Source organism: Trichomycterus rosablanca, chromosome 13, assembly GCF_030014385.1.
Source record: "Trichomycterus rosablanca isolate fTriRos1 chromosome 13, fTriRos1.hap1, whole genome shotgun sequence".
Classification (NCBI taxonomy): domain Eukaryota; kingdom Metazoa; phylum Chordata; class Actinopteri; order Siluriformes; family Trichomycteridae; genus Trichomycterus; species Trichomycterus rosablanca.
The window spans coordinates 265,619-336,045 of NC_086000.1; the positions used below are offsets into that span (position 1 = coordinate 265,619).

At 45.5% G+C, this 70,427-nt stretch overlaps 6 protein-coding genes across 11 annotated transcripts in view; 3 read left to right on the plus strand and 3 right to left on the minus strand.

Moving 5' to 3' along the window:
• The window catches only part of snap25b (synaptosome associated protein 25b), an 11,387-nt gene extending 11,013 nt beyond the window's left edge, over window positions 1-374 (minus strand). Inside the window, exon 1 of the mRNA XM_063007402.1 lies at window positions 286-374. The gene's annotated coding sequence lies outside the window, so the exon portion shown is untranslated. The remainder of the gene's footprint in view (window positions 1-285) is intronic.
• A 6,001-nt stretch (window positions 375-6,375) lies between these two features.
• On the minus strand, window positions 6,376-15,364 carry ankef1b (ankyrin repeat and EF-hand domain containing 1b). Of its 3 annotated transcripts, XM_063007793.1 has the most exons (11): window positions 14,130-14,216; window positions 13,187-13,356; window positions 12,697-13,074; window positions 11,948-12,147; window positions 11,709-11,858; window positions 11,354-11,477; window positions 9,797-10,643; window positions 8,942-9,168; window positions 8,062-8,216; window positions 7,837-7,971; window positions 6,376-6,591 (listed from the first exon to the last, which is right to left on the minus strand). In XM_063007793.1, exons 3-11 carry the CDS (start codon window positions 13,070-13,072, stop codon window positions 6,439-6,441), a joined length of 2,367 nt encoding a protein of 788 aa, XP_062863863.1. In that variant the 5' UTR covers window positions 13,073-13,074; window positions 13,187-13,356; window positions 14,130-14,216; the 3' UTR covers window positions 6,376-6,438. The 3 variants fall into 3 exon arrangements, with proteins under 3 accessions (XP_062863863.1, XP_062863862.1, XP_062863861.1); XM_063007792.1 differs by lacking the exon at window positions 14,130-14,216 and adding an exon at window positions 15,290-15,364 and having other exon boundaries at window positions 7,837-8,216; XM_063007791.1 differs by having other exon boundaries at window positions 7,837-8,216.
• khk (ketohexokinase) lies at window positions 14,715-24,322 on the plus strand. Of its 4 annotated transcripts, XM_063007794.1 has the most exons (9): window positions 14,715-14,900; window positions 15,656-15,772; window positions 17,162-17,296; window positions 17,569-17,703; window positions 19,107-19,179; window positions 21,101-21,247; window positions 21,339-21,427; window positions 22,165-22,322; window positions 23,023-24,322. In XM_063007794.1, the coding sequence occupies exons 1-9, from the start codon at window positions 14,809-14,811 to the stop codon at window positions 23,130-23,132; spliced, it is 1,056 nt and encodes a 351-aa protein (XP_062863864.1). In that variant the 5' UTR covers window positions 14,715-14,808; the 3' UTR covers window positions 23,133-24,322. The 4 variants fall into 4 exon arrangements, with proteins under 4 accessions (XP_062863864.1, XP_062863866.1, XP_062863865.1 ...); XM_063007796.1 differs by lacking the exon at window positions 17,569-17,703 and having other exon boundaries at window positions 14,718-14,900; XM_063007795.1 differs by lacking the exon at window positions 17,162-17,296 and having other exon boundaries at window positions 14,720-14,900.
• An 899-nt stretch (window positions 24,323-25,221) lies between these two features.
• On the minus strand, window positions 25,222-41,090 carry emilin1b (elastin microfibril interfacer 1b). The gene is made up of 8 exons (XM_063007790.1): window positions 40,535-41,090; window positions 33,619-33,741; window positions 32,932-33,128; window positions 30,609-32,756; window positions 30,402-30,527; window positions 28,556-28,573; window positions 28,137-28,271; window positions 25,222-27,495 (listed from the first exon to the last, which is right to left on the minus strand). The coding sequence occupies exons 1-8, from the start codon at window positions 40,678-40,680 to the stop codon at window positions 27,167-27,169; spliced, it is 3,222 nt and encodes a 1,073-aa protein (XP_062863860.1). The 5' UTR covers window positions 40,681-41,090; the 3' UTR covers window positions 25,222-27,166.
• A 7,543-nt stretch (window positions 41,091-48,633) lies between these two features.
• LOC134325385 (probable serine/threonine-protein kinase kinX) lies at window positions 48,634-51,309 on the plus strand. The gene is made up of 2 exons (XM_063007558.1): window positions 48,634-51,049; window positions 51,152-51,309. Exon 1 carries the CDS (start codon window positions 48,655-48,657, stop codon window positions 50,806-50,808), a length of 2,154 nt encoding a protein of 717 aa, XP_062863628.1. The 5' UTR covers window positions 48,634-48,654; the 3' UTR covers window positions 50,809-51,049; window positions 51,152-51,309.
• Window positions 51,310-60,786: 9,477 nt separating this feature from the next.
• gpn1 (GPN-loop GTPase 1) lies at window positions 60,787-67,164 on the plus strand. Its single transcript, XM_063007498.1, has 14 exons — window positions 60,787-60,966; window positions 61,547-61,640; window positions 61,833-61,872; window positions 62,231-62,297; window positions 62,536-62,573; window positions 62,662-62,740; window positions 62,852-62,946; window positions 63,914-63,959; window positions 64,388-64,534; window positions 64,617-64,699; window positions 65,424-65,463; window positions 65,571-65,661; window positions 66,030-66,137; window positions 66,562-67,164. The coding sequence occupies exons 1-14, from the start codon at window positions 60,787-60,789 to the stop codon at window positions 66,651-66,653; spliced, it is 1,200 nt and encodes a 399-aa protein (XP_062863568.1). The 3' UTR covers window positions 66,654-67,164.
• Window positions 67,165-70,427: the final 3,263 nt, after the last annotated feature.

The following is a 70,427-nucleotide window of genomic DNA, read 5'->3' on the forward strand; positions in this document are numbered from 1 at the left end:
ATTCCTCTGTATTAATTGATATATTTAGCATGTACATACATTATTCCTCTACTATATATGTGTATAAATGTATGATTATATCAGTATAATTATTATTATAATGAGGAAGTCCTGGTGCGCTTTGGTTTTACGCACTGATTTGTGGGACCTGACCAGTCTCCGCTCACCTGTAAACTAAACCAGAACAAACACGAGCTGCTTCCACCTCAAACCAGTACAAAAGTACCAGAACAGCCCCCCAGTAAGCGCGGAAATGAGGAATAACCCCCCTGTGGTGCTTCTTACCTCCAGCAGTGGATGGATGGATGGATGGATGGATTAATCCTGAGTCCCGGAGCTGCGCGTCGGTCCGTGTGTGCGGCTCAGAATAAACCGATCATCCCGCGGAGCAGCAGCACTCTGTACCTCCCTCACCCTGCCACCCTCATCCTCTCACCCTCACCCTCTCATCCTCACCCTCACCCAGCCCCCAGCCGGCCGGTGACGTCACACAGGGCGTGGTCACTGCTCACACCCTCGCCCCGGCAGGAGCGCACAAAGCAGGTCAGTCCGTCTGATCAGCGGCATCCGAACCGCACAAACCGAGGCTGCTTCCAAACCCTCGGCTCTCATGCGCACCACCTACCTGATAAACCTGCTTAATTAGCGCCGATCACGTGAGCACTTAATTCCCAAACGGGCCCTGGTCACGTGGTGTGTTAATCCCACAGGGGGCGTGGTCCGGATGTTTACAATCAGCCTGTACAGGAGGATGGAGAGCTCAGTCTGATCAGAGTGTCCAAGATTGTAGTGGAATAAATCACTTAAAACACTTACATATAAATATATACATTTATTTTTCTGATATTAAAATAAAGGTTTGTTTGCTTTAGTGTCACTGGTGTTCAATATAATCATGCAACAACAACAATGCAACAACAGGACTGTGACTGGTCAGAGGGGGGCATTTACTTTCTCACACCACTGTATTTTACACAAAACATGAAATGCAAAGCAAACTTGGGTAAAAAAACACATATTGAAGCACCACAGGGGGGTTTATTCCTCATTTCCGCTCTTACTGGGGGGCTGTTCTGGTACTTTTGTACTGGTTTGAGGTGGAAGCAGCTCGTGTTTGTCCTGGTTTAGTTTACAGGTGAGCGGAGACTGGTCAGGTCCGACAAACCAGTACATAAAACCAAAGCGCACCAGGACTTCCTCATTATATATAATAATAATAATTATACTGATATAATCATTTCATTTAAGGACAAATATATCCAACACCCATATGAACCTTGAGAAAAAGTATTTGCACCCTTTGATTTGACAAGTCCACTACAAAACCTTCATCCTGTGTCTGTCCAGACATTCCGCTTCTGAACTTGCTGCTGAATTTTGAATCTTTGTTTTGCTGAATAACCCAATCACACCTCAGTGTCAGCTTACAGACAGATGACCTTACATTCCCCTGAAGGATTTTTCAGTAGAAGGCAGAATCCCATCATTCCCTCAGAAACAGCAGCACATTACCAGCACTATGGCTGAGTGTTGCTGTAATGTTCTTGCTATAAAATGCTGATTATTTATTTTTTATCACTTTTTATCCACACAGGCACTTTTTGTTCTTGTTTCTCTTGTTTAGTGGTGGTTTCTTTCATGCTGTCCTTCCATAAATTCCATTTATGCAGCGTATTGTGGAGTCATGAACCCCGAGACTAGAGGCGTCCAATCTTCTTCACATTTCTTATGGAGGAACAGAACGAGAGCAGATACAGATCGTACCGCTCGATATAAAGTCTTAAAATCTAACTACATGTTGCATCATGTAAAAAAACACTAAGCATCACCAGTTTAAATGTCAAGATGAAGAGAAACGGTGCAGACGTGCTCCATCCTGGTCAGGGTCGTGTCATCACCCCGTGTCAGCCTGAATCACTGGGCACAAGGCAGCAATACGTCCCGGAAAGGGCACCAATCCATCACATAGAAATACACACTCACTCACAGCTAGGGGGGAATAAGAGCAGCTAATCCATCTTCTGAACATTTCTGAAGGTGGGAAAGAAAAAAACTGAATAACCCAAAGGTGAAATTTTGCTTTGGCACTCTCTATATTAGCTGTGCCAACGTGTTGCCCTGTAGTAAAGGATTTATGAGCGAATTGCCATGCAGTGACATCCTGTGAGATATAGAGCGACCGAGACTGAAATATTAAGATGTAGAGACGAAGATCCTCGTACAGAAATACTGAGTGAGGAAAAGACTCGGGTTAGAAATATAAAAAGTAAAATATAATCAGAGGACAATTCTGTATGAGGACATCAGGACGTTCGAAGAGAAAATAAAATATAGAGACAGCTGAAGGGCAAAGCACTCATTACATATACTGCTGCAGGAACGAGCACACACACCTCACACCATTCACACCATTTTCTCAGTGCATTTTAATTTGTGTTGCTTTTCGCAGATGAATTAAAGACACATTTGCATTTCATTTTCTACACTTTAACAACAGTCATGAACAGTTACACCATGTGGTCTGCTCCTCGTTTGTGCTTTTCTATAAAAGCATCAGTTCTGTGGGGTTTTTATTTCTCATACTGATGTCTATAAGGAGCACCACCAATGTACAGATGTGAACATCTTTGTGTTCTAACTGAGACATTTGGCTCTTGAACATGCTGGTCTGGAGAATTCACTGCTCAAGCTTGTAACTGTACAGTGAACACAAATACCAACACAAACCGCTCACTAAGGTCCTGGAGAACTTTTATATGTTCTATTCATATCCATGAGGGTTTTTTTCTGGGTATTTTAGTACCCTCACGCGTCCCAAAACATGCAGAATGTGGATTTACAGGTTTTAATTGTCTCTTAAGTAAGTGTGAGTAAATTGGTGAGTGTTTGATTATTATTGCCCTGTTAGATTGTTAACCTGTCTGTGTTCTGTTAACGATACCCAACCATCATTAGTAGATGACTGACCATGATCCAAAGCTTATAGAGACCCACTGCAATACTAAAGACGTCTTATACAAGCTCAACTCAAAAAAAGTTGGTACAGTAGATGCAAATGAAAACAGAAAGTAGTGATTTGTAAACCGTATTTTACATATATTTAAAAAAAAACCAGCACAAAGAACAGGAACCTTTTTTGTTTAATGCCTGCAACACTTTCTAGAAAAGTTGGGACGGGGCAAATTATGACAAAAGTTAAACAACGGTTCATCACTATGAAAAACTGTGTGAGCAAATATTCTAATAATATGATTTAAAAGTGTAGCATCAGGCTGCAGATTACAATTTGGATATAAAATAGGATAGATTAAATGAAATGTTATATTTATAACACGCTAAAATATTAATAAAATAATAATTGCACATATTTAAAAGGCTGTAATGTTCCCTTAAGTCAGGATTTTGTATTATAATTAACAATAAATGACCTTTTCTGTACATGTAATTTTAAAAAGTTAATTATTTATTATCTTTTAGATGTGTTCTGTGAAATAGCTGAGCTTTAAAATATTAATAATGTATGTTTATTTTTATTAATAATGCAAGAAGTGACTCTGAGGCGTCTTGTACACAGCCTGTTTTGTTTCACATCAGCCAATCAGCAACGTAGAACGATGTTCATGTAACCGCTGTTGGCCAATCGAGTGCTGTTGCTGGGCAGAATTGAGGTCTTAGTGTAAAGCGGTTGGGTGGAAATTTATCATGGCGCTGTAACGAGGCTTCAGAATCCAAACCGAACTGTAGAAGCTCTGAGAGAAAATCTTACACTTATAGAAAATAAAATGATATATTTTACTGACTCCATAAATATTGAAGCAAAGTGTCTATTTGTCTTTTTTTATAATGCTTAATGAGACTGGAGATCTTTGCTCCACATAGAATCTCTCCAGATGCTCCTGGTTAGCTCATCCCTCAGGTTTTCCTGGGTTTAACTCAGGAGATCAGGAAATCTTCATTTTGTAGTTATTAAGTAAATCTGAGTGGATTTTTAAGCTGTCATTTGGATCATCGCCCTGCTGGAAGACCCAGCCATGGCTCAGTTTAAGCTTCCTTACTGAGGCAGGTTTTAATTTAATATCTGCTGGTACATGATGGAGTCCATAGCTGTGTCCGAAATCACATACTTCCATACTGAACAGTCCGCGAGAGCAGTACGTGAGAGCGGTTAGTGTGTCCAAATACGTCGTACACATTAAACAGTACGCGAAAGGTACCCAGATGACTTACTGCCTGGGCAGCCATTTTTGAGTATGCAAACAATGCACACTTACGGTCCGATGATCTATCCCATAATTCAACTGGAGCTGCAAATGCGTTCATAGCGAAGAAGAAAGATGGCGGAAAGCGGAGTAAGACAAACATTAAACGTTATGATTTAGTACGACCCTCAATAACGTTATGAGCAGCTTTGTAGTGAACGACAGAATAAATTTTGTCCGATTTTAAAATGGTTATTACTGTGGTGGTGAGACGTCATGCGTCATGTGATATTGGTAAGATGGCGGAGGTAGTATGTACGAGGCTGTGTGCATACTGCACACTTGCGTACTGAAAGAGCGTACTGCTTTACCGGCTGAGCAGTGTATACTTCCTCCAGTATGTACCTAGTAAGTATGCGATTTCGGACACAACCCATGATTCTATGTACCGTATATCAACCACAAACATCCACCACCATGCTTCACAGTGGGGACGATGTACTTTTCTGCATGGCTATCTTCATGTTTTCATCTTCAAACTCACCTCTGGTGTTTGTTGCCATAAATCCATCTTTTAGCATCTTCTGACCATAAACACATGAAAGTTCCAGAAATGTCTGTTAAACTGTAGGTGTTTAGGTGTGTTGGTCCTTGAGGGAAAAGCTTTCCTCTGACAACGCTCCTGAACAACCTTTGGTTCTGTATGTAGGGTCTGGTTTTAGTTTGGGAGACTAACTAATGTGCACAATATTGGTTTGGTCACTCGAACTGATCACATCACTGTGTGTGCGGTCGATATAGTTATATGTCCTTCTCCAAGCAGACGTTTAACATCTTTAGTTGTTTACAACTTTATTATTGCTCTGAGAGTGTAAAATGATTCTTTCCTAAACTCTTATATAATGCTGCTTCTTCATTAAAAACTGAGCTTTTCTCATAATTGAATAATAATGCAAACATTCCTTCCATAAGCTTCATAATTCTCATCAATCAGACGCTGATACTAATGTGTACAGGATCGTTATAAATAATTCTGTTTAGAGACGTATAGTTTCAGATAGTTTCCACTTGGGTTTGTTTTCAGATTGGAATAAAAATACAGAGCTACGAGAAATAGATGCTGATGCTGAGCTGGATTTTCTGTGATGGGTGTGTTTACATCAGCAGATATTTGATCTGTTTAGTGGAACAAACAGAACTGAATCCTCTCACATTCCCAAAAGTCCAATTTCCAAAAAGTCGGGACAGCAGGAAAATGTAAATAAGAAGGTGATACTGGACGTGATTTTGGCACCGACACCCGCATACCATGATGCAGGATTTTAAACGTAGGTGTTAATACCTAAGTTTAAGCTGTAAGAAGTGGCCGGCGGTTCTGGATGTTGTTGATATTCGGCTTCTGCTTTGTGTAGTCGAGTCTGAACTTGAGTTTATGGATGCAGTGGTGAGCCGTGGTTACTGAATCAAGGGGATTTTAATGCAATGTTGTCTGAGGGACACACACACACACACACACACACACACACACACACACACACACTACTTGTTTGATGCCCACACACATAAGATGCACCTCTTTATACATATTATAAGAAGATTTTATTACTCAGACCAGCCCAGTTAAAGACAAGATCTTAAAATATAAATAACACATACAGTTAAAGGTAAAATAAAGGTGAATTGTGGGTAAATAAAGGATTTTGTTTGGTTTCCTGCTGTAAATATAAATATCAGTTCAAACTGGCTCATCAGTGTGTGGTGGGTGTGGTGGGAATCCGAATCTTCACTGAGACCAGCACCTGTCCCTCCTTATGTCCTCCACGCTACACACACACACACACACACACACACACACACACACACACACACACACACACACACACAGCCATTTTACATTCTCCTCCCAGCATTGACATTAAGGAGTTTAAAATCCCACAACACTGCTACACCTGCTACATTTATACCAGAACAACACACACTCTACCATGTTATTACCATGTTACTCACAGCACAGTGTTTGGAATGGACCAAACATGACGATTGATAAATGGGGTACAAGGGGTGCAAAGAGTACAGATGAGCTACAGTCAGTATTTGTATACCCACACATTTCATCTGTACAGTAGGTGTAGCTTAGTGCTCGGTCAGTCTAAATGTTTAATTAATAAAGTTACAGTTGAGTAAAGGAGTTTATTTCAGTTTGTCTTTCTCTGTTTAAGGTCAGCCGAACACATGTCCATCAGACCACGCCCGTCTCCATCAGCTTCCTGTTTATGTTCTTCATGAAGGGTGTAACGGAATCCTTAAAATCCACCTCATATGAGAGAAGGTTCCTCCTGTCCACCCTCCTCTCCAAGTGCTGAGCCGAAGATGCCAACCTTTTCCCCCACACCTACACACACACACACACACACACACACACACACACAGTGTTTACAGGGGTGAATAAATCAGTAGTGATGGTTTCCAGGATCAGTTGATTTGTTTTTTGCTCAGTCCCAGGCTTTTCCCCCACTAAACGGTTTGGTTAGTATTTGGTATTTTGGTGTTTAATTGGTATTTTTCAGAGCTGGACATCCTCATTTTTCAGGATCTTCATATTGATGCCTGATCAGTCTCTGCTCCTTTGAGATTTATTGATCGAGAGAAGAATTTATGGTTGCATCAATCAAGTCGTTCAGGCTTTGAAGCAACAAAGCATCCACACACCCACACACCAATGTAATACATGTTCATATATAAAATGTATGCCCATATTTGTGCAAACTATATATGAAACCTATTAGAACTGTTATATTACATAACAGTATATTGACATATGTGTGGCCCATAGAAATCTGTATGCTTGTGTATGTGTATAATTGTAAGATTTATAATTATTTTTACATAAATCTGAGCTACAGGAGCTCGTCTGTTGGATCTGACCACACGGGCCAGCCTTTGCTCCCCACATGCATCAATAAGCCTTGGCCGCCCATGACCCTGTCGCCGGTTTACCACTTTCGATAGACACTGATCACTGCAGACCGGGACACATCCCACAAGAGCTGCAGTTTTGGAGATGCTCTGACCCTGATTGGGGTATAAATGTAATATTTATGCTAACATGGATGGATACAACATATAATAGCATATACAATGAATCCTGACGTATTTAGTATATATACATACACACATTTTGTTCTTGGTATTTTAGATATGTTATAAACGTACATCTACTTCAATCCAGAGGATACATGTATGTTATAATAATAGATCACATTACAGCTAACATATGTGGGAAAACATTATCATATAGGGGCAGATATGTTATATATTACATTTCTGCGTGGGCATCATCATACTAACCAGCAGACTGAAGATGTTAGCTGCTGTAATCACCCACTCGTGTCTAGTCTAATTAAACAGTGTAAATTAGTTGATTTAAGGGGGTGATTATATTTTCACACATGGTGTTGAATGAGATGATTATTAAAACTGTGTTTTTATCTCATGTTGTTTGAAGATCTGAAGCAATTAAGTGTGATAAATATGTAGAAACAGCTATCAGACGGGGGGGGGGGGGGGGGGGGGGCACAAACTTTCTCCTGGCGCTGTAATAAGTGGTGGACCTGTCTGATGAGCAGGAGTAACTCACAGTTTTGGGAGTGAAGCGAATGTCGAGTTTCTGCACGGTGGTGGCGGTGCCGGCGCTGGCGGTGTTCTGAGGGTTTATGGTTATGATGTTTTCCTTCAGGTTCACCCCCGTCACCCTCGGTCCTGCTAGAACATCCTGCAACAAAACACACCCAGAGCAGGTCACCTGCCACGCCCGGACCATCAGAACCAGCAGAGCAGTAAACGTTCTGGTTGTGGGTCGAACCTTCTGTGGTGGTGCAGGAGGAGCTGCTCTCACTGATGGACTCGCTGATCCTTTCCTGTTCTCCTTCAGCTTTGGTAGGGCGTCCAACTTGGTTTTAACCAAATCAATGATCCTTTCATCTCCGTACAGACGGGCCACGTCCAGACAGCTCTGATCTGTAACACACCCACAGAATGTGTGGGCAAAAGTATCGGGACGGCTCTTCTAATGACTGAATTCATGAGTTTCTGCCATAACAGTCACTAACAGGTGTAATAAAAGTAATCATTTGCTTCTGACAGTTTAGGGAAGGCCCTTTTCCTATAAAGACATAAAGAAATGCTCCAGTGTCCTGCACAGAGCCCTGAGCCCAGCCCCACTCAACAGCTCTGGGATGAACCGGAACACAGACATCCAGCCGCCATCTTTTGACTAAACGGGCACAAATTCCCATAAGGTCTGGTGAGAAGGTCACACAGAGATCGCTCTATTTTAATACTGTTTGTTTTTGAAACGGGACGTCCAGCACGCTCATGCTTAGGCATCCAAATACTTTTGGGATTACAGCGTATTTGCACCTTTAATGCTAATAAAACTTCAGCAGTGCTACCAGCCTGGTCAGGCACTCAGCAGACACCTCACAGATGCTGCAGTGACTCCTACTGGCGGCTTGAGGCACTGACTCGAGTGGCGGAGGAATATGGAGGGAGTAGCGGGGTCAGCAGGGACGCTGTGCGGCAGGCAGACGTTGCCAGTGTGCACAGGGGAATTGGGTATGTCCAAACAGGGTGCAAATAAGAGTTCTATTCAGATCAGATGTGAACGTGAAGCTGAGCTCCTCTAACAGCTCACATGATTGGTAGATCATCACTGACACCCTGGGGGGCGACAGGTAAGGTACCTTTCTTATTTTGGGCGCTGACTTTGGCCCCGGATCTGATGAGCAGGTCCACGCAGGAGCTCCTGCAGCTCTGGATGGCTCTCATGAGGGGCGTGGCTCCGTTCAGAGCTTCGGCGTCCAGCAGAGCGCCGTGCTTCAGCAGCAGCTCGGTGATCTCCGCCTGTCCGGCGTGACACGCGTGATGGAGCGGCGTCCAGCGGAACTGATCGCTCGCGTTCACATCCGCCCTGCAAACAGAAGGTCACACCGCGGTCAGCTCGAAGGTTTACATACGCCTGTGAGGAACCGGCGTCTTCGTAAAGGTAGCGGTCATTTCTGTTCCTGAAGAACTGCGAGAACCTGAAGTTCCACTCGATTATATTAGGTTTCCTGAGAATCTATCGGCTCAAAAGTATATGGACAGCAGCCTAGACGATTCATTTAGGTGCAGAACATCTATAACGTCATTTGGCTAACATGGAACAGTGGTCTTATTGCCAAGGTTCAGGCAAAAAACCCAAACTGTAATGCTAGTGGTTCTGCTTAATGGTGTGGACAAACTAGTCCTATTTATATGAGCACAGAGACGTCAACAGATGTAGTCAATCATAACTAGTAAACACACACACAATTATAACAGCCTTCACTCTTGTGGCAACACTTTAGGGAAGGCCCTTTCTGTGTGCCTAAAGCAAGGCTTATATAGGCATGGTTCGGTTAGATGACCCTCCAGGTCCACTTGGGATGAATTGGGATGTCTACAGTGAGCCAAAGCTTTAGTAAGCAGGCACAAATTCCCACAGTCAGTACAGACGTTTGTTGGAAGGCTGAGCAGGCGAGTGGAGGCTATATCTAAGAACATGGTGGTTCTCTTACCCCAGGCTGATGAGGAACTCGACCATCTGATAGTTCCCGCTGCCGGCGGCGACCATGAGCGGCGTTTTGTAGAACGGGTCCCTCACGTCCACGGGGACGCCCTCGCTGAACGCCAGGCACAGCGACTCGAAGTCGTCTGTCCGGACCGAGCGGTTGATGTGGGTGTAGATCCTCTCGGGCTCGTCCACATACCACGCCGAGTCGTCCTCCACCGGGTGCGCCGGGGGCCGGTCTCGATCGAAGCGCTTAGTGTCGGTGAACGGCTGGTAGCTCTCGATCATGAAGAGCGGCGGCCCCCCGTCTCCTCGCCTCTCCATGGTGTCGGGGGGGCGAGTGCAGATGGGCAGAGGAGCCACGAACGCCCCTCGCCCCTTCTTCCCCTTCCCTTTCCCACTCTTCCCGCCCTTCTTCTTCTGTTTGGGGGCGTAGGAGGACAGGACGAAGGCCTTCTGAAGGTACTTCAGACCCTTGAAGAAGTCTTCGAGGTTGATGGTGCCGTCTCGCTTGACGTCGTGGAGAGAGACGATCTTCTGCAGATGTTCCTGATCCACCGGAGCACGATGGCTCTGCAGAACCGATGTGAAAGCCTCCTTAGATACGTTCTCCACAGGAGGACCGGGGCTCTCCGGGGGCTGGAGGACCTTCCTTAACGTCTCCTGGTGCTCGTGCGACCAGTCGTGCAGTCTGAGAGCCCACAGCTGGTTAGGATTATCCACACCGGGTCTGGAGAACTTAGTAAACGAGCGCTCGGCCTTCTTCAGCTCCTTCAGCGCTGCACTGTGGCCGTGTTCTTTAGCCATCTGACGAGGAACCAGACCGAGAAGGTTCTTCAGCTTTGGGTTACAACCTGACATGGAAACACGAGCGTTATGAGTAAAGACGTTTATCAATCAAACTTCTGTAGAATTTGATCACAATAAAAAGGTAAGTGTTCATCTATCCACCATCTGACCTGCAGCTGATTCAAACTAATTCACATTATTATTATTATTATTATTATTATTATTATTATCTGTATTATTATTATTATTATTATTATTATTATTATTATTATTATTATCTGTATTATTATTATTATTTATTATTATTTTATTATTATTATTATCTGTATTATTATTATTATTATTTATTATTTTATTATTATTATTATCTGTATTATTATTATTATATTATTATTATTATATTATTATTATTATTATTATTATCTGTATTATTTTATTATTATTATTATATTATTATTATTATTATTATTATCTGTATTATTTTATTATTATTATTATTTTATTATTATTATTATATTATTATTATTATTATAATTATTATCTGTATTATTTTATTATTATTATTATTATTATTATTATCTGTATTATTTTATTATTATTATTATTTTATTATTATTATTATATTATTATTATTATTATAATTATTATCTGTATTATTTTATTATTATTATTTTATTACTATTATTATTATAAATGTGATTAATATGATTATTATTAGTGTTATTATTATGATAAATATGATTAATAAGAGTCCCCGTGTGTTGGTGTGCTTCACCCCTCTGTGTGAGGAACCTGCAGCACTCAGCGTGACCTCCAGCAGCAGCTACATGCAGCGCCGTGTTCCCATCCACAGACACCACGCCCAGATCAGCCGAGTACGCCGACAGCACCAGCAATACCTCAACACATCAAAAACAACACATTAGGGAAGGTCCTTCTCCTGTTTGGCCTAAAGAACAGCTATATAAGATTCATCAGAACACGTTTCCACAGTGCACAGAGAGGCCGGCGACGCTTCTGGATGTTGTTGATATTTGACTTTATATGATTTATTAAACAGAGTTGTAGTTTCTCTTGTTTGTACCCTCTGTGCGGGTTTGGGGTGACCCCTGTACCCCTGACTCTGGTACCTGGAAGTGTCCGTGGCGTGCGGCGAGGTGAGCAGCGTGCACTCGCTCTTTATCCAGCAGGTTGGGATTCGCTCCTCTCTGTAGGATGGATCTCACCAACCTCACTGATCCTGATCTCGCTGCTTCCATCAGAGCTGTACGACCTGTGACCTGCACACACACACACACACACACACACACACTGTAACACCTCGGGTCTGAGCAGGTATCGGATCGTCTGTGGCGTCTGTGGTACGAACCTGGTGGGTGGAGTTGGCGTCGGCTCCTCTCTCCAGCATGCTGATGCAGAAGCTCTCACACTCCTCGGCGTGTTCACAGGCCAGGAGGAACACGGGCGTACCGCCGTTAGAGACGTTGTTAACGTTCGCGTTGCTGTTGAGCGCCACCTGCAGGCAGCGGGCGTGTCTCTTCGTAGGAGAGATGCAGTAAAACAGCACTCCTGCATAATGAGGCAGAGACACAAAACAAGAGGCATAAATTATACACGGCCCACGAGTCTGTCAGTGAGTCAGTGATTCAGGGAATCGTTTAATGAATCAGCCAGTGAGTCTGACGAGGAATCATTCGCTGCTTGGTTCAGCGAGTCTGTCAGTAAGCAAGTTAGCGAGTCGGGCGATGAGTGTTTGGGAACCTGTGAGTGAATCAGTGAGAGAGAATGTGAGTTGCAAAGTCAGTCAGTGAGTCGTTTAGTCTTTCAATATGTGCGAATGAGTCATTTAATCAATTATTGAGTTGTTCAGTGAGTCGTTTAGTCTGTCTGTAAACATGAGTCACTAAATCAATCATTGAGTCATTTAGAGAGTCATTTTGTCTGTCAATATGTGAGAATGAGTCATTTAATCAATTACTGAGTCATTTAGTGAGTCGTTTAGTGAGTTGTTTGGCTTGTCTGTGAGAATGAGTCAGTAAAACAATCATTTAGAAAGTCGTTTAGCCTAAATTAAGTCTGTCAGTCAGTGAGTCTTTTAGGAAATAACCACACCCGTACCCTTCCCCTCATTATCCACCAGGTTCATGTTGGCACGGTTCTTAGCCAGAAGTTCCATCATGCCATCGTGGCCGAGCTCTGCGGCAAGTATCACGGCGGTCCGTCCTCTTCTGTCCTGGACGTCAGGGTGAGCACCTAAAGTCAGGAGGAACTCGGCCATGTCCAGATCGTTCTCCACCGACACCAGGTGCAGAACTCCGCTTCCCTCCCTCGGGTCTGTCAGGTTGATTAGATTGGGAACGCCGAGCTGGACCATCTTCTCCACCCGGCTCCTGTTCCCCTCACGTACACACTGGAGGAGTTTATAGATCTGCAGAACCTCCAGACGACCCTCAGCCACCGCGGTCCTGACCACCCCTTTGCCTCCTGCAGACATCTCTGAGTACAATGGAGAGAGATGGAGATTAAAGCTCATCTTTACTAAACGTGCCAATAATTCTGGTGTTTTAAATGGTTACTGTGGTATGAGAGGACTTTGGTAAAAACTCACCGTGTTCCGTTCGGTTGAACCGAGAGTTGAAAGCGTTTATATCAGATGAATCCTGCCTGAATTAAAACGCTCTGTGCTTATAAACGTGTCCCTATAGTTACGGTGCACAGCGGCGAGTCCTGCAGAACCTGATTTACTGTCTATTGTTCCAGCAGCATTCAGTCTCCTCACTGTAATTAAGAGAACACACGCTAACATTAGCACACTGGCTAACAGCAAAACAACTCAACACTATTCAAATATTTGACTCGTGGGCTGAATTACCGACGTCTGAATCTAACAATAATAATAATAATAAAACACACACACATACAAACCCTGTTTACAGAAAGATGAGATTTCCAAAGTTTTACTGATCAACATCACTGTTGATGACTTGGCCACTGATTTGTTGCTGTTGATTAGTTTGTAAATAGAAACTATTTAGAATTTGATACATGTAACACACTTGAAAAAAATTGGGACAACGGTTTTCTGAAGTACCCCTAAACCTATGTGGCTACTGCAAGCATGGATGGTTCGTGGATCGCCGTTTGTGCCATAACTTCATAAGAGAATCAACAATCCGTTCAAAAAGAAAGTTTCTCAGTGCAAGATTAAAAGTCATTAAAATTATTCGCCATCTACTGTACATAATATTCTGAAAAGATTCAGGGAATCTGGAGAGATCTCAGTCTATGTAGAACAAAGCCAGAAAACCATGGTGAATGTGTGTGACCGTCAATGATATGTGAAAAAATAAAGTGACATGGGTTCGGGGGTACTTCAGAAAACCGTTGTCCCAACTTTTTTGAGTGTAATGCACTGATTAAATTCTAAATGTGTTTCTATGTATGGTGTGTATTGTGTCTCCCTCTAGTGTACATCAGTATACATGCAGGCACATAAGCGCGGTGAGTTGTAGAAATGATCGGTTTAGGGTATGTTTATATTCTATACTCACTGTTCGCTCCTCTCTGTATTTAATTCTGTATAAATTATTATTTATAAATGTTTATTTTTGTAAAGTGTGTGTTGTTTGGGTTGCGCGTCACTGTGCGTAATGACGTATTACCAGAGTAACCGGCTGCGCTTCATTCTAAGAGCGTGTTCACTACCCCTAACCCCTATGTAGTGTACATTGTGTAGGCTTTATTTTTAGGAAAATAAAAACAACAGTCATGTGGAACACAGTCTGAGTGATATTTACACTACAGGAACGGTACAGTTTATTGTTTAAGCACCAATGTTTGGTTCTTTTAATGCATTTATAGGTCAAACACACTGTTTACTGCAGCGATGGTTTCATTACGAGTGAAAACACTGTGTAGAATCATGGGAGTTCATCAATCAAGTCTTCATCAATTGTCAGGTTTAAATGGCTCTATAAATAAAACAATTAAAAATTGAGTTTTAGAAAATTATAAGTGATTTCTGGACGAGTGATCACTGAAAATAAGGACACACCCTACACATGGCTGCTGCCCTCAGTAGGGATGATCCCCTCCGAATAACTCGCAGCCAGTGACTGAGAGGAAGGAGACTTATTATCAGGGCTTCGGTCCTGCAGAACCAATCAGAGAGGGCTACAGTGCACCCTCACCCTGGGTACAAACTGCACCGCTGTGCATTAGGAGCCTGCTATGGAGCACAAGAAGATCCTGTGTGTGGGACTGGTGTGTCTGGATATTATAAACGTGGTGGAGAAATACCCGGATGAGGACACAGACACCAGGTGTGCAGCTGCAGGGGGTTCACTTACTTATTACAGACATAACTGAGCAGCACTGAGCATCAGTTCAGGGTTAATGTGCAACCACTGCTGTCCAGATATTAATGGAAGAGGGAGATTAATAGCTCATAACATTAGCATCATGCAACCAGCATCTAGATCAAGTTCAGCAGAACTTTCAGCAGTGTGTGGTTGTTAACACATGGTCAGGGTGGTGGTGCGTCCTGTGCTACCACACAGAGCCGCATTCTGCTTTTTTGCCCTGTGATGACACAAAGCAAGAAGCTGCACTCACATTTATGTAATCACTTTCTTTGGGAAGCGGTTATGCTACATGTGGATTACATGTGTGGTGAGCAGATTTAATACACCAGCTCACCGGTGCTACTGACCTGGCCGGGTTGAGTCCGAGGGAGAAAACGCTGGACACAATTAATTCTTGCTGCTGCAACAGCGACTCCTGCTGTCTAAAATACAGAATAAATCAAGCATGTACCAGCCTGTAGCGCTTCTTGGCCAGTGCTCAGGTCAAATCAAATCACTTTATTGTCACGTCACATTAACACAGGTGTGAAAGGTGAGTGAAATGCTTAGGTGCATAAATTAGGTCAACTTAAGGTGATGTTAAAAGTTACCCTGTCCAGGACACACCACACCCCTGACCAGGATGACTGCATTGAGAATTACTGGTCTGTGTGGGTACCACAGTGGTGATCAGGTGTTACTGTGTGTGTGTGTGTGTGTGTGTGTGTGTGTAGATGTTTGTCTCAGCGATGGCAGCGAGGTGGTAACGCCTCAAACTCCTGTACAGTTCTGGCTCTGCTCGGAGCTCCGTGTGCTTTCATGGGTTCTTTAGCTGCAGGACCCGTCGCTGAGTAAGTACCATCACCCACACCCACACTTCTCCTCACACACACACATTAGGGGTCAGCAGGTCCTCGTCCTCTAGAGCTCCTGTCTGTCTGGGACAAATTACACATCGGGAGTGTGTGTATTTGAGTGTGTGTATATTAATGAGTGTATAAGAGTATGTGCATGCATATGAACATGAGTGAGTTTATGTATCTATATGAATGAGTGTATATATGAGTGTGTGTGTAAGTGTATATACGTGTGTGTGTGCATGTATGAATGTATATACGAGTGTGTATAAAAGTGTATGAGTGTACCTGAGTGTGTACACGTGTATATATGAGTATATATATGTGTGTGTACATGAGTGTATAAAAGTGTATGAGTGTTTATATGAGTATATATACAAGTGTGTGTGTGTGTGTATATATATATATATATATATACGAGTGTATATATGAGGGTGTGTATAGGTGTATGTACGAATGTGAGTGTGTGTGTAAGTGTATATATGAGAGTGTGTGTGTATATACGAGTGTATACACGTGTGTGTATATGAGAGTATATATGAGAGTGTGTGTATATACGAGAGTATACACGTGTGTGCGTATATGAGTGTGTGTATATACGAGTGTATACACGTGTGTGTGTGTATATATGAGTGTGTGTATATACGAGTGTATACACGTGTGTGTATATACGAGTGTATACACGTGTGTGTGTATATATGAGTGTGTGTGTATATATACGAGTGTATACACGTGTGTGTGTATATGAGTGTGTGTGTATATATACGAGTGTATACACGTGTGTGTATATACGAGTGTATACACGTGTGTGTGTGTATATGAGTGTGTGTATATACGAGTGTATACATGTGTGTGTGTGTGTATATGAGAGTGTGTGTGTATATACGAGTGTATACACGTGTGTGTGTGTATATGAGTGTGTGTGTATATACGAGTGTATACATGTGTGTGTATATATATGAGAGTGTGTGTATATACGAGTGTATACACGTGTGTGTGTGTATATGAGTGTGTGTATATACGAGTGTATACATGTGTGTGTGTGTGTATATGAGTGTGTGTGTATATACGAGTGTATACACGTGTGTGTATATGAGTGTGTGTGTATATACGAGTGTATACATGTGTGTGTATATATGAGAGTGTGTGTATATACACGAGTGTATACACGTGTGTGTGTATATACGAGTGTATACATGTGTGTGTATATATGAGTGTGTGTGTATATACGAGTGTATACGTGTGTGTGTATATACGTGTGTGTGTGTGTGTGTGTATATATGAGTGTGTGTGTATATACGAGTGTATACGTGTGTGTGTATATACGTGTGTGTGTGTGTGTGTACACACTCGCTCTGTTCTATAACCACTCTGTTCCTGTAGCTTCATCCTGAGTGATTTTAAACTCTACCAGATTGACATCTCTCACCTGACTGAGCATGCTCAGTGCTCCAGCCCCGCCTCCATCATCATCAGCACCCAGCACACGGGTACTCGCACCATCCTGCACATGAACAGGTGTGTGTGTGTGTGTGTGTGGACCCCTGATGTACTTCCAGACTGTAATGGGAAGTACAGAAAGGTGCATTAATACAGAGACTCTGGACACACACACACACGTCTTCCTGCACTTTGGGGTGTGAGCGATAGGTGGCGCTGTGACCGTTTCCATCCCGTCGGTTGGTTTAGCGTTTATAGGTGGAGTTTAGCGAGCTGCCTGTGTGCCCCCGGCCGCGCTCACACTGTCGCCAGGTCATAAACCGATGCTGTGCTTCTCTCTTTACTGCCAGCTTCATCGTGGAGGATTTTAGCCGGCGGGGCGTGGATATTTCGGGTGTAGCGTGGCAGCAGTGTGGCGTGACGCCTTGTGCTTGTTGCGCTGTTTGTCCCACCTCAGGCTCTCGCACCGTGCTGCTCTACGACACGTAAGACTGGAGAATTAGACCTAATAATAATAATAATAATCATCTACCCTGATATGTCATGATGATTCCACTGTAGGATTTAAATGATCACAATATTTAACATATTACTGTATTATTAATGATTTGCATTGATCCAGTCTGCTGCAGTTACACAGTTTAAACACTAGAGGTCAGGACACTTGGGTGGTGCTGCAGTCTACAGTACTAGCTCACTCCCGCTGACCTCTCAGGCTCTCGATTTCGAACCTCGGCTGTGCTATAGATTGACCGGGTGTCTAACAGACGTGACTGACTGTATCTGAGGGAGGGAGGTTAAACAGGTTCTTGATCGCTGCTGCAGTTGTGGCCTCTGCTGGCTGGTCGAGGTAACTGCACGCCTGTGATAGGGCTAGTTCAGCTGCGAAGTTACGATCAGGGAATTGGACGCGACTAGATTGGTAAAGCTCCTAGGAAGAGACAGAGTGGCAGAATTATGTGGTTATGTGGTTTGGGTGGCAGCGATTTTTGCTGTAAAAACCTGCAGTGGAAGATAAATAATAATTCAGACTAATTCAGTTTAACATTAGAATGAATGACTGAATCTACTCATTAAAACATTAATTACCTGCATGTGTTGTTAATTGACCTGTGGTAATTTCACACCTCATTCCCAGTACAATGTGTATCATGCATGTGTATTAATGACAGTGGATTTAGAACCGGATCTCTCTAAATACGCTCATGGTCAGGTGTCCAGGTATTTTTGGCTATATGGTGTACATGCAATGTAGCTTCTACTGTAGATGTTGTAGGCAGAACAATCAATAACAACACCTATATTACCCCCTATAGTACCTATATACCACATATATTATCTATATAACACCTATATTACCCCATTACCTTAATAATAACACCTATACTGTATTTCCTCTATATTGCCTATATAACACCTATATCCAATATTACCTATATAACACCTAAATTACTTTTATATGACCTATATTACCATATTACCTATATAACACACAGATTAATCCCTATATTACAAAAATAACACCTATAATTACCTCATATTACCAATATAACACATGTACTACCCCATATTACCTATATGACACCTATATTTCCCCTATATTGCCTATATAACACCTATATTACCCCCTATAGTATCTATATATCACATTTATAGTACCCATTCAACACATATATTACCTATATATTACCTATTCAACACCTGTGTTACCCTTGTGACCTCTAAACACCCGTCTATGTCACATTTAGCAGCCACCACCCTAACCGAACACTTCCAGTAAGTGGAGATCAGATCTTTCACATGCCGAGTTGCCTCTGTTGGACCCCTGAGCGAGGATTGTAGGTGAGAGTGAATCAGGGTTGTGATTATCTCTCCTGTGTTGAATCAGGAATCTACCTGACGTTTCAGCAGATGATTTCTCCAGGCTGGATCTCACTCAGTTCAAGTGGATTCACTTTGAGGTGAGAAGTTCAGCTCCTACTACAAGTTTTGCACGTGTATAAATACTTGTGGCCGCCGCCACAAACTCATCAATGTGCGGGTGGCAAAAATGCATCTGGCTGCTGCTCATGTTTCGGAGGGGAGATGGGTTAGCTTCGATCTCCTCGGTCAGGGCGGGGTTCAGCATAGACAGAGAGGAAGCACGATGCTAACTGAACAATTGGATGCGCTAAAGGGGGAGAAAAAGGGGGGAAAATAAAAAATAAATATATACAGTGTATCACAAAAGTAAGTACACCCCTCACATTTCTGCAAATATTTCATTATATCTTTTCATGGGACAACACTATAGACATGAAACTTGGATATAACTTAGAGTAGTCAGTGTACAACTTGTATAGCAGTGTAGATTTACTGTCTTCTGAAAATAACTCAACACACAGCCATTAATGTCTAAATAGCTGGCAACATAAGTGAGTACACCCCACAGTGAACATGTCCAAATTGTGCCCAAATGTGTCGTTGTCCCTCCCTGGTGTCATGTGTCAAGGTCCCAGGTGTAAATGGGGAGCAGGGCTGTTAAATTTGGTGTTTTGGGTACAATTCTCTCATACTGGCCACTGGATATTCAACATGGCACCTCATGGCAAAAAACTCTCTGAGGATGTGAGAAATAGAATTGTTGCTCTCCACAAAGATGGCCTGGGCTATAAGAAGATTGCTAACACCCTGAAACTGAGCTACAGCATGGTGGCCAAGGTCATACAGCGGTTTTCCAGGACAGGTTCCACTCGGAACAGGCTTCGCCAGGGTCGACCAAAGAAGTTGAGTCCACGTGTTCGGCGTCATATCCAGAGGTTGGCTTTAAAAAATAGACACATGAGTGCTGCCAGCATTGCTGCAGAGGTTGAAGACGTGGGAGGTCAGCCTGTCAGTGCTCAGACCATACGCCGCACACTGCATCAACTCGGTCTGCATGGTCGTCATCCCAGAAGGAAGCTGACGCACAAGAAAGCCCGCAAACAGTTTGCTGAAGACAAGCAGTCCAAGAACATGGATTACTGGAATGCCCTGTGGTCTGACGAGACCAAGATAAACTTGTTTGGCTCAGATGGTGTCCAGCATGTGTGGCGGCGCCCTGGTGAGAAGTACCAAGACAACTGTATCTTGCCTACAGTCAAGCATGGTGGTGGTAGCATCATGGTCTTGGGCTGCATGAGTGTTGCTGGCACTGGGGAGCTGCAGTTCATTGAGGGAAACATGAATTCCAACATGTACTGTGACATTCTGAAACAGAGCATGATCCCCTCCCTTCGAAAACTGGGCCTCATGGCAGTTTTCCAACAGGATAACGACCCCAAACACAAACTCCAAGATGACAACTGCCTTGCTGAGGAAGCTGAAGGTAAAGGTGATGGACTAAACCCAATTGAGAACCTGTGGCGCATCCTCAAGTGGAAGGTGGAGGAGTTCAAGGTGTCTAACATCCACCAGCTCCGTGATGTCATCATGGAGGAGTGGAAGAGGATTCCAGTAGCAACCTGTGCAGCTCTGGTGAATTCCATGCCCAGGAGGGATAAGGCAGTGCTGGATAATAATGATGGTCGCACAAAATATTGACACTTTGGGCACAATTTGGACATGTTCACTGTGGAGTGTACTCACTTATGTTTCAGCTATTTAGACATTAATGGCTGTGTGTTGAGTTATTTTCAGAAGACAGTAAATCTACACTGCTAAACAAGTTGTACACTGACTACTCTAAGTTATATCCAAGTTTCATGTCTATAGTGTTGTCCCATGAAAAGATATATTGAAATATTTGCAGAAATGTGAGGGGTGTACTCACTTTTGTGATACACTGTATATATAAATATATAAATACATATAGTGTTGTGTGTGTGTGTGTGTGTGTGTGTGTGTGTGTGTGTGTGTGTTTAGGGTCGTAATGCTGAAGATCAGGTGAAGATGATCCAGCAGGTGAGGAACTACAACCTCAAACAGGAGGAGAGGAACAGGATCACCATCTCAGTGGAGATCGAGAAAACACGTCAACCCTTATACCAACTGTTCCCTCATGGAGACCTGGTACAGCTCCCCACACTACAGTTCCCTCTTTGCACCCGTAACAGGCTCTGTACCCACTGCTACCCTGATCATTCCCCTGTGTGTTATGCAGGTGTTCGTCAGTAAAGACGTGGCGTCACATTTCGGGTTCCAGTCGGCGTCTGATGCAGTGAAGGGATTTTACCCCCGTCTCAAAAACGGGTAGGTAAGCACACACCCCTCTAAAGTGCACCAGATTCTGGTCAGGGTCAAAGAGGGTCTGCAGCGCTTCAGAGGCACTGGGCTCAAGGCAAATATCCATGACCGGCCATCAAATCATCATAGGTCATCACACATTCGCTTACTTGCTTGCTCGTTTACACCTGGGGTGATATAGAGCAGCAAATCCACCTTCTGCATGTTTAAAAAGCATTTTCAGGAATTAGTGATCATTTAATCACAAGAGCATTTGTGAGATCAGGCGCTCATGTTTGACAGCATGTTTCACAGTCGACGTTCCAATCTATCCCAAAGAGTATCGAAAGAAAACTACGAAGACTCGAAGAGAACGTGCTAAACTCCACAAGCAGTTTTTAGTCACCGAAGTGTTTAGTGTTACTGTCTATACCTCACCACTAGATGTCAGTAGTGAGCTGTAATTAAACCAGGTCTCATTGACCGTGGGCATGGTGACGCAGCTACAGTGTGTCTCACCTTCCACCTGGTGTTTCTAGATGGCACTGGATCCACTGTGACCTTGAGCAGGCTGAGGCACTTAAGTGAAACTAACTGTGACCCCTGGAGCCTCAATAAATAAATATATACACAATGCACAATGGTGATTCTGATCAGAAGGTCATGTGACCTCAGGTGGCCCGTGGGCAGAACAAAGAGAATAATGAACCATGGAGGATGTGTTGATGCTATAACAGGACTTCTCTGGATGTGTTGCTCTGTAGGGCAGTACTGATCTGTGCGTGGGCGGAGAAGGGCGCCGATGCCGTCGGTCCTGATGGAGTTATCGTTCACTCAGACGCTTTTCCTCCTGAGAAACTGGTGGACACTCTGGGAGCCGGAGATACCTTCAACGCCGCCGTCATTTACAACCTGTCTAAAGGTACAAACATCATTAGGAACACTTACACTAGGTATACAATTACTGACTGAAGGCCATGAGTTGCTGTGCCGTTGTTATTTATGTTTGGGTGGTGGATCATTCCCAGCACTGCACTGACACTAGCATGGTAATGACATGGAAGTGTGTTGTAGCCTAGTGGTTAAGGTACTGGACTAGTAATCGAAAGGTTGCTGGTTCGAGCCCCACCACTGCCAGGTTGCCACAGTTGGGCCCTTGAGTAAGGCCCTTAATCCTCAGTTGCTTTCACAGTATATACTGTCACAGTACTGTAAGTCGCTTTGAATAAATGCCAAAATGTAAATGTTGCATGTGTAGCAGGTGCAGCAGTGTTGTTGGGATTTTTTTTCTTTATAAGGAACACATACCCTGTTAGCGCTGGCTGTAGGTTGACCGTTCGAGACACAGTGTGTGTTCAGTCTTTTATTAGTGTTTGGAGCTTAATTCTCCTTCCATCCCAACACTGCTGCACCTGCTACACTCATACCAGAACACACACTATTATAACTCCTTTATTTACCGTGGTATATTAAATGTGACGTTGATCTACTTCAGTGCTGGATAGATTCACACCTCCTAGCCAGCCAATGAGAAGCCAGGATTCAGTAAAGTGGAGGGATAGTGATAATGAAGCGTGTTTGGTGATGAACGACGAGTCCTGCTCTCTTTCTCTATGCCGCAGGAGGGACCTTACAGGAAGCTCTCACGTTCGGCTGCCAGATCGCAGGAAAGAAATGCGGCGTGCACGGCTACGACGGAATCCTGGACGGAAAACCGGCGGGACCGAGCTGAAGATTCGGCCAAACAGAACTGATTATGAATCCTCACACTCACACTGGTGATTAATTACATGATCTAGAACTGATACTTGTGGGTTTAATTTTTAATTGATTAATCACCATTTTTGCCAGCATGATGAAAACCTGAAACCTTAATCACAAAAGTATTCAGACCCTTATCCAATATTTACATTTACAGTTTCAGCATTGTGACAGTATATTTTCTAAGCAATTAAGGGTTAAGAGCCTTGCTTAAGGGCCCAACAGTGGCAACCTGGTAGTGGTGGTGCTTGAACCAGCGACCTTCCGATTACTAGTCCAGTACCTTAACCTCTACGCTACAATGGCCCAGTACTTTGTAGAAGCCACTTTGGAAGCAGCTGACACGTCTCTACCAGCTTTGCGACCTGGATTGTGGCGGTTTACCCCATTCTTCATGGCTGGATTAACTGTTCTGATCAGCGTGTTGATATTCATACACAAATCTGTGATGTAGTGAGCAGATCAGTGGGTCTGGGGTGGAGACATCAGCTTCATCAGATCTATAAACTGTTATTATAGCCGGATAAACAGATCCTGTGTGACGGGGTGTCGGTCGATGTTCTGTACCTGCTGGAGGGATGAAACCCAAACAGGAAGTAGGAGTTCATCCACATGGTGGGGTTATCCTGCACATGCAGTCACATCCTGTGTTCCAGTAATACCATGCTGGTTAGACTGGTGATCCAAAATTATCTTTAGATCTCCTTGGGGGCTTTTCTGCCTCTCATCGGTTCAAATAATGATGTGCATGACTTGGGTTTATAAATTAATGATGTATTTGCTCTAACCCCAACCCTAAATCTAATCATAGTCATTAAAATAATCTACCAATCAAATCTTTGTACACACCTAAATGAGTGATAGTGAATAAACCAGTGTTCATAGTGTATGTATATATTAAATGAGTGGGTCAGATTAGGATACAAATCATTAAATAATGTGGACCTGAGCGTTCTGTTCTGTTGCCGTGTTCTACAATATACATGAAACCCGACCGTGTTCTATGTGTTCCTTCGAGTGTCGTCCATTCTTACTAGAACGTTCCAGAACTTCAACCAATTCACCCAGGATCTTTAGCTAGACTTTGGCACCTAGGGTGGAACAGTTGGGGTGATCAAGAACACACATTTATTTATTATAAAAATAAATATATGAACAATGTTTATGAGGCACATCAAGTTTTTTACTGAGAGACCCAGTCTATATAACAGAGCTTTAAACACAATGAAGGGTGTCCAGACATATTTGGCACAAATGACATGACAAAATATTAAGATTGGAATCTTATAAACCTATATTTTTTACTATTAAGCTTGCACACAGAATAAATGTGTAAATTACTGACGAGCTCTTCAACTAACCGGCAAACCGGCCGCGGGGAGGGGGCTGCTCACCTGCCCGCCTGTGCGCACCGTCTGTCGGATACAACCCGGCATCTCCAGAGGTGCTGTGGATGTCGATGTGTGAAAAAAAATTCAATATTAAATTTCATTAAATTAGATTCTACATTATAGTCATATTATATACATGATATATATAAAAGTGCGCGAATAAAAATAAAGAAATATCCAAAACAATTTGATTTTCTCGTCAGATTGACACTGACTGACAGTTAGCATAGAGCTAACCGAACATCAGCCCCCTCAGACCCTAATTAGGCTGTAATAAAATACATTTATCATCAAATTTATCGTTTTAACATGATAAAACTCGACGAAATATGTGACCTAAGAAAGATTTATAATCTTATCGATCATAAAATAGAGCTATGAACAATTTTAAAAAGGTAAATTAAGCTTTTCAGTGAGAAAGTTGAAAATCTCTGTATTATTAAACCGCTTCAGGTAAAACGAGTCTGGCTTTGCGCTGCTACTGTGGTTGCCAGTTATTATTTAAACCCCTCATTCATTCATTCATATATTAATTCATCCATTCATTCATTCATTCATCCACTCATCCACTAATCTATTTATGTAACTATTGCTAGACAATAAAAACCTGTAAAGAATACAAACCCGATTTCCAGAATAGTTGGTACATTTTGTCAAATGCAAACACTGTAAAATTAAATATCTTTATTTTAAAGACATGCTGCAAACCTCCACGTTCACAATCACAGATTCACATCTCATCATTCATCATATTTTATTTATAAAGTAAAAAGAGTTTAGTCTATAATAGAAAATCTTCAGAGCAGCGTGATAGAAAACTTACATAGTTCATAAAGACGAAGAAATTCTGCTGCACCAGAAGGAATAAAATTCATCTGTCATTTAAAAGTTCAGTTGAATATGAAATAAAATCATTTATACACTGTTTATCTGTGTAAGAAACGTTATGTAGAATTTCTTTGGCTCTTTCTGCTGTTGTGATGTTTTTAAAGCTGCACTGGGTCACAACAGAATGCTAATGCTAATGCTAACAGTATTTGTAAAGACTTAAATATCTTGTACTTTCTCCTGTAAAACACTTTGACCAGCATCCAAAACCATCAGACCAGACCAGCCTATTATTGATGTACGGTATTAGCATTAGCTTTGCAAATCAAATAAATAAATCCAATTTTTTAATATTTTTAAAACAAAACCTTCACAAGAGATCTTTCTATCGCTCTTTATTTTTAATGCTAGTGCTAATGCTAATTCTTCAGAAAGCACTTCACAGTGGTATTTATAATTTCTTGCACTTTGGTTTGCTCAGGTCATTAAAATCAGCCTTTATTTGTAATTCTAATGCTAATTCTCTTGATAGAAGCTTTAAAGTTGATGTATGGTGAGGTAAAGTATCTGCTATGCATCGTCTCATAAACACTCCACTGACGAGACAAAAGATTAGCATTAGCTTCATAATAAATCTCATTTTTAATATTCAATGTCTAGTCAGATTAAATAAAAGTGGATATTTGGTAAAATGTCCTTTTTGTTTCCTTTTGGTCTCTTTGTGTGCACTGCTAATGCTAATGTTATTTATTGGCACTTAAAAGCTAATTCACATGCTCTGATGGATGATCCAAAGTTCTTAACACTATTGCTAATGCTAATGCTCATTTTAGGAACCTGAGGTCGATCCATGTTGAGAGGAAATACTCATTATTAGATCAGCTCTTACATATGCATATCGTCTGTAAACGCTTAAATGAGCTGCCACATCTGACTGTCTCTGGCTCGGGTGGCGCAGCGATCGATGCCCATGCCCACGACCGCTGAGATAGCTTTAAATGTGATTAATTCTGTCCGTGCATAAATATCTTAGCATCATGTTCAAACAGGAGGGCAGTAAAACATTCAGAGGATTCACAAGAAGAATATTCATAAAATAATTCTTTTAAACACACAAACACACACAGTAACACTTTGGCAGGTAAGAACGAGGCAAGGCTGATAATCATGTACATAATATATCACAATATCATTGTCGTGGAATAGCGTCCACAAAGATACGGTCACTTCTCTTGTGTACAGAGGTGTAAATAAGTGGTTGTGTCCTTGTTCATGCCAAATTTTATTTCAACAGCTCTGTAGATTATAAATGTCACTAATCAATCAATCAATCAATCAATCGATCACTGTAAAGTTCCTGCAGGAACGCTGCTATAAAAAAAGAAAGCAGTTCTGGGGACGGTTACCTTTTCACACCATCGTAGACCAAGCTGAAAATATTGTGATGTCATAATATCACGAAGCTGATACCATTATTATTGTTATTGTAATGTTGAATGTTGCAATATATCAGCACATCAGAAGGAAATCTTCTACTTTTATACTGGAACTTCAACTCAAGCATGAGAAACGGTTCCACACGCGTGTGTTTCACATGAAACGTTTACCACAATAATAAAAGAATAAAAACGCAGTAGTTTGTGTAAAAACACATCTCTGGAAGGAAAAGAGTAAATACTGTAATAATCACGAGCACAATGTTCCTCAGTTTCAGCTTCACCTCCACATGTAGGAGTTCTCAACCATGCAGAGAAACGTCCATGAGCGTCTCCACGCGCGTCTGTGTTCAGGTTGTGTAGTCCTCATAAAGCAGCGCTCCACTGAAGATGGTGAGAGGTTCTACAGAATGGGCGAGTTTACCCATCACCAGGTCCACGCACACCGTGTCGTCCATCAGCAGCGGCAGGATGATGTTGAACACCGCCAGAGACCCTGGGGTGGGTTTGGTCTCCGCCACAGGCTTGTTCTCCAGACCTTCGGGCTTGTAGCCGGCCGAGTCGACCCGTGCCATGCCGTAGTTGGACTTAGACAGGACCGCCTCGATCTTCTCGTTTTTATGTCCGGTCAGAACGGCACTGAAGAAGTAGTGTCCACTCAGAGGAGCCGTGAAGATCCCTGTGTGATGCAGAGAAATAAAAACGTTACTGCGTGATCAGGGTGATTCACTCATTTAAGAAGGCTTTCCTATAGATTTCGGAGTGTCTGTGTGAATTTGTGCCCATTCGGTCAAAAGAGATTTGTCAGATCTGTGGTCAATCAGGCCTGGTTCTAAATCAACGTTCCGGTTCACGTCCAAATCCAGATACCACAGGAAACCTTCAGATGTCTGAAGAAGTCCGTGTCTCTGTGGGTTATCATTTTTTACAGCGTTTTAAGTGGGTGGTCCAAATATTTTGGCTCAATGGTGTTTACATGTATAAAATAAGTAAAGTAATAATGAGTAAATCATCTCCCAACACATTTAGCCAATTGCACCACTGGGGATTGGAACCCTGAACCCTGGATCCCAGCAGTAATGAGCTAGTGTAATAGATCACCCAGGCGTGAATAAATCATTTAAAATATTACATATGTACATGTGTAATTAATACAGTATTAAATGTTATTACACATGAAAATGGAATAAATTAAAATCACTATTTCTTTTTCTTAAAAGCTCTTTATTGAAGTGGAAACAAATAAATATGTAGGCTTTTGGTTTTATTCTGTATTGTTTGTGAGGTCTTTAATGTGTTTTAATCAAATTCAGGTGGTACCTGTGCTTGGATTGTAGTAATCTCCTTTATTTACGAAGATCTTATCGAACACTATGGTCCCGGGTGAAGTTATGGGTTTAGTGAGTGCAGCTGAGAAGGAGACCTGATGAACGTGAACATCCAGCCCCGACAGACCTGCAGATATCAAATACAAACACACATCAGCAAATATCCTCCTAATATCAGTGTATTAGAGATTCTGAACGTTATTGGTGCTTCTTCTGTGAGCACTAATCTTCTCCTCTCAGATCTTCATCAGATCTTTTCTGGGGTTTGAACATCAGCCAGACCTTCTCTCCACACAAACAGGTTTCTAATGAACGGTTCCAGCAGTTCTCATCTGATCAACATCAACCGCTAGGCTCAGAATATCCTCGGGGCTTCAGAGGAATTGTGGGAAATGAAAATAAAGCTCGTACCTTGTTCTCCTCTGAGACCTGAAATAGAAGATAAAGTGATGTAATGGAGGCTCATGATTCTGCTCAGGATTTTACATCACAGAAAGAAACTTCTGACAATAAATGATTATAATTGTATAAAGTTCTTTAAGTCCTGTACATATACACACTACACTGTTGGCTGAAAGTATGTGGACGCCTCAAATGAGCATTGATATACAGTTTCCACCTACTTTGTGGCTACAACAGCCTCTACTCCTCTGGGACATTTCACAAAGAATTGTGTCCGTGGGAATTGGTGGCCCTAAAGATGTTTGTTTCACCACACTGTCCACACTCATGCTGAAACAGGAAAGGGCCTTCCCCAGACTGTTGCTAAAAAGCTACATACGGATATATTTATTTTATAGAATTTATTGTATACACCTGCAGCACCAGCACCTACAGCAAAAACCCCTAAAGAACCATCAAACCAGACCAGTCTGACCAGCATCCCAAACCCCTCCATAACCACCATACCAAAATCTCTCCAAAACCATAAAACAAAAGACTGGCTTGACCAGCATCCAAAGCACCTCCAAACCATTAAATCAAACCAGCCTGACCAGCATCCAAAGCTAATTAAACCAGACCAATCTAACCAGCATCCAAAATCTCTCTAAAGCCATCAAACCAAACCAGCCTGATCAGAATCCAAAACCCTTCGAAAACCATAAAACCAGCCCAATCTGACCAATAAACCAAACCAGCCTGACCATTATCCAAAATCCCTTTAAATCCATTAAACCAGACCAGAATTGCCAGCATCTAAAACCCCTCCAAACCAATCAAACCAGACCAGAATGATCAGCATCCAAAAACTCTCTAAAACCATTAAACCAGACCAGCCTGACCAGAATCCAAACATCCTGAAAACTATTAAACCAGACCAATCTCACCAGCATCCAAAGTCCTTCTTAAACCATTAAACCAAACCAGCCTGATCAGCATCCAAAACAAAGAGACAGAACACAATCCAAGTAACTAAGGGTTAAGCGCCTTGCTGAAGGACCCAACTGTGTTGGCTTGGTGATGGTGGTGCCTGAGCCCTCAAGCTTCAGACTTGTAGACCAGTAGACCAGTATCTTAGCTGGACCAGACTGTTTTTTTCAGTCATCGTGTCCAAAAAATGTTGGGCGGTGCAACAATCCAAGCATATGTATGTAATAAATAAAGGACGTCAGGGTGTGGTGGTGCTCCAGAAAAAACACTCAACAATGGGTAACGTAATGTGGCCAGAACATGAAGCAGAACAGCGGTGACCCACCCCAGTTCCATTATTTTCCAATAACAGCACCTCCCAGGAGCTTCACTCCATTTACTGCATGCCAACACCTAATAAAAACATGCTGTGTTTCAAATGATGGATCAAATGTGGACGTGTGAAACACGAGGCTGATGATCGTTCCATTCCAGCGTTCTGTCCACAAGAGTTTGAAGTGCATCTGTAGGAATTTGTGCCCGTTTGAGCATTTGTAAGGTCAGGAACTGAAGGTCTGGCTCAGAATCAATGTTTCAATTCATCCTTAAGATGTTCAGGTTGAGGTTTTGGCTCTGTGAAGTTCTTCCACACCAACCTTGTCAAACCATGTCTTCATGAACCTCACTCGTGCATAATTAAGGTTTATAGATTGAAGAATAAAGCTTGTAGGAGCTGAGGAACTGTTGATTGGTCCCCGGTTCTTCTTCAGAGTCTGAAGAACAACCAGATCTACTGTCTATTCCATCCATGGAATTGCTAAGAGGGTCATTACTGTTACTGTTGAGTGATACAGGTATGACTGACTGGTCAGCAGGAATTAATCAACACCAAACATGTTTTTGTTACCTGGAGGACCTTTGTGTCCCTCTGCTCCTGGTGGTCCTTGTGGTCCAGGAAGTCCTGGTAGTCCTGTATATCCCTGCTCTCCTCTATCTCCCTTGGGACCCAGAGGACCTGGTGGTCCCGGCAGACCTAAAATGACAAACCATGGTGTTAAATTAATCACACTGTAAATTTGATCTGAAGATCCAGAAGGTCATGATTAAAACTGACCTGTGAAGTCCTGCTCCGTAACGCTGCTGAACTCCTTAAGAAGATGCTGCATGGAGGAATTAAGCTGCTTGATCTTGCCGTGAATGCCGTCCAGATGTGTGCTCTCCATGGTGTCGATGAAGCTGCTGTGGTGGATCACCGTGTTGTTCAGCCCACTTACACAGTTCCAAAGACCGGACACGTGTTTGTTAAGTCCATCTTTGATCTTCTGGAGGTTTTCAGACACGGAATCCAGACGACCGCAGACGCCTTCCAGTTTGGCGATCCTCTTGTCAAGACCGTCGCCTGTTCTCTTGCAGTCGCCCATCTCCACCACAAGGTTACTTCCGAATCGTTTGATGTCTTGGTTGATGTTGTCGAAGCGCACCCTGCTGTCCTCGATGTGCTCGGTCACTTCCTGCTGGATTTTGTCGATTTCAGAGATGATCTTGTCCTTGGTGTTGCCCAGGTCTGTGATGACGCTGTCGTGTTTCTGGACGCTGTGCTCCAAACCTTTGAGGGTGTCGTTGATGGAGCTGAAGGTCAAAATCACACGAGATAGCTCACCTTGAATGGACCTGAGGTTGGCGTTATTGCTGCTAACTACGCTGTGGCCGTCAAGAGACTTCTCAGGTTCATCCAGGTCTCTGGGTCCAGTCCCAGCCCCAGGTCCTGTTGGGGTCTCCAGACCAATCTTGCACTTTTGCACGTCTTCTTTCAGTTTACCCACCTCCTCCTGAAGGATGATGCAGACGTCTGAGCAGCCTGAGTTGACTTTGACCTTTAGGGAGTTTATGTCTGCCTGACACTTGTCCATTGCATGATTGGTGAGGTTCTTGAGCTTTCTCAGATCATCCTGGACTGTCCTACAAAAGTCAGTTTGACAGTTCTCAACCTCTGTAAAAATGCGTGTGATATGTTCTCCGTCCTCACCAGTAACCACTTTGATCTTGTCCACATCTTGGCTGATGGTGATCACTTTATCCAGTATGGAGTCTCCAGACACTGAGAGAACTTTGAGCCTTGTGTCAAACCTTCTAATCTCATCCTCGTTTGCGATGACTCTCCACTCCAAGGACTTTTCGGTATCTTTACCCGTTCCAGTGTCAGGACCAGCAGTGGGTCTGATGCCACCTTCTCCTGAGGGTCTTCTAGATCCTGAACACAATGAGCATTCGTTTATCTTCCTGTCCATAAAAGATGTGACGTTCTCCAGTCGAGTCAATCGCTTGTCGAGATCAAATACGCTTTCCTTTACCTTCCCGATGTCGTACTCAACAGCGCTAAGTCTGTCACCTTGATCGTTGTCGCGGGTAGCGACCTCTTTCTGAAGGTCTGTCAACCCGGTTTGGACCAAATCCTTCAAATTGTTTTTCATATAAGAACAGTTTTCTTCTGCTCTCTCCACAGTGCTGTTGAGGCGTCTCTCAAGGTCCTCCAGATACCTATTTAAGGTGTTTCCTGGTATCCCTGATCCTCCTTCTGCTCCTCCGGTTTCTCCCACGCCTCCAAATCCTTCCGTGTTCCCAACACCTCCGGTTCCTTGGATGACCTTGTCCAGGCGATCCTCAATGCTGGTGCACGTCTCAGACGTTGAAGTGACCCTCTTGTCCACGTCGCTGATCCTCGTCTCGAGTTCTTTGACCTTATCACAGCAGGTCTGCGTCCGACTCAAATCCCGACGCAAGCCGTCCACGACCAGGCGGTTTCGCTGTTCCATCTCGTTGATCTTCTTCTCCAGGGCTGAGATCCTCTCTCGGTCCCTCTGCTGCTGCCTCCTCAGGTCTTCCACTCCGTCCTTGCAGGCCGCGCAGGAGAGTAAAACCCGCCGCTCCAGCTCCTGCAGGATCTTCCTGCCGACGTCGCTGTCCAGATCGTTTCCTCCTCGCCCGTTCACCAGGTGGTTGTTGATGTTATCCAGGGTTCTGTCGTGAGCCTGGGTCCGGTTGTCCAGCTGGTCCAGTTTGGTCTGGATGCTGTGGATGGTCTCCTTCATTTCGGGCTGAGCAGCGTCAGCCGGCGTCCCTTCGCCGCTCACTCCAGGCTTTATCACCTCCTTCTGAAATCGGTCGTTCATTCCATTGATGGTTTTCTGAACGTCCTGAAGTTCTTTGGTCAGACGCTGGATTTTGTCCTCCAGCTGTTTGGTCTTGTCACTGTCGACTCTCCCTACAAACAAAACAAAATCACACAACAGTTACGGTTCCTAAAGATGTTCTTATGATATGATGTATCTGGACACCCAATAAAGACGTTGCCAGTGGTTTTTGGGTGTCCAGATACTTTTGGCTACACAGTGTAGTTGAGAAATGAAGACGGTCAGTAGGTGTAGGGACAAACGTACCACTCCCTCCGTTCTGTCCCTGTCCCGTGTGTCCTGGGTTGGAGGGTTTGGGCCGGGGTCTGACTGTAGAAATCTGAGTGGTGGTGGTCCCTCCTTCGTTACAGTCCTCTCCGCTGTAACCATGGCAACACCGCCACTCCATCTCCGTTACCATTTTGTATGCCACCCTGTACTTGGGCCGCATGTACGTCCGATACCTGCGGCACACAGAGAGACCAGAAAGGAACGAAGCGATATGAAAATACACCACAGAGTGCCAAGTTATAGACCAGCCAATCCACCTACTGCATGTTACAGTTCTTTTATGTTCTATTTTATTTCTCCCTTATTCTCCCAGTTTATCGTAGCCAGTTCCTCTTCCTCTGCTACCAACTGGTAGCTCCACCTCGGCACCAGTTCTACAGTTCTACTTAAATGTTATCCTGGACTTCCAGATCGGGTCCTGACCTTGCCATTTCATAACAGCAGTTTGGACAGTGGGCACAGAGCAAGAAGACCCTGGACAGGGTGCCAAACCATCAACTGCTTCATCAACATAGCTAATTATGTCTGTGTAGATGCCCGGCTGGCTAATAGCATGGGCAAATGTAGTATCAGTTCAACATCAGGCTGTAATGAAGGTCATTTTTGCCAAACACAGAGGGGGCACAAACTTTTCCACAGCAGCACGGTTGCGGTTGTACTTACATTAGGACGCGGGCGCATTGTACTCCCCAGGAACACGGCTGATATTCGGGCTTCACGTAGGTCTCCACTCCGTCCTCCACCACACAGCTCACCGTCTTGGTCACCACGTACGCACACCAGTTCCTACAAAACAATCCCACGTTACTAATCCATGAGATCTTCTCATCCATCCACGTTCCACAGATCAATACCTCATCAGAACCTGCTGATGATCTCAGAGCATGTTTCACCTCCCTAATTCCATTCAAAGTTCCACCATCGTTGGTTCCACACATCTCTAGAGTAATTAAAGCAGGATTGCCAGATCAAACATGATTCCTTGATAATATTATGCACGATAGAGGGTGAGATGTCTGGAATCCTTGGTTTTACACTGCTGAGATCATTTACTGATGCATTTTTCTACACAGTGGTGAGTCTGGACCCACTGTTCCTCCAGGAGCTTCGCCTGGATTCTGCTGTGATGCCCAAACATGATTCCAAATGTAGAAAATGATTAAGTTAAAACATGAAACATAAACAGCAGGTGAAAGTGGATCTACACGTCACAGCTTCCTGTTTCTGTTTGCTACTCAGAATCACGGTGATTGTGGTGCTCACATGTGTAAATAATCATGCTTTACTCCCGTCAGGTTTATGAGGTAATAAACACCTTCATAAACGTTCTGCTTCTATTCTGTCTGATCTCTGAAGGTTCTGAAGGTTCTGAGCTCTTCAAACTCGGGATATAAAACAGATATGAGGATGAATGATACTCTCCCGACTCTCTCTCTTCAGAGTCAGGTCCATAAAGACATGAACTGACCAGTTTGGTACAGAAGGACTAACACTGACCCTATTGAACACCTTTGAGATGAACTGGAACACTGATCATGAGCCAGGTCTTCTTGTCTATTATCAGTGCCCAGCAGGGTCATACATCAGCGTCCACATACTTTTTCTGTAAGCATAGGAAGTTCAGACTGAGGTCAGTGAGGTCCAAGAGGCATCCAGCTGCAGGGGAATACTGGGGCTCTGTCCTAAACGCCTGCGCTTTATACCACAAGTAATAACCATATAGAACCGGAGGCTCTTTACAGCCATAAACAAGTTCTTAGACGCCCCACAGTGCCAGTGGATTATGTGCCACTGCTGCCACATCATCACCCCACTGCTGCCTCATCACCCCACTGGTGCCACATCACCCCACTGGTGCCACATCACTTCACCAGGTTCCTGTAGCTGCCCGTATTCAGATCTCATCAACAATGGTTGCTCACGATGCCAAAAACCAGCCAGCCCTGACCGACCGCAGAAACCACCTTCTGTACCATGTAATTTTGATCCACCAATCAGAATGAGTCCTGCCCTTGACTCCTGTGAGGTCACGTCTGCACCAACATGTTCCACCAACTGAAGTCTGTTAGTAACTGGAGTCGCGTCTGTATGAAATCCAGTACTACTTTACCAGTGTAAGCAAACACAGTTAATCTCATACTGGGATTTTACATAAACACCCCAACCACCAACCCAGACCAACACCAACCCACCCCAACCACAAACCCACACCAACCACCAACCACCAACCCACCCCAACCACCAACCCAGACCAACCACCAACCCACCCCAACCACAAACCCACACCAACCACCAACCACCAACCCACCCCAACCACCAACCACCAACCCAGACCAACCACCAACCCACCCCAACCACCAACCCAGACCAACCACCAACCCACCCCAACCACCAACCCAGACCAACCACCAACCACCAACCCAGACCAACCACCAACCCAGACCAAACACCAACCCACCCCAACCACCAACCCAGACCAACCACCAACCCACACCAACCACCAACCCACACCAGCAACCAACCCAGAAAAACCACCAACCCACACCAACCACCAACCCACACCAACCACCAACCCACACCAGCAACCAACCCAGACCAACCACCAACCACCAACCCAGACCAACCACCAACCCACCCCAACCACCAACCCAGACCAACCCAAACCAACCACCAACCCACACCAGCAACCAACCCAGACCAACCACCAACCCACACAACCACCAACCCACACCAACCACCAACCCACACCAGCAACCAACCCAGACCAACCACCAACCCACACCAACCACCAACCCACACCAGCAACCAACCCAGACCAACCACCAACCACCAACCCAGACCAACCACCAACCCACCCCAACCACCAACCCAGACCAACCACCAACCCAGACCAACCACCAACCACCAACCCACACCAGCAACCAACCCAGACCAACCACCAACCCACACAACCACCAACCCAGACCAACCACCAACCCACACCAACCACCAACCCAGACCAGCAACCAACCCAGACCAACCACCAACCCAGACCAACCACCAACCCAGACCAACCACCAACCACCAACCCAGACCAACCACTGGAACTGGATACGACTAAATTGGGAGGAAAGCTGGGAAAAATGAAGTAAAAAGAGTCTTCCCAAAAAAGCGAATGAATTCCTAAACCCTCGTTGTCCCTGCCACGCCCCCGCCAGCTGTTGTGCAGGTGTGGTGAGGATAATGGAAAGTATGTGAATGCAAACAGGATGCTGCTGTCACAGAGTCTGTAATTACACTGAACACAGGGTTCAAACCTCCAGCACCGCACCCCACCCCACCTCACCACACCCACACCCCACACCTCCATCACCGGCTTCAACCACTGTAGACATGAATTCTCTATTTACAAGTGGCGTCCTAATACTTTTGTTTGTATGGTGTACTTCAGAAAGAGGCTCTGAAGCAATAAGATCACCTGAAAGGTTCTACAGAAACACTATGCTGCTGTCTAAACTCCAAACCAGCTGAAGCTGTGTCTAATCCAAGTCCTAGGACTCCACTGAACCACAGCAAGAGCCATCATCAGTCTATTAAGGAGTGAATGGTCAGTTTGGGGAAGGTCTTTGGAAAGGGCACAAACACACTCCAGCATCTTGTAGAAAGCCTTTCCAGTGTGCAAGTGACATGAGGGGTGGGGGGTCATATTAATGCTCATAGTGAAGTGTCCACATACATTTGGCCATGCTGTATATATCTGTAAGACTCCTTTTTCTCCCAGTTTAGACGTAGCCAGTTCCTCATCCTCTGCTGGAGACCCTGATGGTGTATGATGATGGTATATTCTGCTGACACGCCCTCCCACCGACCCCTTCTTATCCCCCCGTACTTCGGTGGTCGGTCTCGCTCAGGAAGAGTCACTCACTGATCTCCACGTTCCTCCACTTCTGTACAGGCGCCTCGGCCTACTAACCAGGGTCCTTACACAGCCTCGAAGACCCCGCCCACTTTTTAGTCCGGTCTTTTCCCACTCAACAGACTAGTGAATGATTCTGTCTGCTGTTCTGTCTGCACTGCCGGTTGTGGCCATTAGGGGGCGCCCAGCTGACCAGTAAGTTCACCAGACTGCTTTCTCATTCTGTTTATGTTTTCTGTTCATTCTTCTCGTTTGCATAATTATAAGGACATGATTTTATATTCTGGTATTTTTTTATCCTTAGTTGTGACGGGAACAGCAGCGTGGATCAGCGGCTGAACGACATCGGACTAACACAAGTAAAACCAGGAGCTATCGTGAGTAACACTGAGCGGTACACCCCCCCCCCCCCCTAACCCTAACCCTAACCCTAACCCTAACCCTAACCCCCCCCCCCCAAAAGAACAGAAAGTGACAGGAGAAGAAAAGCAAAGTCACGCTGACGACTAAAACCTAACGAGAGGCGACAGATGAAAGGACGCAGACAGGAAATGGGAGGCTGGAGGGGTGATGGAGGGACGCTGGGATTTTTAGCAGAACACGTCCAAACTGAGCTGGAATAAAAGCGAAGGAGCCGAGGAACCACGTCTGTGAATCAGATCTCACGCTGACCGCATGCCTGAGCGATCACGTACACGTCGGTCTGAACGTCCGGCCTTCAGTTTCAGCCAGAACATCTGAGGAGCATCTGAGGAACCTGTGAGGAACCTCTGGAGAGGAACGCTCCGTTATCTCATCGTCTCTCAGATACTGCAGCTCTGCTCCAAGAACAACAACTCTGTTTCTATTTCCGTCTGCTCGTCCACTCAGAACGTCCACTCAGAACGTCCACTCAGAACGGGGACGAAAGCTACAGAAATAGCCACCATGTGAAGCTCATACCAGCTCTCAAAAACACCACGTGGTCAAAAGTATTTGGACGCCTGAGCATGAGCTTGTTAGACATTCGGTCTCAAAAACAAACTGTATTAAAATAAATCTGAGAAGAACATCAGACGCTCTTCTGTCATTGAGAAGCTTCTCAGAAGACTTTATAGTGTGTCTGGGTGTGGGAATTTGTGCCCATTCAGAGCATTCAAAAGCTGACAGCATTTGTATTTGTATGGCTGGGCACTGATCAATCAGTCTATGTTCCGGTTCATCCCAGAGCTGTTGAGTGAGGCTGGTTTCAGGGCTCTGTGTCAGACATTAAGCATCAGAACCTTAAACTGGATGTCTTTAATTCGGGAATGTGAGGTCACCTGTCCGTGAGATGACGCCGAGGTGTGATTGGATTATTTAACATGGGTAATTTTATCCCCGACCAGAATAATAATCATAAAATAATAATAATAATAATTAATAAAAGTGACGATTCAATTAGGGAATCAGGAATAGAGAATCAGAATCAAAGAATCAAAGTAAAAGAACCAAAGAATCAACATCAGGAGAGTTATGGAATCATAACTAGAGGATTAAATTAATACATAAATACATGAGATTTAAAGAAAGGAAATCACTCAAATGCTGCTAAAGTTCAGAATCAGATTAAATAAAATTAGAGATATTAAAAAAATTGAATGAAAGAATCAATAAATTTATTAATGAGTCAGAGAATCAAATTAAAAGATTCAGAGAGTCAGAGACTCCTCCTGACCTGAGAGTACAGCTTTACTGAGTATAAATGAATGAGTTTTTTATAAGTAAATTCCAATGAAAGCCCTGGATCGGGTTGCCAGATTGAGAAACTTCGCCTGCCACGTCATTTCTGGTGTGTGTGTGTGTGTGTGTGTGTGTGTGTTTATGCTCTCACTCTTTCACCTGGAGCAGGAGGAAATAACTGACTGAGTATGAACGTGTGATCGGGGTGATGTTCAGTATCAGGGGTGTATCAGGGGTGATGGCGTGTTTGGACGTGCACTCATGCGTCCTCCACGTTCTCTCAGTGGGATTGGGATGAGGCCGGCGTGTTTACTCCAGCTTTCATCTCCCCGTCTGCGTCACGTATAAACACGAGGTGGATTTTACGAGTCCCTGGGGCGGTGCGAGCGGGAGGGGGGGTTGGACGGGGTGTAGGGTAACACGTGGCCCGTACGCCGCCTGCTTCACATTAACGTCGCTGCAGCTGCACATCTGTGCTCAGCGTACACGCTACATACATGTTTATATAGCGCCGGGGGGCACGTAGAGCACGTAGAACAGCCTCTATATAATATAATATACAATATAATTTATAATACAGTATACTTTAATGATATAATGATATAATGGTATATACTGGTTTAACCACCTTCTGCAATACCTGAGGACGTCGAGCTTCACGATGCTCCTCACCTTCTCAATATGAGACAGCTCTGGACTGCAGGCAGGCCGCTCTAGCACCCGCACTCTCTCACTACGAGGCCACTTCGTCATAAAACACTTTCACCTCCATCATTAATCAATATTAAAGCTACAAGGTCCTTTATTCTCCAGGTGAGAATGTACCAAAAGTATGTGGACACCTCTCCTAATCAGAGTTCAGCTCTAACAGTTGTATTTAATATAATAGCTGCTTCAGAAGGTCGTTTAGTTCGACAGCTTGACTTTTTTATGAATACGAGAGTATCTGTAATTCCACATTAGACTTCTCTGTGCTCATATAAACAGGGCTTGTTTGACTACAAATACTACACTAAGCCATGAGCAGCTCCAGACAGAACAGATCTCTGAAACTCGAGTCCAGATTTTTACCCTTGTGTCTCTTGTAAGCACTTTCAGGTCCCAAAATCATCTGTACATGGAACAGTGGTCTCTTTACCAGGGTGCCAGAGGAACTGAAACTCTCACTCTCTCACTTCATGCTGAAAGAAAATGTGTTGGATGGTCAGACGATCATTAAAACTAAACCAGGTCGATGAGTTCAAAGCTGCTCCTGCTGGAGGACAGGGTCACTGTCCACAGTCGAGCAAGCTTTACATCAGCACAGTGGGGTTAGAGGCCGCCGCACAGGAAACAGACTCGACTGAGGATCGAACTGAAGATTGTTACTGGATTTAAGGACAAAAGAGGAGCAAGAGCAGGAGCGGAAGATTCATTCAACGTTGGTTTGTTGGAGAGCAGCTTCAGCGCTCATGGTTCTATTCGTGGAGGTTCCTCAGAGGTTCCTCAGAGGTTTGTGTTCCAGTTATTCAGTCACAGAAGAGGAAAAGTTGCAGGAGTTGTAAAATCTCAAGACTTTAATAAATAAAATACATAAAATACTCATAAATAGATTAAGATCTGTGGAGAGTCGCGTCCTGTGATGTGATTGTTGTCTTTGTGTCAGGGTTTGGTGCTTCTGTTTTTGAAGCTGCATTAATTAGAATTACATGCAGATTTGATACATTACCCTATAAATTAAGAGCCTGTTTGTGAGATTTTACCAGAATTTAAATGTTTCTGATGTTTTATTTGTTATTAGAGCTGAAATAAAAGCAGCTTAGATTAAAGGTGGAGAATTAATGTGGAGATGTGATGCAGCTGATGTTTCTTCTGGAAATCCTCCGTGTATTTAGATATTTTACACACTGCACATGTTTAGATCAGATCAGATTAGATTAGATTAGATTAAATCAGATCAGATCAGATCACATTAGATGAGATTAGATGTACTCCAGCCCTTACCTGTGTCTGCTGGCGGGTCGGTCGGCGTCCCCATGCTCCCTACTCCCTGCGTAAAGGCTGTAGCGCTGCTGTCCGGTCCACGCGGTTCCACACACACTTCCACACACACTCACAGTCACACACAGCAACACGAGGAGCGCTGCCATCCTGTACAGATCCTATACACACACACACACACACACACACACACACACACACACGCTACACACCCAACCCAGCAGCCCCAAAATCCGACCAGGTCCTGCGCTCAAACATCCAAACACCAGCGCGCAGAGAAACGCGCACAGAGTCGCTCCATGATCCACTCTGATCCCTCCTCTGTCTGAGTAGATCACTAAATCCTGAGTAGATCACCCGATCATCCCTTCACCAGCAGATTCATCCGATTGTTTTAGGATTTAATCCGAGTTCGAAAAGGTCCGGAGTGATTTGGAGAAGTTTCCTGTGTTGCACAAGAGAGCGGAGTGGATGTGACTCTCTCTCTCTCTCTCTCTCTCTCCTCCCTCCTCCAAACTCCTGAGCCCTCCCACTGCTCCCAGTGACTCACTTTAACTGGTAAATAAGCAGCACAGAGCGCAGTACATGTACCACTGACGGGACGGGGCGAAGCGGCCATGTAGGAATGACGCGCCACCAAAACGCACCAAAACGCATCTCTGAATTCCACCCCCTCCTGCCCCAAATCCACCCCCTCCTGCCCCAAATTCACCCCCTCCTGCCCCAGATTCACCCCCTCCTCTCTAAATCAGGGCAGGACAAAACCTCTCACTTCCCTAAACATTTAATCATTAGGTCTGAGTGAAGCTGCTGGTGAGAATAAAATTCTACCATTTATGTTCTCCAAGGCTGCAGCCATGAATGGACATGTGAGGAGGGATCATGTAGGGGCTTGGGGGGCGGTGGGGGTGTGTGTGTGAAGGTTCCTAATCCTATAACATTCCCCTCATATCAACATCTGTTGGGAACACTGACACTGACGGATCCTGTTACACACAGCTGGTTATTTCTGTGGGACGTTTGAGGGTATCTGACATCAGGACCACCAGCCTAACAACTCACCACCAACACAGCTCAGACCCACCGAGACACCTGAAGCTTCTGTGGTACCTGTGAGCTGGATCGTCCTATAGAGCAGCCTGGTTCTTCTCTTTCATCTTGGAGAGGACGGGATTGGTCGGACCAGTCGACCTTCTACAGTCGCTCCGATGCCTGTGTGCTCACAGCAGGAGCTTTGGACGGTGGCCGGGGGTTGCATGGGCACTCTGACTGGCACATCTAATAGATCCCTCACCCTCACATGGTCTGGTGTCCAGATCTGATCTCAGTGTTCTGAATGACGATGATGAAGCTTCCAGGCGTCATGTCAGCGTCACTTCCTCTCATCTTGTCCTCCGTGAGAGAAGCGAAAGTCTGACGATCGTTGGTGAAGATGGACAGATGTGATAATTGCAGCATAAACACAGCTGCTGGTGTGTGTGTGTGTGGAACATCTGGTTCTGCTGGAGAGTTTCAGTATGACGCAGGTCGACTCTGCTGTAATCTTCTCCTGCTCTGAGACAATCGGTCACAACTCAAACGTCCACAATTATTTGTTCTTCACGCCACTGAGGGTCAGAACTTCTCGTCCACGTCTAACACAGGGTGGAATCTTTTCTCATCCAAGAACCTCCTCTTCCCAGGCTTTGGAACGTTCCTGTGAGATCTCGCTCCACGTTGGATGTGATCCCATCAGCTGGACGTTCTCCTGTGGTTCTCCTGTGACGGGGGAGACTCAGAACCTGTTTGAGATCATCATGCTGGAGGTCTCCACCATGAGATGGTTCAGTCTGGTCTGCAGCGATGCTCAGATAGACAGTTCCACATGTTTCAGCGGTCCGGGTTCGTTGAACCTGTGCCCACCGTAGCCTCCGGTTCTCACCCAGCAGGAGTGGAAACCAGTGTGGTCTTCTGCTGTTGGAGCCTTGAGCTCCGCCCACTCAACAGCTCTGAGGATGCACCGGAACGTCAACCGATCGATCAGCGCTCAGCCGAACTACCAAATTGGCACAAATTCCCACACGCAGACACACTTCAAAGCCTTGTGAGGAGCTTCTCAGTAGAGGGACGTCCGTTTGGAACACAGCCCAGCGTGTTTACACCGTGTGATTACGGTTAATGTGATAATTTGAGCCTCGTCGTCGTCGTTGTTCTCTGGCTCTGATTAGACGTGTTTGTGGGGGGGACGCGATCTAAACTCCTCCTGCACCTGAGTCCCGAGGCGCGGCTGTAAAGCGACGGGTGATAATAAATACAGCTGGGTGGTCCGGCGTTCTCTCGCTGAGGGAGAGGAGAGCGAATAAAGGAAGGAAGGAGGGTCACCAAAATAAACACCGCCGCCCTTTCATCCACCGTACACACACACACACACACACACACACCACTCCAACACACACACACACACACACACACCACTCCAACACACACACACACACACTCTCAACAAGCTCCGGCTGCGTCCCAAATACCGGCGCCGCATCAACACCTCGCTCCAGGTCTGTCTGATAAACACATCTGGGAGGAATCCTCTACTTATTATATTTGGTTTTATGTTGCCAAAAGTATTTGGACGCCTGCTCATGAGCTGGTATTAAACTAGAGTGACAGGAATAGAGTGAAGGCTAAACAAAACTTCGAAGTGTGAGTCTGTGTGTGGGAATTTGTGCCCATGTAAGCCTGTGGCTGGCTGATCGACGGCGCTGCACACAGGCGGGGATAACGGAGACTCTCTGTGCGCGATACGGATCTCCGAATGAACCCTGGTGCAGGTGGAAAGAAGCGGTCGGTGCTGCACACGTGTCAGAGGAATGCAGGTCTGCAGCAGTAGAGGGGACTTGGATATGACTAAATTGGGAGGAAAATGGAGGTCAGGCAGCACCGTAAAGTTTCTACAGGAACACTGTGCTTCAATCTAAGTAATATCAGAAGACTGGAGAGGATTTCCATTTTGAATGCTTTAGGACTCCACCGAACACAGCGGGAGTCGCTCCATGTAAACTGCTGAATCTGCTTGAGTGCGGCGGCTTTTCTTCAAGGGTTTAGCGACCACTCATCCATGCAGACAAGTCAGATGTTCTCCAGACCTTTTTGGGATGATGTTCTACCAACCAACGCCACCAGAACTGAAGCTTTCTGGACATCAGTGGTCATTATATTGAAACAAAAAAGTGAAATCATCCGTCCATGAGGTTAAACCAGGTGAAAAAGATGTTCAGAGGCCTGGAGGTGTGGAAGGGCGTGAGGGGTCAGAGGGGGGTCGGAGGGGGGTGAGGAGTTTGGAATGTCCTTCACCTGTTCTGCTCCGATCCGCCTTCAGGTGAAACATCAGGAAACATCAGGAGCGCCGGTGGGGCTTCAAACACATTCACCACATTCCACCAGGACTGGACCTCCTGTAGGAACAGATCCTGACGGCCCACTCACCTGAGGGTCACTCCAAAATTATCGGCACCCTCGGAGAAGGTCACACGGCCAAAACTATGTGGACACCTGACCGTGAGCTCGTCCACCAGAGCAGATCTAGATAAAGCACTAACATGTTCAGAACACAACAAACGCTGGCCGATGCTCCTCACCACCTCACCGGAGCAGAGAACTTTAGCTGATACAGCGATGGAGAGAAGATCTCCACCCTGCATGATCTGGTGAAGAAGGTGACCAACATTCCTCTGTGGATTAGTGAGTGTGAGGGAGGGATTAACCATCAGCTGAGACATCAACACTGAGTTTAAATCTCAGTTCTGCTACCGGTCGGCTGGGCGCCCCTAGCAGCTACTAGTCTGCTGGGTGGGAAAACTCGGGACTAAAAAGTGGGCGGGGTCTTCACGGACCGAGACGCCTGTACAGAAGTGGAGGAACGTGGAGATCAGAGCATGACTCTCCATGAGTGAGACCGACCTCACGCGCCCATCCACCGAAGTACGGGGGGATGGGAGGGCGTGTCAGGAGAATATACCCTCCTCGTACGCCATCGGGGTCTCCAGCAGAGGAAGAGGAACTGGCTACGACTAAACACGAAGAAAAAGTTACCAGACGAAGGTGAAGTGACGGATTTAAGAGAAAGCAGGTCGCCGACAGAGGAGCCGGAAATCTGTGAGGAGGAAACCGTGATAACCTGGAGCGACTCAGGTAAGAAGAACCGAGACCTCGATCATCTGCGCCTCTGTGCTCCCTCTGCTGGCCGGATTTGGTAATGCATGACCGGGTACAAATATCGCTGGAAGCTTTTTTAGACCCGCGGTGGCTTTTATACCCACAATAGCGCTCATCACGGTTGTGGAACGTTCTGCCAGACATGCTGATGGAGGGGTGTCCACAAAGTTTTGTCAGTATGAATCAGAGCTGAGGTGAAGATAAGTGCACGTACAGATTGTAGGCTGTAGAAGAGCCGCGTGTTGATAGCGGTTCTGTGGTTGGGCGGGTCTGTTGGAGGGTCCGTGGCGGTACTGAGCGTGACGTGCTAGCCGTTGTCGTGATGTGTCCCAGATGTTGTGCTTTAGCGCGGCGTAATGCGCGTGTCGGTTAGCCGTACCGAGGTTTGAACCCTGTTCCCCGGGTCTGGGGTTGCACCGTGGTTTTCAGACGCTCTAATTTAGTCATTTCTTTCCCCCGTGCTGGCCAAGGAGAGGCGCAGACTTGCACCCACCCTCCCGAGCTGTGCCTGACCTCACACAAATTCCCACACACACACTCCAAAATCCTGTGTCATGCACTTCACAGATGATTGTCCAACACACACAGGGCAGCTGTAGCCTAGTGGTTAAGTAATCTAGTAATCTAGGACTAGTAATCAGAAGGTCGCTGGTTCTAACCCCACTTAAACCAGGTTGCCACCGTTGGGCCCTTGAGAAAGGCCCTTAACCCTCAATTGCTTAGATTGTAGGTCAAAAATGAACTGATTTCACAGCTAAAGGAACAATGTGCTTTACCTGTGCAGCAACAGTTTAGGGAAGGACCTTTTTGTTCCATCACAAGCAAGAAACTCCACAAATTTCCACAGACACACTTGTAAGAAATGACAGTCGGGAGGACAGGATCATCTTTATTTACAGTACACGGCCAAAAGTATGTGGACACGCCTCCAGTTCAGGTGTTCAAGTGTGCTTCTGACTTTGTGGCGACAGTTTAGGGAAGGTCCTCTCCTGTTCCAGGTCAATCAGCGCCCAACCATACAAACGCTTAATGCTCTGAATATGCACAAATTCCCACAGACACACTTCAGAGTCCTGTGAGGAGCTTCTCAGTAACAGGAGAGCGGCTGTTCTAGATGAGAGAGACGTCGCTCTGTTTCAATAACGTTCACGCTCAGGCGTCCCAATACTTTTGGCCGTGTGTTGTTTATAATGAGTGGAGTTGTTCTGGCTGTGAGGTGAAACCAGCGCGAGGCTTCGTCTGTAACACTGAACCTGAGCTGTAAACCATTAACATCAGAATCTGATCCAGTCCTGAACCCTGAACTCCGGCCGAGACCAAAAACTCAAATAAATAAATTCATTCGATTTCTCTCGTCACTCCCACAGACCAGAACTGGATTTTACTCCTCCTGCTCCTACCAGCTTTATTTGGGGATGTTTGGGTACCTCTCTGACGTGGTCCTCGCTCCTCCTCCTCCAGCGCCCAGTGAAAGTTTAACGGGTGCGAGAGTCAGAAAGCAGAGCGTGGAACAGAAGAAAGCTTTCCTTTGTGTGGGAGAACCTCCTCCACCCCCTCGGCCCCGACCGCAGGCTCCACCGGGACCCTCCCTCTGTAACCCTGTACAAACCAAACACACGACGAGTCCCGCACCCATTCTCATCCCCCGTCAGCCCCCCGTCAGCCCCCCTCCGGATCACACGGGGCTTCAGGAAGTCCAAACCAGTTTCCATCTCTTTCCATTTTTCCATTTTAGCCTGGACTGGACTGAACGGGAGGAGTTCTGATCCTCCAATCACATCGTCCCGGTCCCAGACACTGTAGGCGAGGTTCAAACCCGGGTCTGCAGGACCCACATTACTCTGCGACACCCACACACCCACTGTGAGTGGGAACAGAACCAAGTAAACTCACATCACAGCAACCACAGTGAGGGCTGAACTCAGGTCAGCAGGACCCACGCTGTTGTAAGACACCCACACTACCAACAACACACATCACACCTGTCTGTGATGTAGTCCAATCAGAGCACCTTCCAGAGGAGAACATGTTAAACTTAACAACATCCAAAGCAGGGGCGGCTCGTTCATTAGGGCGATCGGGCGACGCACCACCAAAGGGCGAAAGGGAATAAATGTTTCTATCACATTCAACCAGTGTTAAACTGTCTGTGACTGTTCTGGAGTCTGTCTTGTCTCGGAATATCGTAGTCCAATCAGCGTGGAGTTGTGTTCCGTACAGTACCGCCACTTTCGGGGCGATCAGGCTCGTATTCAGAATCGCCCCAGATCGCTCTCATAGACTCTCATGTTAAAGCTCTTTTTTTCGTATTGCAGGTACTGTAATGCATTTTGAATGACTTCCGGGGGGGCTCGCACTTACACGCCTGCGTCACACGTAATCGTTCCTTATTTGGAAACTGAACGAGGTGTTCCGTATTTTTATCAATGGGAGAGAAACGCTGCAGATTAGACTGAGACCGGGCGATGTGTATGGAACAGAAGGAAACTGCTGCTACCGCGGGAATTAAAAGGGGTTCGGTTATTATTGTAAGTAGTGTTCACTTTTAGTCTTAGTAACGCCGTGTGTAGGGAGAAAGTAAAGTAACAGGGTCGGTACTTCTCTCACTGCCCTCCTAAGCAACGCAGTCCAGAACCGGGGCTGCATGTCTGTGTGATGGATCATGTAAAAACGTTGTTTACACTGTTGAGAAAAAATGTTACATGATGTTCTTTATGCATGTTGTTTTGCCTAAAATATGGTTTTGATTTATTATTATAAAGAATAAAAATAATAAATGTTAAACAGCTTAAATAAAACTGTGCATGACTCGTTATATTTTGGGTTGCACAGTTCTGAAAGTTGGCAACCCTAGTTGGAGCAGCTAGCACCTAAAATAAAATGCTGATGAAGACTGAATTAAATTGTTAGTGTGAAGGCTTTACTAAATTTTATGATTAATGGTAAAGCTTCTCTCTCTCTCTCTCTCTCTCTCTCTCTCTCTCTCCATGTTCAAAGTTATTTGTGAGGGCAAACTGACAGATGACTTAAGATGTTAATTATTTAAGCATTAATTTACCCCTTAAACCGGTCACCTTGGCCATCATCGCAACAATTGCCCCCCCTAAGAGATTTGGCAGGAGCCGCCACTGATCCAAAGTCTAGATGAACACTGGATCCCTGAGGTAGTGGGTTAGTGTAATGTCACTGCGACACTATCCAAGAGCCCATAAACACATAAATACAATTATTAATAATCAATAATAATTCTAACGAATATAATAGTAATAATAATAATAATAATAATAATAACAACAATAATAATAATATAATAATAATAATAATAATAACAATAATAATAATAAAATAATAATCATAATAATAATAATAATAATATAATAATATAAAAGTAATAATAATATAATAATGTAATAATAATAATGATAATATTAATAATAATAATAATATAAAAGTAATAATAATATAATAATGTAATAATAATAATAATGATAATAATAATAATAATAATAATAATAATATAAAAGTAATAATAATATAATAATGTAATAATAATAATAATAATAATAATATAAAAGTAATAATAATATAATAATGTAATAATAATATAATAATGTAGTAATAATAATAATAATAATAAATAAAATAATAAAATTGATGATAATAATAATGATAATAATAATAATAATAATAATAATGTAACAGGCTACACAGCTCTACACTGGGGGGGTCACATACTTTTAGCTGTACAGATGTGTGGGCGTGGCCACACCTGAGGTGAATGTTAGTGAGACTGAGTGCTGCTCTGCTCTCAGCTCCAGCTCACACTGTGACATCATGATGATGTCACAACATTCTACAGGCTCCTATATAAGCACCGCTGCTGCTGCTGCTGCTTCATTCTGAGTCTGAGCATCGAAGCGACAACATCTACAATGTCCTGGTTCAGGAAGCTGTGCTGCTGTTGTAGCGTCCCGGCCGACGAGGACGAGCCGGACAGACCCAGACCCAAACCTAAGAAGAAGGAGAAGAAGAAGAGGAAGAAATGGTGGCAGAGGCGCAAAAAGAGAGAGCAGCAGGAGGAGACGAGCGTGGTGATGATGATGGGAAATGAAGAGGAAGCAGGGCCAAGTACACAGGTTCTGCAGGACCAGATCCAGGACCCAGAGGAGCTGCAGGTGGATCTGAACACCCAAGTCCAAGAGCCAGAGGAGCTGCAGGTGGATCTGGACACCCAAGTCCAAGAGCCAGAGGAGCTGCAGATGGATCTGGACACCCAAGTCCAAGAGCCAGAAGAGCTGCAGGTGGATCTGGACACCCAAGTCCAAGAGCCAGAGGAGCTGCAGATGGATCTGGACACCCAAGTCCAAGAGCCAGAGGAGCTGCAGATGGATCTGGACACCCAAGTCCAAGAGCCAGAAGAGCTGCAGGTGGATCTGGACACCCAAGTCCAAGAGCCAGAAGAGCTGCTGGTGGATCTGGACACACAACTCCAAGAGCCAGAAGAGCTGCAGGAGTATGTGGACACCCAACTCCAAGAGCCAGAAGAGCTGCAGGAGGATGTGGACACCCAACTCCAAGATCCAGAAGAGCTGCAGATGGATCTGGACACCCAAGTCCAAGAGCCAGAGGAGCTGCAGGAGGATCTGGACACCCAAGTCCAAGAGCCAGAAGAGCTGCAGGTGGATCTGGACACCAAACTCCAAGAGCCAGAAGAGCTGCAGGAGGATCTGGACACCCAACTCCAAGACCCAGAAGAGCTGCAGGAGGATCTGGACACCCAAGTCCAAGAGCCAGAGGAGCTGCAGGTGGATCTTGACACCCAAGTCCAAGAGCCAGAAGAGCTGCAGGTGGATCTGGACACCCAAGTCCAAGACCCAGAAGAGCTGCAGGAGGATGTGGACACCCAACTCCAAGAGCCAGAAGAGCTGCAGGAGGATGTGGACACCCAACTCCAAGAGCCAGAAGAGCTGCAGGAGGATGTGGACACCCAACTCCAAGAGCCAGAAGAGCTGCAGGAGGATGTGGACACCCAACTCCAAGAGCCAGAAGAGCTGCAGGAGGATGTGGACACCCAACTCCAAGAGCCAGAAGAGCTGCAGGAGGATGTGGACACCCAACTCCAAGAGCCAGAAGAGCTGCAGGAGGATGTGGACACCCATCTCCAAGAGCCAGAAGAGCTGCAGGAGGATGTGGACACCCAACTCCAAGAGCCAGAAGAGCTGCAGGAGGATGTGGACACCCAACTCCAAGAGCCAGAAGAGCTGCAGATGGATCTGGACACCCAAGTCCAAGAGCCAGAAGAGCTGCAGGTGGATCTGGACACCCAAGTCCTAGACCGAGAGAAGGTGGAGAAGAAGCTGAACCCGCCTTTTGGTCAGCTGTTCGACATTGATAAGGAACTTGGTTGGCTTCGCGTGGTGCAGAATCGGCTGGATGAGATGGCTGTGATGGCTGAAGAGCAGCAGGACTCAGAGGAGGTTGTGGGCAATATAATCGGCCAGATGACCAAACTGACCGAGTTCATGGATCAGGAGGTGGTGCCCAGGAAACTGGAGAACTTTTCAGACCTGACAAGGAAAGAGAACAATCAGGTGGTTCTGGAGGAAGAGAAGAATCTGCAGGAGATCAAGGTGGAGAAGAAGCCGAACCTGCCTTTTGGCCAGCTGTTCGACATTGATAAGGAACTTGGTTGGCTTCGTGTGGTGCAGAATCGGTTGGATGAGATGGCTGTGATGGCTGAGGAGCAGCAGGACTCAGAGGAGGTTGTGGGCAACATAATCGGCCAGATGACCAAACTGACCGAGTTCATGGATCAGGAGGTGGTGCCCAGGAAACTGGAGAACTTGCCAGACCTGACAAGGAACATGAACAATTGGGGGGCTTTGGAGGAAGAGGAGAGCTCAGAGGAAGAGGAGAGCTCAGAGGAAGAGGAGAGCTCAGAGGAAGAAGAAAGCCTGGAGGAGCAGAACCTCAAGGAGAACAAGGTGGAGAAGAAGCCGAACCTGCCATTTGGCCAACTGTTCGACATTGATAAGGAACTTGGTTGGCTTCGCGTGGTGCAGAATCGTGCAGAATCGGTTGGATGAGATGGCTGTGATGGCTGAGGGAGCAGCAGGACTCAGAGGAGGTTGTGGGCAACATAATCGGCCAGATGACCAAACTGACCGAGTTCATGGACAAGGAGGTGGTGCCCAGGAAAGTGGAGAACGTCTACAGGTCGTCCTACAATGAAGTTGTGCAGCAGCAGAATGTTCTGATTGCTCCCACCTTCATAAACCAACTGGAGTGAGACTGTGAGACTGAGGGAGACCTCGGTGGAGATTCAAGGTGGATTATTATCAGATCTAGATCTTCATCACAGTGAGCAGATGAAGGCTGGAGTGTTCCTCTAACATATGTGTGTGTGTGTGTGTGTGTGTGTGTGTGTAGGCGTGTTCATGCCCGCCGGCGCTCCCGTGCCCCGTGCCCCCGCTCTCCATGCTGAAGCTGTAGAGACCGAGCGAGCAGCTGAAGAACCTTGAGGAGATAAAGAACCTGCAAGCAACACAACGAGCTCAAGAAACGTTCCTTCATCAAAATCAAAATAAAGTTCATTAAAATAAACTGCTGGATTCAGTTCTGCTGCTTATTAAAGGTGGAAACATCTGAAGAACCTGGAGGAACCAAACTGAACTGCCTTCAGATCTTCAGAGGTTCTTCTGCAGTTTTCTCAGCGGTGCTTCCGTCTCGCCGCTGATCTGTGGAGGCTGCAGGAGGAAACCGTCTGTTCAACATGTTCTCCCATCTCAGGACCTGTTTAGAGGGGCCGCTGGGTTCTTCTTCACCCCCCTGATTTAGGACGTAACCTTGATGACCTTTAGATCCACATCTAATCAATAAAGCCGTCTGAAGTGTTAGCTGGAACATTTAAAGCTACGTTAGCGTCGGTCGCTGGTTTTTAACGCTGTTCTCCATCGGGCCCCCACACGGGCTCCTCGTCCCAGAGCTGGAACCCCTGTGAGATCCTCAGGGAGCCTCGGGGCTGCGTTCCAGCTCCTCGCGGATGAGGTCGGGCGTGCGCTCACACGTCGGCGTCTCCGGGGAGGAATCAGACGCCGCCGAGCCATTTCCTGTCGCGCTGATCCGCCGGCCGCCGCCACTGGTGCCCCACAGCGCTGTGACCTGAAGATCTGATCTTCAACCAGACGTGCTTTACGACACTCAGAGGCCCACGGGGTTGAGAACTGTGACTGCAGTGGTTCAGCAGCTGTGACCTCGTCCAAAAATAACAAGGACGTCCAGACGACTTCAGGTCCTGAATCTGGGCGTGGAACAGGGCGTGGATCAGTGGTCTCATCTCCAAGGGTCAGAAAGGAAACCAGCGCTGCAGCTTCATGCTGAGAGGAAATGTAGAAGAACATGGAGAACATCAACAACATGAGAGATCATGAAAGAATGTAGGAGAACATAAAGAACATGGAGAATGTGAGAGAGCATGAAGGAGAAGGTGTAGGAGAAGTAGGGCAGGTGTAGCCTAGCGGTTAAGGTGCTGGACTAGTAATCCAAAGGTCGCTGGTTCAAGCCCCATTACTGCCAGGTTGCCACTGTTGGGCCCTTGAGCAAAGCCCTTAACCCTCAAATGCTCAGACATTATACTGTCACTGTACTGTAAGTCGCTTTGAATAAAAGCGTCTGCTAAATGCCGAAAATGTAAATGTAATGTAAATGAGAACATGGAGAATGTAGAGAACGTAGGAGAACATGAAGAACATGAAGAACATTCTGGACTTTAGGGATTGTTCTGAGTGCCTGAAGTGGTTCTCTGGAGTTCTGGAGGTGGAACCACGTCCACCAGTCAGTGATTGAACCTCTCAGGCAGACGTTTCCACCATCACTAGATGTACAAGGTAAGACTGTTACTAGACTTTGTGGAAGACTGTGCCTGTGGGAATTTGTACCTGTTAGTTAAAAGAACTCCGCCGCGCTAACAGCACGCTGTGTTTATCTTCTCTCTACACGCCGTGAGTCACAGCGGGAAGCAGCGTTACCCAGCATGCCTTTCTCATTACTCACGACCGGTCCAGGCTCCAAAAAACACACAAAATATCAGTCTGAGGGATTCAACCAAACAACCACCACAAAAACAACCAGAGATGCATGAACATCAGCTTCAAACATCCTGGCACAGTTTACACTCCTCCACACACGACCTTCAGAGCTGAGAACGTCCACGTGGGTTCCAAATCTGTTCAAATCAAAATTACACGCACTGATGTAGCTTTAGTGCAGCTTAGATGCCTGGAGAACATGAAAGAACATGAGAGAACATAGGAGAACGTAGAAGAATGTAGAAGAACATGGAGAATGTATGAGAGCATGAAGGAGAAGGTGTAAGAGGATATGGAAAACATAGGAGAACGTGAGAGAATATAGGAGAATGTAGATCCTGAAGAATGTAGGAGAACATAGAGAATGTAGGAGAACGTGAGAGAGCATGAAGGAGAAGGTGTAAGAGAATGTGGAGAATGTAGGACAATATGGAGAATGTAGAAGAACATGGAGAACATGGAGAACATGAAGAACGTTCTGGACTTTAGGGATTGTTCTGAGTGCTATAAATACTACAAATGCTATAAAGAGATTTTGGGACCTTGAAGACCTTCAGAAGGACAACAACCCGAAAACGTATCTCAAAGGTTTTGGAATGGTCCTCCACAAAGTCTTGACCTGTGAAGATTTTGGTACCTTGAACTCTTATGGGACCCTGAAGATTCTGGGGCCCGAGCGCAGCGTTTATTATCAGAACCGTCTCCACATTTCTGTCCTTCACAGCTGAACATCAGAGAGGAAACCACTCCCATCATCCTGTCTGAGTCCAGCACATCCTCCTGTCATGTTCCAAAAATGAGGACGGACTCCACCGGACCGCCGACGCTGACCTGTCGTTTCCCACGATGCACTGCTGATGCTGAGTGAAGGTCTGGGGTCGGTCAGGAGAGCTTATCATCACGTATTGTTCTCCGGTTCCTCTTCTGTCTTAAAACACACACACACACACACACACACACACACACACACACATACATACACACACACACACACACACACACACACGTGAGTCTGTGTAGACGCCCGACAGGCTGATAGCAGAGTGGAGGCAGGAACTCGTGAGCTGTAGGCGAGTGTGAGCTAAAAGAACGGGTGCAAATACTTTCTCACACCAGCATTTCACTCAGAACAGCAGAGAAGTTCCTGGTGTGATGTTTCTTCTACTGTTCCACGGCTCGTGGTTCCTCTCGATGCGTCGGACCGGGTCGGGTTCTGCAGCTTTCCATGATTAACGTCTGAATCAGCGGCATCTGATCCAGGAGGTTCTCTGGAAGAAGATCTGCTCAGAACACATTTATTTAACCGCTGGCTCAACTCTGCTGAGCTCCACCGCAGCTCCGGTCTGGAACAGCAACGTGGGGCAGATTTTTACCCTGATGTTGTGTTCCTGCACCTCAGACGTACCCCACCACGTCCAACGTACACAACCGAGCTGAACTCTGTCTGATCCACAGTAGATCTTCTGTTGGTACCAGACTCCACAACCCTCACGTCCTCGGGCTCGTCCCTACTCTGACCGCTGTGGGGACTCACGACCACGCCTGCCTGTGACGCCCCCTGCTGTTCGGTAGAATCTTCAACCCGGTCGTCTCAGTCATCTCGAAGTCCTGACATCTAACAGATCCCTCACCAGTGCTCCCATCACCCTGCACATCTCCACTGGTGGTGCTGAGTTAACTGTGTGGATGTGAGCAGGACAGACGGGGGTGATCTGAGGATCAGGTTCAGGGTTGAGTCCCGGTGGAGGTGCTGGGAGGAAACGTGGTGTTGAACAGCAGATCTGAGTGTTTGGATTAAGACGAGTGTTTCCTGCATTGGGGTGAAAAGGTTCAGCGATACAGGAAGAAGCAGCAGATTCACACCGAAACCACAAACACACGTTTCCTGTCTGGTGCTGGGCCATCAGTACTGGTTTGGAACCAGGTCCAGGGTTGATTGATGTTGGGTTATGGGTGCTTTGGTGCCAGTCTGTGGAACCATTTGGTTCTGTACTGTGGGTGCTTTGGTTCTAAGCTCTGGATTGTTTGAAATTGGGTTATTGGTGGTTTGGTACCAGGCTCTGGATTGCTCTTATGCTGTACGTTGTTTGGTGTTGAGCCACAGTTGTTGATGTTTACATTCAACAGGCTGTGGGATCATTTGGTGTTGGGTGATGGGTTCTTTGGTTCTAAGCTCTGGATTGTTTGATGTTGGTCCAGGAATGGTTTGAATTTAAGCTGTAAGTTGTTTGATGTTGGGTTATGGGTGGTTTACCATGAAGCTGTGGGGTGTTGGGTGTTGGACTTTAGGTTTGGTTTGGTACCAAGCCCTGAGTTGCTTGATGTTGGGTTATGGGAGCTGTAGGGAAAACGTAGGAGAACATGGAGAGCATATGAGACATGGAGAATGTGGAGAATATAGGAGAGCATAAGAGAATGTAGAAGAAAGTAGAACATGAGGAATGTAGGAGAGCATGGAGAATGTGGAGAACATAGGAGAGCATGGAGAACGTAGAAGAACATGAAGAATGTTGGAGAATGTGGAGAACATTTGGTGTTTGGTGTTGAGCCAGTAGTGGTGGTTTGGTACCAGGCTGGGATCTTTTCTTATTGCACTAAAGGTACTTTGGGATGGAACCCTCGATTGGTTGATGTTGGGTTATGGGCGGTTTGGTGTCAGGTTGTGAGGCGTTTGGAATGAACCAGAAGGTGATTGTTTCTCGGCCCTAAGTGCTGGATCGTGATTGGTTTGGTGCTGGGCTGTGGGGGTGTGGTGTTGAACCGAGGGTTTATTACGATCCTGAACCACAACAGTCTGGAAGTCAGAGCTTCATTCTTTGTTCTTTATTGATCTAACACACACACACACACACACACACACACACACACTCACACACACACACACACTCTCACACACACACACACACACTCACACACACACTCACACACACACACACACTCACACACACACTCACACACACACTCACACACACACACACTCACACACACACTCACACACACACACACACTCACACACTCACACACACACTCACACACACACACACACTCACACACACACACACACACACACACTCACACACACACTCACACACACACACACTCACACACACACTCACACACACACACACACACTCACACACTCACACACACACTCACACACACACACACACTCACACACACACACACACACACTCACTCACATACACACACACACTCACACACACAGCGCTCTCAGGATGAGTGTCTGCAAATGCCGCCAAAAATCATTTTCTGGCGTTTGTGCTGCTCTGTGGAAGCTATCAGACTGAGACATGAAGAAACGCTCATGAGACGTCCCGGGGTCGCCAACCATCCAAAAACAGCTCCAAACTTACAGCGTCATGGATCTTCTGGTCTCAACGTCCAACAGAAGCCAGTGCAGCTCTCAGGATCAGATGATTGAATGGAGAGGAGACCTGGAGACCCATCTTCTTGGTCTTCCTCGTCTTCTGAGTCCTTCCACAAGTCCTTCAAGGTTTTGCAGGACTTGATGTGCTTCAAGAGCTCGTTTTCTGTTCTGGCTGCCTCCTACACTTGCTCAGTGGTGATCATCTTCCTCCCATGAGATTTCTCAGAGTTTTCTCAGCCTGGATGCATCTTTCTGTCATTCTTCATCGTCCAGGCTTCACGTCTGTTTATGGCAAGTCCGAGTGTTCCACCTTCTACCCTCCACCATGATCTCCAGAACCTCCTCAGTGTTCCTCACAGTGTGTGTCTGCAGTAGGAGGAATACGCTGGAGGGTTTCTCCCTGAACGGTTTGTTTGCTCTTGGTGCTCCACAGATGGATCTGGGTTCATGACCTCAAACCCGAGCCTCTCACAGACACTCAGTCTAAACATGAAGCTCCGTCCCTGTGGAGAGGTTCAGGAGGAAAACACCACCACAGTGAGGAGAGGAACCGCCACGAGCGCTGGCAGCGGCGCCACTGGGTCAGTTCAGGTCACAGAGACACATATGTCATCATTTACATGCTCCACATGGGCACAAATTCCCACAGACACACTTGTGGGAAGCCTGAAAAGATCAGACAGAGGTCGCTCTGTTTTAACACCGACAAGCTCACGGTGAGGCGTCCAGATATTTTCGGCCGTTCAGTGTCCAGCTGTGTCATGTGACGGGTCGTGTGGACAGTCGGGCGTCCTGATTGGTCCGGGATGATGAGGACACGCCCGTGTTACCACCACCATGTGGTTTCAACCCGCCGGTTCTAAACTATTCTGGTTTCTTCATCCTGTTTTAAAGCTCCTGCACACACACACACACACTCACACACACACACACACTCGCACACACTCACACACATACACATACACATGAGTGTGGAAATACCCCATGAGCATTTCACAGAATTTTCATCATTCAGGAAGTTTTAGATCCTCAGCAGCCAAAACAACAAGCAGCTTCATACACCACAGAGCCAAAAGTATTCGGACGCCCACCTAAACATCGACTTCAAAGGATCCACCACCTACTCTCACTCTAACACAACCACCAGGCCCGAGAACCACGTCTGATCCAGGATGTTTGGAGAACACGAGAACGAGGGAGCTGTGGGAACGTGGTGGGAGATTAAAGAGCACAAACCGCCTCAGTTCTCCTTCAGCACCTCAGTCTGAGTTCAGGGCAGTCCCAAAACAGTTTAAGGTCCCAAAGTCTTCAAGGTACCAAAAATGTTCCAGGTGTACAGTATGTCCAAGAACTTTGGATATTTTGGTAACCAGGTGACCTGAATCGAGCTGGGTGGTACCTTCTGTACGTTCTCCACAGGGTTCAGGTCAGGACTTTGGTGAGGAACATTCCAGAACCTTCTGAGGAACGTTTTTGGGTGGTTGTCCTGCTGGAACACCGAGATGAAATCATTTGGGGTTAGCTTGCTTCTTCATTATTTCATAAGAAGAGCAGTTAAGGTGCTGGACTAATTATCAGAAGGTCACTGGTTCAAGCCCCACCACTGCCAGGTTGGCACTGTTGGGCCCTTGAGCGAGGCCCCTAGATAGACCCCTGGATAAAAGCATCTGCTAAATGCTGAAAATGTAATGTAAACATCAACTTAGAGCAAAGCAGCACTGTGACTGACAGTAGGTACAGTGCTGTTGGGGCTCCTTGTTGAAGGTTTGCAGTGCCGAACAGGGTGCAGAGGTGCCGGTGTAGCTCAGTTCTGTAGCTCTATATGGAACAGTGAGCGTATACGCGGGCGGGGTCACGGGGTTCATACGGAGAAAAACAACGCCGTCCAAAACTCTGAGCTCATTCCTACCAACGGGGGGATGGAAAGGTGTGTGCGTGTGTGTGTGTGTGTGTGTGAGTGTGTGTGTGTGTGTGTGTGTGTGTGAGTGTGTGTGAGTGTGTGTGTGTGTGTGTGTGTGTGTGTGTGTGCATGTGTGTGTGTGTGAGTGTGTGTGTGTGTGTGTGCATGTGTGTGTGTGTGTGTGAGTGTGTGCGTGTGTGTGGGTGTTTTTTTTTTGTGTCTCTTTTCCCAGAATGCATTGCACTCTCACGACGGATGGACATGGGTTCGAGGACAGTTCGAGGATTTGCTCCTCAGATTCAGCGCTGATGTTTCCTGTTTTGCTGATGAACACAATGAATGATCGATCACTGCAGACGGAGGAAATCCAGAAAATCACAACATCACTGATTATGTCGAACAACAAAATAAAACGTGTGTTTACGTGCACAGACGCGTCTCTGGGAATTATTTCGGGAGGCGCCTGGACAGGAACCCTCAGATCTGCGACACTTTTATACTGGGACCTTATCTGAGGGTTAATAAACTGTGGTAGTGCAGCAGTAAACTACACTCAACCAATACTGCTGAGGTCTGTGGATCCAGGGTTTGAATCTCAGCGGTGCTATCAGCCGGTTGGGCATCTGCATGGACATGACTGGCTAATATCCGAGGGTGGGTGGGTTGCAAGGTTGAGAAAACAGCCTAACCATTGGTAGGTGTGCTCTAAGTGCAGGTCCCAAGCCCGGACAGGAATAAGAGGGGTGCATCCGGAAGGGAATCAAAAGTAAAAACTGTACTAAAGTTTGATAGCAGAAGTCGTAGTTCTAAATTCATTCACCTCCACAAATCCCAATAAATACAAGACACGTTTCCAGAAAAGTTGGGACGTTTAGTAAACAGGAGTAAAAAGGAAGAAAATGTTCCAAAGTTTCACTGATCGACTTTACTGTAGTCTGTAAATGTTTGTGCTTCTTTATTTGTTAGACGTTGGTGCTTGTGAGCGCTATAAAAATCAAACGGACATTTAAACCATTTTAACCAGTGCGCATATCTGACACGCAGGAGAATTCCAGTGGTTCAGACAGACTGGTTTCAATCATTCGCTCGGAAAACACGGAATGTCGATCGTGTCGAACGCAGGAATTAAAAATAAGGCTGTGAAGCGCTGTCGATCTCTCGGCCCCGTGGCCCCACGCTGGAACGGAACTACGTGTTGATAAACAGAAGAGCCCACTTTCCGAATCTTTCCGTGGACCCTCCCGTCTCCAGCGTGTGTACGAGGTGAGGCCTGAACTGCAGCAGCTGAGTAAAGTGCTTCCATAAACGCCGGCGTTCCCATTAGAAGCGTTGCAGCAATGCTCAGGAATGTGTAGTGTAAACCATCTGCAGACAGCACACACCATCCACACGGCACAGAGGCCTCCTCCGAAAAACTACACACCAGCGCACCAGCGCCAAGATCACTGCCGCTGATACGGAACAGAAATATATCACGCTCCACATCTGGAAACAGAGAGAGCGGGGCGGGGGGGTGCGCTACTTCTCCAGCTGAGTCCAAACTCTGAATGGGGTCCCTGTGAAGGGGGGATTTACAGGACAGGATTCCTGTAGCCTGGTGAAGGTCGTTTAGTGCAGAAGAACCTTGTACCACATTTCCCTTGAGCCACAAGTCGTCTTCGATTCGGCCATCAAGGTTCTTCTCTGTTCCAGCACTCAGATCTTCCCAGTCTGTTTGAACAGCCAACGTTCATCAGCTCCTCACTAAGCACTTGAGGAAACCGATCTATCTACTCATCTTCTCGACCTGTATTTTTGTTCTAACATGGTTCAGACTTGTGTGGTTCAGTAAATGCTTTTCTGTTCTGGCCATGTTGTACGTTTGCTCAGTGATGATCATCTGTGTGTAAGGAAATGCACGAGGCTCTTCCGTAAGATGTTTTAAATAAAAACGTCTGCTAAATGCTGCAAATGTAAATCTATCCACTTGCACCACCCTCACGCTGGCCGAGGGGAGCAGACTAACAACAGCCTTGAATTCGCCGGTTATTTCTTTACCCTGGCCAGCAGCGGATCCTCACAGAGAGTCGTATTGTGTACGGAGAGTCGAGCTATTTGTACACTATCGACGCCTAGACCAGATTGCAGGAGCCGCTGTTGTGGCAGCAATAAGGAGAAACTCTATCAAACCTGATTGTGTCTGTTGAGGTCCCGGTCAGGACCGTAGCACACCTAAGACTCAAACTCAGAAACTCACTGTAAGGTAGTGGGCTCATTTACATTTACAGCATTTACCAGACACATTTATCCTGAGCAACTGACAGTACTGTGACAGTATACTGTCTAAGCAATTGAGGATTAAGGGCCTTGCTCAAGGGCCCAACAGTTGATTATCTAACTGCCATACATGTTTAACGACTCAAAAACATGTTTATTTCTTGTAATTTACAAAGAAATCCATTATAAAATTGTTGCTACTTTATTCAGTGCAGTTTATAATGAAAACTACTGAAATCGTGTAAATATTTAAATAATTTTACATTAATAAATGTAAACATTTATTCGGGATTTAGCATTAGCTAGTAGTGTGACGAACAGTGACCTCACTCTTATGGCGTAAGGTTACTGCCATCTGGTGGCAGAAGGTCGTCTTGCAGCATTTCACGACAGTTAAAATGCCTTGACGTTAGCTCGGGTCTCTCAGATAAACATGGCTAGCGCGGCGGCTGCGGGTGACGGAGCTGCTGTGGGAAATGAACACAGTGATGGAGGGAGAGAAAATAATCCTGAAACTAGCACCACACCACCGCGGGGAAGCAGTACAGAACACAAGCCGGTGTGTTTAATAGTGCTGGGAATGGCGGGCTCCGGAAAAACTACTTTCGTTCAGGTACGAACGTTCAGAAGACGTGTTTTTTATCCTACCCGTTTTCTGACAGATCCAGACTCCTGCGGTATGATTGGCTATAAATGTGTGGATGTCAGCTGTCAGCCAATACCAGTGCGCGAGCGCGAGCTGGTAACCAATCAAAATATTAAAAGGGCGGGATTTGTTTCAATACGGGTGGGAAAAATTACATGAGACCAACAGTTACAGTTTAATGGCGTATAAATGACTTACTTACAGAATTAAAGCAGTTATAAGTGTTTACAAAGTTTTTATAATTAACATGTTGAAATATGAGATGTCAAGGCACAACGAGGCAACTAACAGAGTGTCAATTTGGCTGGATTGTGGGTGTCAAAAACTAGCTTCATTGAAATAAATATATGTTTTTAATAGGAGACAAATCTAGCTTGCAGGCAGGCCAGTCTAGTACCTGCACTCCAGTACTACGATGCCAAGCTTCATACTCACAAATTCCATATTAATGTCTATGGGTTTTGGAACAGGATGTCTGAGAAGTTAATGGTCGGGTGTCCACATACTTATGGCTGATGTATTAACATCAGATTGTGGTGTGTTTCAGAGACTGACGGCCTATCTGCACACTAAGAAGAACCAACCGTACGTGATTAACCTGGATCCTGCGGTTCATGAAGTCCCGTTTCCAGCCAACATCGGTAAATATGATCAGTAATCAATAATCATCATTGTTATGCTACACAGTACCAGGATGTTACTTATTAACCGGTAGTGATTGTTGGATTATTAATGGCTTATATTTAATATTTTATTTCTGATATTAATCAGTTTAGATCATCAGAAGTTCTTGAGAAGATGAATGTATGATTGTTGTGCTTCTTTCTTTCCAGATATCAGAGACACGGTGAACTATAAAGAAGTGATGAAGCAGTATCCTTTATACGCTCAGTCTCTCTCTGATTGTCCTGTACCGTTTCTAACCTCTGGGTGGCGCTGCAGTCCAGTGGAGTCTCTGAGCTGCTGCCGGCCTGGCTGGGCGCCTGACAGACACAGTTGGATGTGTGTGAAACAGGGGGAATGTTACACCTGCTGAACAGGGAGGTTTGTAGTTTGTGACCCTGTTTGGCCAGCAGGTGGCACAACAGACATAGGAGTCGTAATAGGGAATTGGAAATGACTAAATTGGGATAAAAAGTGAAGGAAATGCTGTAAACATTATAATAATAATAATAATAATGTTGAAATGACACTAACGTTTCTGTATTGAGGTTCTTTGACTCGGGTTCAGATACGGTTTGGGTCCAAATGGAGGAATCGTCACGTCTTTGAACTTGTTCGCGACGAGGTTTGATCAGGTACTTCCCCAGCATGATTAATGAATGATCTTTATTTTTATTACTGCCATTGCTGATAGGACCACCCTGAAAATGAATGTGGTCCTGGTGGCAGATACCACAGGACTTGTTGAGATGTTCTGTAGGATATTAGGAGGGTGGTTCTAATGTTTTGCATGATGAGTGTAGATCAGTGTGTGTTGGTTGTTGTGATGGATCGTGGAGAACATCATGGTTTCTTCTGGCTTTGCTTCATCAGGTAATGAAGTTTATAGAGAAGAAGCAGCACAATCACCAGTAAGTGACGCTCCTCAGGTTCTCCATCTCTCAGTGTTTGTGGTTCTGGTTTTGGTTCTGGTTCTGGATGGATCTGTTCTGTGTGCAGGTTTGTTCTGATCGACACTCCAGGACAGATTGAAGTTTTTACCTGGTCAGCATCAGGAACCATCATCACAGAAGCTCTGGTACGTACCTATACCCATCTTCATCCACCCTCATCCACCTTCATCCACCCACCTGTTCTGCATGGATTGTTGATGTTATAGATTCATGATGAGATGGATGATGTGTTGCAGGCCTCCACGTTCCCGTGTGTGGTGATGTATGTGATGGACACGTCCCGCAGCGTCAATCCCGTCACCTTCATGTCCAACATGCTGTACGCCTGCAGGTCAGATCCATCTTCATCCAGCCAGTACCAACATGGTGTCATTTATTTAGTGTATAAAATATTCACACCAAAATCACATCATTAAACCAGCTGACATGCTGGAAGGTAGCAAGAACCGCCTGTTTAGTTGCTCTGTATCGCCCCTTAGTGTTTGTAGACTGTAATTGTCAGTGCACAGTCGCCAGCCGACTTTGTCTTCGAGACACTGTGTGTGTGTTCGAAAACCTAGTGAGCTGCCTTGCTGTCTTACTGTCTACACAGGCAGCTGCCTCAGTAGAGAGGATTCTAATAAGTCAGTGACTTAAAAGGCAGGTTATTCGAACGCACTACTTAGACAGCGATTCCATCGGGTTTAGCATTTTGCGTTTAGCATTTAGCATCTCGCCATTAAAACCAATAAACTGAGGTAGCACAGCACGCTAACGTCAATATAACATCTCCCTTCATGTACCGATAACGGTTAAATTTCCTGACAAGCCCGAACTTGCAAATAAAAATCAGTAATATTTTATTTACGTTTGAAAATAACTCCATTCGTTTCTCCGCCCCGTCAGCCATGAATGCTGGGATTGTCTCGATCACTAAGGCAGCGTCGGACGCTCACTCGTTCTTGAGCCAAAATAACATTGAAATAATAAGATGCCTCAGAAGTGAGGATTTTAAGGCATCTAGGATTTCGAACAGCCTCCTTCTCGGGAGCGCAGCACAGGATGATGTAAAATGCTGCCTATGTACACAGCACACTAGCTTTTCCAACACACCCAGAGAGTGCAGGTGCCTGGCAGGCCAGCAGAGGGCGCCACTGTACAACGAATGAATTCCGACCCTTTACCTTTTACTACGAGTTTCCAGTAAATCCTCAGTTCATTCATCATCAGTTCATCTGTTCAGCTTGTGCATGTGAAGCAGTTTGATTCCTGCCGTTGCTTGTTATTGTTCTTGAACATGTTCTTCTTTTTTCCTTCAGCATTCTCTACAAAACCAAACTTCCTTTCATCGTCGTCATGAACAAGGTAAACACAGTTCAGATGTTTTCTACAGCGTGTGGTTTTTATACGTGTGGTTGCAAATTATTCAGTTTGCTCGACCTTCTGCTTTCACATGGTGGTCAGGAGATGCATGGGATGCATGAGTACTCCGACCAGGGATCGAAATTCCCCCAAATATCAATGTGTAAACAACTGTATCATGTTTAAAGATGATTAAAGTCCGTCATCTACAGGCCACTGCTGGTATTACAGGGTAAACATTTATATACTAGTTAGATCAACAGCCTCTCTGGCGCCCCCTACAGGAATCGTTATTGAGATATTTTACTGTTTACTGGCTCACTGGTGCGTCCATATACTTTCTGGTTGATGTTTGTAGGCGTGTAGTAGAAATGCATGATGGGTAAGATCACGAGCAGTTTGGAATGAGAGTGTTGCTCTGTGCTCTGCAGACAGATATAATCGATCACAGATTCGCGGTGGAGTGGATGCAGGACTTCGAGGTGTTCCAGGACGCGCTGAACCAGGAGACGTCGTACGTCAGTAACCTCACCCGCTCCATGAGTCTGGTCCTGGACGAGTTCTACACCAACCTGCGGGTACGTGATGCCACGTTGCCATGGGAACCGCATCAGTACGGGAATGCTGCCGAGCTTCATCAGTGTGTGTGTGTGTGTGCAGGTCGTCGGCGTATCCGCAGTAACAGGCTCAGGTCTGGACGAGCTCTTCGTTCAGGTCGCAGATGCTGCTAAAGAATATGAGACGTGAGTACTACTTCCACCAAACTGCCAGCCTGAGCTGAGCGCCCGTGTTCGAGATGGTACCAGGATGCCCTGTAGCACGACCCCACTCACATGGTACAGAGGAGGTACCACAGAACCTAATTTCAAAAGTATGTGGACACCTGAACAGGTGCTTTTTAGGCAGCCACTCGCAGTAGGTAACTTGGGTTCTTTTTTAGTGGCAGCAGTTTAGGGAAGGTCCTTGTCTGTTCCTCGAGACCTTAAACAGCTTTGGGATGAATCGGAACTTTGTTTGTGAGCCAGGACTTTAATCAAAGCGACTTACAGTACTGTGACGGTGTACAGTCCAAGCAATTGTGGGTTAGGGGCCTTGCTCAGGGGCCCGACAGTGGTGGCAGCTGGGCTTGAACCTGCAAAGTTCTGATTACTAGTCCGGTACCTTAACCGCTGAGCTATCACTGCCCCACAGAAACAGAAACGTACGCTATGTGACCAAAAGTATTTGGACGCATGAGCTTGAGCCTCTGTGTGATCTTCTAACAAGACTGTGGGAATTTGTGCCTATTAAAAATCTGACAGTGTTAGTATGGCTGGGCGCTGATGCTCAGTCGGTGTTCCGGTTCATCCCAGAGCTGTGTGCAGGACGCTGGGAGAGGAAAGGTGGTGTCTGTCCGTCCGGTGTGTGATGGCTGTGTGTGTGTGTGTGTGTGTGTGTGTGTGTGTGTGTGTGTGTGTGTGTGTGTAGGGAGTACCGCCCTGAATACGAGCGCCTGCACCGTGAGCTGGTGAGTACCTGCACTTGCCACGCCCAGCTATACCATGATCATGTGACCTGGGTTTGCTTTGATTCACTCTTGATTGATGCCTTTGATGTTGGGATGCTGGTCGACAGGCCGACGCCCAGAGCAGGAAACAGCAGGAGCAGCTGGAGCGCCTCCGGAGGGACATGGGCGAGGTTTCCATGGAAACGGGGGTGAAGACGGGTACGCTCGGCGGGCACTGTATTAGGAACGCCTGTGGGTGGGTATACAATTACTGACTGTAGCGCATCTGTTGCTGCGCAGCACGACGTTCTGTGTGTGTGTGTGTGTGTGTGTGTGTGTAGCAGGTGCAGCAGTGTTGTTGGGATTTGACCTCTTTATTAAGAACACATGCTCTGTTATAATCCCAGCAACACTGCTGCACCTGCTGCACTCGTACCAGGTCGTACCAGACCCACACGCAGTACCACATGGACTACAGTCAGTCATTGTATACCCACAGCCTTGAACGCACATTAAAGCGTAAAAGCAGCGCGGAACACGACTGTGGGGATTTTTCACACCGTTGTTCCACTTGTGTTCCTCTGCAGGGGTTCCTGACCTGCTCGGCCCCAGCGACCTCATCCTCACCCGGGGGAACCCAGACGAGGAGGAGGAGGAGGAGATGGACAGCGACACGGATGACATCGATCACCAGGGTAAATAATGCTGTACATACTGCTGGAATTTGGAACATGACTGTAGGGATTCGCCCACAAGAGCATTAGTGAGGTCTGGGCTTCATCTCACTGGTGTTCCATAAGGTTTAGGTCCAGTATCGTCATGGACGGGGCACTCCCTAAACTGTTTGCTACACAATCAGAAGTGCATGATTTTCCTTCGCCTGAATCAAACTGCTCCTGAGTCCAGTGTTGGTGTGCTTTACACCCTCTCCCTTCAGACGGTGGTGCATCTGTGCATCACTGCTGAGCCGTTGTTGCTCTTAGCGCCTTAACCCGAGCGTGCCGACGCTCCTCAGTACCCGTCATTCTTCCCTGTGTGTTTCTCTGTATACACGTTGAGGCCGTAACAGGCTCCGCTCCGTGTTCCGTCTGTAACGAACGTCGTCTTTGTCCCCCACAGTGACGGAGGAGAGTAAAGAGGGCGTGGCCTTCGGGAACTTCCTGAACGAGAGGAAGCAACTCGTCCAGGAGCGCAACATGAAGTCTCAGTGACGCCTGCTGGAGGGACCGACCGTGGCTCCTCACCCTCCTGGCCCCCGCTTATTAGCTTATACGCTACACGACCAAAAGTATTCGGACACCCGTTTCAAAAGCAAGCAGTGTTAACACAGAGCGAGTATTATTGGCTGCTGGAGATCTTAAGGCTGGTCTTCTGGAAGATTTCGGAGTGTGTCTGTGGGGATTTGTGCCCGTCGAAAGACGACAGCATTTACTTTATAGAGCTCAAGCTGGAACATGAAAGGTCCTTCCCTAAACTGTTGCTGTGACATCAGAAGCATGTGATTTCCTTGATAATAGATTTATTACACCTGTTCTTGCTGTAACGTACACATTTAAGAATTACAGGGGGTGTCCGAATACTTTTAGTTTTCTATATAGTGTATCTCTCTTCGATGCGCTAACAGGACGGCGCTTCTGCTCGCAGCTCAGAAATGTCTGGATTGTTAAATAAATAAATAAATAAATAAATAAATAAATAAAGGAGTATTTTTATAGAAACGGAGCAGCCGGTGTGAGAGGATTCATTCAGCACGTCGTGATGAGTCGTGTGTGTGTGTGTCTGTGTGTGTGTGTGTGTGACTGTATGTGAGAGTGTGAGTGTATGTGAAAGTGTGTGTGTGTGTGAGTGTATGTGAGAGTGTGTGTCTGTGTGTGTGAGTGTGTGTGTGTGAGTGTATGTGAGAGTGTGCGTGTGTGTGTGTGAGAGTGTGCGTGAGAGTGAGTGTGCGTGTGTGTGTGACCCTCCGTGCTCTTCATGTGTGAACAGTTCTGCCCCACACTCGGGTGGAACAGTGGAACACTCCGCCCCCGTCCCTCGATATCCAGAGCTGATATTTTCACACCCGGCCTCGCCGAGCCGAGATGAATGGGAATCTGTCGAGATGTATCCGCCGCCCACCGGAGGAGGCCGAGCCGAGCGAGACAGACGGAGGAGGAAAATGCCGTGACATTTATTTATTCTTCTCTCCTCATTCAGCACGACTCGATCGTGTGAATCATCCGCCGCTTCTCTGCTCGGTATGAGGGATTCATTATCTTAACCAAGCTTCAGATCTTCTGAGATGCTTCAAACTAACTGAAGCTCTTTTATTGTGGACCTGGGTAAGATCGGCTGTGCTACCAGCCGGCCAGGCGTCCACACGGACATGTCTGCCTGTTTTTCTCCCGATCTAGTTGCATCCAATAAATAAATTGCATTTCTCTTCCACTGTACAGCTGCAGACCTTCACTCCGACTTTGCATACGGTTCATACGGAGACCCGTATAGCGCACGGAGAGTCATGCAGCGATCCCCCTCTGATGCAGCGCCATCGAGCAGCCAGCAGAGGGTGTAACTGCAGCAGTTATTAGGGATACGTGTAGCGGAGCTGAGATTCGAACCCATGCATGCTGGCATGTTTTAGTGCTGTGCCACATTCTTTTGGTTGAAGGTAAAAGAGGAAGAGGACGGACAGCGACAAAATCCATGTGCACAATTAGACGAACAATAAATGAGCCACATGGTGGCCACCGTAAACAGGTCTTTATCTGTTAAATATCTACGTAACGGGTTCTGCCACGCCCACTGGGACCTGATTGGTGCCTGAGTAAATGAGGCCGTGGATGTGAATTAGTTCTGCAAGTGCTCATGGGTAATTTTACCGTGCACAAAGTTCCTCTGGGGTTCCAACACAACAAATCTGACTTTATAATCTCGCTTTGTGCACAGTCATGTGGGGAAAAGGACCTTCCCTAAAGTGTTGTAGATGTCGTGATGCTCTCTCTGTGGTTCGGTGGAATCCTGCTGCTTCATTTATTCAGGCTGATTTATTTCAGTGACGCTCTTGTGATTTTGTAGCTTCTTCACACCGCTGGAAAGGTTTAATGTGTTCCCTCTGCTGCAGAGGTTCACCTGCATTACTGTGTGTGTGTGTGTGTGTGTGTGCACACTGTGGCCTCATCTGATTGGCTGATGATGACATCACAGCTGAGTGTGTGGTGATGAGGTCGGTTCTCCCTGCAGCCTCATTGTTTCTCTCTCTCTCTCACCCCCCCCCCCTCGCCCCCCCAGGAGGTGGTGTTTGGGGGTTTTGGGGGGGATTGTGTTACCCTCTCATCCCTCTGCTCATCCTCATCTCCTCCATCCCTCTCACCTCATCCACATGACATCATCCATCCAGCATGAGGAGAATATTCGATGAGGTGTGTGTGTGTGAGTGCGCGTGTGTGTGTGAGTGTGTGTGAGTGTGTGTGTGTGTGTGTGCGCATGTGTGAGCACCACCACCACCAGCAGAGGAAGGAACACCACGTCCTCCTCCTCCTCGTCTCCTGCCCCCTGTGTTAGGTGTGTGGAACAGGGTGTTCTGTGAAGCGTGCTGCAGGGTGCGCTCCACTGAGAGCCGTGACCCCGGGGTCCAATCTAAACGACGCGATCCCTGCAGTCCTGTTACATCAGCCTCAACACCGGTTCCTCTGTGCACACTGCAGGGAACGCAGCATGGTCCAGGGTGTGGCCCCTGTGGGGAGCGCAGTATCACCCGCCATGCATTTAGGAGGGGGTCTGCTTTATTTTAATGTGTGCTTTAAAATGCAGCGTAACATGTTTATAATAATAATAATAATAATTAATAATATTATAATAATAATAAATATAATCATTAATAATAATACTACTAATAAGAAATATAATAATAATAATAATTAATAATTATAATAATAATAATATTATAATAATAATAAATATAATAATTAATAATACTACTAATAATAAATAAAATAATAATAATAATGTAATAGTAAAATAATAATAATAAATATAATAATAATATAATAATAATAATAGAAATAATAATTATATTAATAAAAATAATAAAATGATAAAAATATAATAATAATAATAATAAAATAATAAAAATATAATAATAATAATAATAGTAATAATAAAATATATATATATATATATATATATAAAATAATAATAGTTATAATAATAATAAAATAGTAAATATAATGACAATTATAATAAAAGTAATTTATATTAACGTTTTACAAAATATATAATTTTAATAAAATACAAATATTTACATTTAAGAAAATAAAATGTTAAAATAAAAAAAGAATAAAATAAAGCTGAGATAAAGAAATGGGTGAGTGGTGCTATCACACTTGGCAGAGACTGGTTCAGAGACTGGGTAGAGCCTGGGCATGGCAGATGGCAGGTTGGCAGTGAAACAGACTGTACAGGATGCGTTGGCATCGTTACTGTGCCACACACTCATGATTCAGTAGAATAAAGATCAGGATGAAACATCCTCACTCTGTATATTTAGATCTGACATTTAAGATCCCAACTCAGCCGGACTCGACCGGTTCCTCCAGCAGGACTCAAGAAACACGAGCTGCTCCGTGCTGGAATGTGGGAGGTTTGAACCCGGGTATACAGGCTGCTTTATCTGTGCAGCACCCACACTACTGTAGTTCTAGCACTAATCTAAAATAATGCCGTGCTCAGCATAAATACAGACCCACGTCTCTGCTCTGTGAGGAGTTTGGTATGTTCTCACATGTGGACACTGTATAGGTGTATGCACATACACATGCAGAAGGTGGATTGGTTGTTTTCAATCACACATACTATTGTGTGATGCTTTTTCATACATTGGTTTCCTATTTGTATCCCTGCCATGCATTCAGTGTGTTTGGGTGGTGCAGGAACCACTGCAACCCTGACCAGGATGAACCACTACTGCTGTCTTACACTATACTGCCAAAAGTATGTGGACACCC

What these genes read in the sequence shown, in the direction of transcription:
- ankef1b (XM_063007792.1), bottom strand. Translation starts at nt 13,072, where the DNA reads ATGTCTGCAGGAGGCAAAGGGGTGGTCAGGACCGCGGTGGCTGAGGGT. An exon ending in GGTGGATAATGAGGGGAAGG is followed by an intron (nt 12,148 to 12,696) that starts GTACGGGTGTGG and finishes CTCATTATGCAG; the next exon opens with GAGTGCTGTTTTACTGCATC. An exon ending in CAGGTTCCTCACACAGAGGG is followed by an intron (nt 10,644 to 11,353) that starts GTGAAGCACACC and finishes TTTCCATGTCAG; the next exon opens with GTTGTAACCCAAAGCTGAAG.
- khk (XM_063007794.1), top strand. Translation starts at nt 14,809, where the DNA reads ATGGAGCACAAGAAGATCCTGTGTGTGGGACTGGTGTGTCTGGATATT. An exon ending in TGTTCCCTCATGGAGACCTG is followed by an intron (nt 21,248 to 21,338) that starts GTACAGCTCCCC and finishes TGTGTTATGCAG; the next exon opens with GTGTTCGTCAGTAAAGACGT. An exon ending in CATTTACAACCTGTCTAAAG is followed by an intron (nt 22,323 to 23,022) that starts GTACAAACATCA and finishes TCTATGCCGCAG; the next exon opens with GAGGGACCTTACAGGAAGCT.
- emilin1b (XM_063007790.1), bottom strand. Translation starts at nt 40,680, where the DNA reads ATGGCAGCGCTCCTCGTGTTGCTGTGTGTGACTGTGAGTGTGTGTGGA. An exon ending in GGGACAGAACGGAGGGAGTG is followed by an intron (nt 32,757 to 32,931) that starts GTACGTTTGTCC and finishes TTTTGTTTGTAG; the next exon opens with GGAGAGTCGACAGTGACAAG. An exon ending in TACGGAGCAGGACTTCACAG is followed by an intron (nt 30,528 to 30,608) that starts GTCAGTTTTAAT and finishes TTGTCATTTTAG; the next exon opens with GTCTGCCGGGACCACCAGGT.
- LOC134325385 (XM_063007558.1), top strand. Translation starts at nt 48,655, where the DNA reads ATGTCCTGGTTCAGGAAGCTGTGCTGCTGTTGTAGCGTCCCGGCCGAC.
- gpn1 (XM_063007498.1), top strand. Translation starts at nt 60,787, where the DNA reads ATGGCTAGCGCGGCGGCTGCGGGTGACGGAGCTGCTGTGGGAAATGAA. An exon ending in TCGCGACGAGGTTTGATCAG is followed by an intron (nt 62,298 to 62,535) that starts GTACTTCCCCAG and finishes TTGCTTCATCAG; the next exon opens with GTAATGAAGTTTATAGAGAA. An exon ending in AAGAAGCAGCACAATCACCA is followed by an intron (nt 62,574 to 62,661) that starts GTAAGTGACGCT and finishes TTCTGTGTGCAG; the next exon opens with GTTTGTTCTGATCGACACTC.